At 45.5% G+C, this 60,948-nt stretch overlaps 2 protein-coding genes and 1 non-coding gene across 3 annotated transcripts; 2 read left to right on the top strand and 1 right to left on the bottom strand.

The window, feature by feature from the left end:
• Positions 1 to 621: 621 nt before the first annotated feature.
• On the top strand, positions 622 to 1,011 carry LOC137350435 (histone H2A-like). The gene has a single exon (XM_068015090.1). It carries the CDS (start codon positions 622 to 624, stop codon positions 1,009 to 1,011), a length of 390 nt encoding a protein of 129 aa, XP_067871191.1.
• A 19,318-nt stretch (positions 1,012 to 20,329) lies between these two features.
• On the top strand, positions 20,330 to 35,948 carry LOC137350405 (histone H2B 1/2-like). The gene is made up of 2 exons (XM_068015068.1): positions 20,330 to 20,350; positions 35,549 to 35,948. The coding sequence occupies exons 1-2, from the start codon at positions 20,330 to 20,332 to the stop codon at positions 35,915 to 35,917; spliced, it is 390 nt and encodes a 129-aa protein (XP_067871169.1). The 3' UTR covers positions 35,918 to 35,948.
• Positions 35,949 to 55,288: 19,340 nt separating this feature from the next.
• trnal-uaa (transfer RNA leucine (anticodon UAA)) lies at positions 55,289 to 55,371 on the bottom strand. The gene has a single exon. It is a non-coding gene; the product is annotated as a tRNA-Leu (tRNA).
• Positions 55,372 to 60,948: the final 5,577 nt, after the last annotated feature.

The following is a 60,948-nucleotide window of genomic DNA, read 5'->3' as shown; positions in this document are numbered from 1 at the left end:
GGGTCAGACCTCAGTTTTTTCACCCTATTCCTGAAATGTGAACTGATTCATCATTTTATGAACAGCAACTCTCCGCAGTGTTACAGCCCGGAATGGGATTATTACACAGCAGACTAAGGGCTGTTTGAGGACTCGATCCGACTCCCTCTTTTCAGAGAAGGACACTGGGCTCTGATTGAAGATAAACTGAATGTTTCCCTTCAGGGAAGTGCTGTGAACAGGGATTTAGTACCGCCCGGGACAGTCTGAAAGCAATTGTAGAAAGATCCACAATTTAAACAACATTTTAAACCCGCGTCTGTAATTGGTGACGGAAAGAGTTGAATAGAACAAAATCAAGAGAAGGGATTTTAAATATTTGACTAAGGATGACATTTATTTTAATCCACTCCTTTCCGACAATGAAATTGGCGGGCTTTTTGAAATTGACAAATTTTCTGCTTCTGATGTTGTGGCGGTAAATCCCGCCCACTTCTGTTTGTCAGTGACCTGATTGGTGAAGAATATAGGCAAATGAGGTGAATTTTGTAGCGACCAATGGGGAGAGTTTTCAGTCTATAAGTAAAGTAAATGCTGCGGAAAATATCCATTCTTTGTGAAAGTCTTTGTGAGATTGTAGAAATGTCTGGAAGAGGAAAGACCAGCGGCAAAGCTCGGGCCAAGGCCAAGTCTCGCTCCTCCCGGGCTGGACTGCAGTTCCCGGTGGGCCGTGTTCACAGGCACCTAAGAAAGGGCAACTATGCTGAGCGTGTGGGTGCCGGAGCCCCGGTCTATCTGGCTGCTGTGCTCGAGTATCTGACCGCTGAAATCCTCGAGCTGGCTGGCAACGCGGCCCGGGACAACAAGAAGACCCGCATCATTCCCAGACACCTGCAGCTGGCCGTGCGCAACGACGAGGAGCTCAACAAGCTGCTGGGAGGGGTGACTATCGCTCAGGGTGGGGTGCTGCCTAATATCCAGGCCGTGCTGCTGCCCAAGAAAACCAGCGCTCAGAGCTCCCAGAAAAAGTAAAGCGGCCGAAATGTCATCTAATAAACCAAAGGCTCTTTTCAGAGCCACCCACAGTCTCTGTGAAAGGGCTGGTTCCTGTCTGATTCCAAAATGTCAGTAACAGGACCGAATGAGAACTATTTTAAATGTTTAAGCATTTGTTTCAGTGATTTCTCACTGTCCCCTCAAACCTGTCTAATTTATTACTTCATCACCAATTTTGAGTTATTTGTCCCGTTGCAGATTGCTGAATAGAGTCTTTTACCGCCAGTTACAGATAAGTAGACAAAAAATAACAGATTAAAACTACGTAATATATATAACCCATCACAAACTTTTTTTATTCCGCTTTCATCAGCACAAAGTCGTGGCGCGATTTTACGAACAGCTTTAAACTAACGCCAGATTTTGCATCAATTCGCTTCTTTCCGACACTGAAATTGGCGGCTTTTTCGAATTCAAACTGTCTGCCAATTTAAGCCAGTGATTTGTTGTATTTCCTAATTCGAAGCTCTGCGATTGGTTAAGACATGTGAATGAGAAGAGGGTGACCAATCAGAAGTGAGCTCGGGAATGCGCGGCCTCAAACTGTGGGAATTCCAGGTCCCTGAATGACTGAGCTGAAACTGATCAGTTTCACAAACCCTGTCAGTTTCAGTGCAGGAAACACCGTCTCGGGGGAAATAACATCACAAGTGGGTCTGGTTCCAGTGACCGATTCAACGGCTGCTGCAAAACTCCCGGATTCTCTCATTGCAGCGGAATCATTTTGAAATTCTATGAAAACAATGAGTGATTCTGGAGGAGTGATGTGGCTTTTCACTGAGGGCATGTGTGGACTGGGGAAATAACTAACTGTAGAGCCTCGGGCACTGTTTTCACAGCCCGTTTAGAAAATCAAATCCACTGCACATCCTTGCTGCAAATGAAATGTCAAATTCGGGGATTCCATTTTTTTTCATCCCGAACACAGCAGATTGATTGAACAAAGAATTAAAAGCAAAATACTGCGAATGCTGGAAATCTGAAATATTTCAGATTGATTGAACTGTTCTAAACAGCCTCTCCCAGCTCCCGTTTCTCGGTCACTGCTCGCTCTGTGAGGCGGTGGGTGGCTCTTAGAAGAGCCTTTGTTGTGTGTTTGCTGAAAAGGGTCGAATTGTTCAGCCGCCGAATCCGTAGAGAGTGCGGCCGTGCCGTTTCAGAGCTTACACCACATCCATGGCAGTGACCGTCTTGCGCTTGGCGTGCTCAGTGTAGGTGATTACATTGAGTGTGAGACAAATTCCATCCATCTTTTGTACTGTATGAGATTAATTTTGACACTTTCTGGTACATTCTGTGACAGCGAGTTTAATTCTACATCTATCTGTCTGTGGTACTGTGTCTGAGTGTGAGATTATTTGAGTATCAGTCTATGAAACTAAATGTGATTGTGTGATTCATTCTGTATGTCAATCATGAGTATTGTATGCGTGGCAGCTTCTGTATCTATCTGCTACTGTGGCTGAATGTGGATATCATTCTGTATCTGTCAGTGTCTGGAACTAAATGTGAGTGTGAGATTCATTCTGTATGCACCACTCTTTACAGTCAGAATGTGACTGTGTGATTCATTCTCTATGTGTCAGTCTAAAGTACTATATATGCCATGGTTTTAATTATGTGTCTGTCATTTTATGTGAGCTTGGGTATCAATGTATACATGTCAATCTCTGGTTCTTTCTGTGAGAGTGAGATTAATTCTCTATCTGCTGGTCTCTGAAATTAATTGATTTTGTGATTCACTCTGTGTCTGTCAGTCTATGATACTGTGAATAAGTGGGGGGTATATATGGTGTCTGTCTGAACTTGGTATTGAACATGATTGTAGGATTCATTGTGTATCTATCAGTATCCAGACTGAATGTGAAATAAGGTTCATTCTGTACATGAAAATTTCTGTTATTCTATGGAAGTGAACTCAAATATGCCTATCAGTCTTTGACACTGTATCTGATTATGGGATTGACTCAATACCTTTCAGACTTTGCTACTATGCATATGTGTGGTTCAAGTTCTGCATGTCAGTCTCTGTTACTCTATGTGAGTGTGGATATCTTTTATGTATCTGTACCTGTCAGTATCTGGCACTGAATGAGATTGTGGGATTCATTCTGTTGTCTGTCAATCTCTGCTCGTGGATGTGAGTGATGTCTGTTATGCATATATTATTTTCTGGTACTGGAAGTGAATATTGTATTTATTCTTTACCTGTTAGCCTCTGGTACTATGTATGAGTGTGGGTCTCATTCTGTATCAGTCAGTTTCTGGTACAGTCTGCGTGTGCATATCCAGGGCTCATTTTGCATTTGGCAGTCTCTGGTACTGAATGTGTGTCACAATTTATTTTTTATGTGTCTGTCTCTAGGACAGTCCATTACAGTGGGATTAATTTTGTATCTCCCAACTACTGGTATTGTCTGCAAACGTGATACATTCTGTATCTATGTGACGCTGGTGCTGTATGAGTGTGGAATTCTTCTGTACCTGTACTTAATATGTATCTATGGGATGCTATTGAGAACTATTTGTTGGACACCATAATGTATCACTATTTTCTTGTCTCACTGGTATTTTAAAATATAAACCACTGCACATTTTAACTGTGTGTTTTACTCATTTGTGGTCTGAGCTTTTTGGACTAGTATTTAGTCTGCAACTGTATGAACACATTTGTGAATGACAACATATATTTCAAACTCACACATGGCATGCTCAGTATAATCAGAATCATTCAATTGATACGATATCATTCAGTACAGCTCTTACAGAGATTATTGGATTGGTATGTAATGTGTAGTGCAGTGTGCACTAATTGACATAATACTGTAACTTTCCTTTTGATACTGTATCAGATGTTTGTACTACATTGTAATCTGTCACTCAGTCTGCAGTCTGGGCTACATTATTAGGATTCATTCTGCACGTTTCCATCAGCTGCTCTACCTCATATTTAATTTGTAGCTTAGGGTGCACTCTTGTGGGATTGATCCGGTGCCTTTCAATCTGATAGTGGGTGTGATTTTGAACTGAGATTGATGGATCTACCTTTCAGCAGTACGGAGTTGGGGTGAATTGGAAACAACTTCTGCCTCTCCTGCTTTGTTTGATTGTCTGCTGGATTGAAAATGTGTCTCTGGAACTTGGGATCAGTGTGAGTCTGACTGCTTCTGCTCTCTGTGACTGTGGAACTCATGGCCTGTCTGTGTCTCTGAGCTCTGGGAGTGATAATGTACCTACTCTGTGTTAGAAGGAGTGGACTGTACATATCCTTGTGCTGGGGAATCATCACAATCCTTCTGGTTCCTTCAAGTATTTCCTGACAGAAAGAAAGAAAAATATCTCTTGTAACTCAAGATCAATTGAGGTAGAAACTAGAAAAGACATGATTGTAATATTTCAATTAATAATCATTATGACCAACCACACAGGATGATCAGTAATACAAAGAGTGTCAGTGTCTGATTCCACTGCAGCACTCAGCTTCTGCTGATCAGGTTTTCTTTGGTAGTTTTATAACAATTTAGTGACATCCAGGAACAAGCCAACATCTGCACTGCTCCATAAATGAGAATACCTGCTGGAGCAGGGATATTTGCACAAGTCAAGTTTTTAATTCCACCTGGCATTATAATGCAAGAACATAATAACTAGGAGCAGGATTAGGCCATTCCGCCACTCGAGTCTGTTCCACCATTCAATAAGATCATGGCAGATCTGATCATAGTCTCAACTCCACTGTCCTGCGTGTCCCAATAACACTTCACTCCCTTGTAAATCAAAAGTCAGTCTAACTCAGCCTTGAATATATTCAATGACCAGCCTCCACCATCCTCTTGGGTAGAGAATTCTAAAGAACAACAACCCTTTGAGAGAAGAAATTCCTCTTCAATTCCATCGAAAATGGGAGCCCCCTTATGTTGAAACTGTTCCCCCTAGTTCTTGATTCCCTCATGAGGGGAAACATTATCTCAGTAAATACCCTGTCAAGCCCCTTCAGTATCTTATATGTTTCATAAGATCACCTCTCATTCTTCTAAACGCAAATGAGTGTAGCACAACCAGGTCAAACGTTCCTCATAAGACAACATCTTCATCCCTGGAATTAACCTAGTGATGTTTGCCTGAACTACCTCCAATGCAAGTATTTTCCTCCTTAAATAAGGAGACCAAAACTGTATACACACTCAAGGTGTGGTCTCACCAACACGCTGTACAGTGGTAGCAAGACTTCCCTACATTTCTACTCCAACCCCATTGCAATAAAGGCCAAAATTCCAATAGCCTTCCTAATTACTTGCTGTACTTCCATGCTAACTTTTTGTGATTCATATAAGAGGACACTCAGATCCCTCTATACCACAGCATTCTGCAGTCTCTCCTTATTTAAATAATATTCTTCTTTTCTCTACATCATACCAAAGTGGATAACCTCACATTTTCCCATATTATACTTAATATGCCAAATTTTTCCCACACACTTAACTTGTCTTTATCTCTTTGCAGACTCATTGTGTCCTCCGCACAACTTGCTTTCACACCTTTCTTTGTATCAACAGCAAATTTAGTTACAATACACTCGATCCCTTCATCCAAATCATTAATATAGGCTGTAAGTAGTTGAGGCCCCAGCACTGATCCCTGTGGCACTCCACGAGTTCCAGTTTGCAAACCTGAAAGTGACACCTTTATCCTAATTCTCTGTTTCTTGTTAGTAAGCATGTACCAGCGACCTGGGTTCGATTCTGGGTACTACCTGTGCAGAGTTTGCAAGTTCTCCCTTTGTCTGCGTGGGTTTTCACCGGGTGCTCCGGTTTCCTCCCACAGCCAAAGACTTGCAGGTTGATAGGTAAATTGGCCATTATAAATTGCCCCTAGTATAGGTAGGTGGTAGGGGAATTGAGGGAAGTTGGGGATGTGAGAGGGTAATGGGATTAATGTAGGATTAGTATAAATGGGTGGTTGATGGTCAGCACAGACTCGGTGGCTGAAGGGCCTGTTTCAGTACTGTATCTCTAAATAAATAAAATAAATAATATAGTACCCGTTAACACCACGAGCTCTTACCTTGTGTAGTAACATTTTGCATGGCACTTTGGCGAATGCCTTTTCAAAATACAAATACACTACATCTACTGGTTCCCCTTCAGTTACCCTGCTTCTTACATCCTCAAAGAACGCTAATAATGTTGGCAAACTTGATTTCCTTTTCATAAATCCATGTTGACTCTGCATGATTGTATTATAATTTTCTAAATGTTCTACAGATTGGAGGGTGGCAAATGTAACCTCACTATTTAAAAAAGGAGAGAGAGAAAACAGGGAATTACGGACCAGTTAGCCTTACATCAGTAGTGGGGAAAGTGCGAGAGTCTATTATAAAGGATGTGGTAGCAGAACACCTGGAAAGCATAAACGGGTTTGGACAAAGACAGCATGGGTTAATGAAAGGGAAATCTTGCTTAACAAATCTACTGGAGCTTTTTGAGGATGGAACTAGTAGAATAGATAAGGGAGAACCAGTGGATGTGTTGTATCTGGATTTTAAGAAGGCTTTTGATAAGGTCCCACATAAGAGGTTCGTGTGCAAAATTAAAGCAGATGGGATTGGGGGTAATATACTGGCATTGATTGAGAATTGGTTGACAAACCGGAAACAGAGAGTAGGAATAAACGGGCCTTTTGCCAGGTGGCAGGCAGTGACGAGTGGCGTACTACAGGGATCAGTGCCTGGGCCCCAGCTATTCACAATATATATTAATGACTCGGGTGAGGGAACATTTCCAGGTTTGCAGACGACACAAAGCTGGGGAGGAAACTGAGTTGTGAGGAGTATGCAAAGAGGCTCCAATGTGATTTGGACAAGTTGGGTGAGTGGGCAAATGCATGGCAGATGCAGTATAACTTGGATTAATGTGAGGTTATTCACTTCAGATGTAAAAACAGAAAGGCAGATTATTATCTGAATGGTGACAGATTGGGAAAGGGGGAGGTGCAAAGAGACCTGGGTGTCCTTGTACACCAGTCGCTGAAAGCAAATATTCAGGTGCAGCAAGCAGTTAGGAAGGCAAATGGTATGTTTGCCTTCATTGCAAGCGGATTTGAGTACAGGAGCAAGGAAGTCTTACTACAGTTATACAGGGCTTTGGTGAGAGCACATCTGGAGTATTGTGTGCAGTTTTGGTCTCCTTATCTGAGGAAGGATGTTCTTGCCATGGAGGGAGTGCAAAGAAGATTTACCAGGCTGATTCCTGGGATGGCAGGATTGACAATGAGGAGAGATTGGGTTGACTAGGCCTATATTCACTAGAGTTTAGAACAATGAGAGGGAATCTCATAGAAACCTATAAAATTCTAACAGCACTAGTCAGGCTATATGCAGGGAGGATGTTCCTGATGTCTGGGGAGTCCAGAATCAGGGGTCACGGTCTCAGGATATGGGTATGCCATTTAGAACTGAGATGAGGAGAAATTTCTTCACTCAGAGGGTGATGAACTTGTGGAATTCTCTACAAAGAAAATTACAGCACAGGAACAGGCCCTTCGGCCCTCCAAGCCTGCGCCGATCCAGATCCTCTATCTAAACATGTCGCCTATTTTCTAAGGGTCTGTATCTCTTTGCTTCCTGCCCATTCATGTATCTGTCTAGATACATCTTAAAAGACGCTATTGTGTCCACGTCTACCACCTCCGCTGGAAACGCATTCCAGGCACCCACCACCCTCTGCGTAAAGAACTTTCCACGCATATCCCCCCCGAAACTTTTCCCCTCTCACTTTGAACTCATGACCCCTAATAATTGAATCCCCCACTCTGGGAAAAAGCTTCTTGCTATCCACCCTGTCTATACCTCTCATGATTTTGTACTGCAGAAGGCAGTGGAGGCCAAGTCATTAAATATATTCAAGAAGGAGATAGATATATTTCTTAATACAAAAGGGATCAAGGGATATGGGGAGAAAGCGGGAAGAGGGTACTGAATTATATGATCAGACTTGATCATTTTTGAATGGCAGAGCAGGGCCGAATGGCCTACTCCTGCTCCAATTTTTCTATGTTTTCTGCGATGACTGACTTAATCATTGGTTCCAGCATTTTCTCAATGGCAGACATTAGGCTAACAGGCCTATCATTGCCTGCTTTCTCTTTACTGCTTTCTTGAACAGGGACATTACATTTGCAGTTTAATATCCACTGGAACTGTTGCAGGATCTAGGGAATTTAAGAAGATTACAACCAATGCATCCACTATCTATGCAGACACTTCTTTTAAACCTTAGAATGTAGGCCATCAGATCCAGGGGACTTGTCAACCTTTAGTCCCATTAGTTTTCCAAAAACATGTTTTTCTCGCGATGGTGATGTTTTAAGTTCCCCCCTCCTTACTCCCCTTGATTTTCTACTATTCTTGGGATGTTTTTTGTGTCTACTTCTGTGAAGACAGATGAAAAATTCTTGTTCAGAGTATCTGCCATTTCCTTGTTTCTCTTGGATCAATCGTTCAACGGAAACCGACAGCTGCTGTTTAAAATGTTTCCTTGACACGACTCACCTGGCGCCAGCAATAGGTGTTGTTTGCATAACTGTCCCCATCCCTACTGTTTGGCTCTGTTCCCTCTATTCACTGCTCAATAACAACACAGTGTGAAACTGGAGCTAAACCATGAACATGCATTACAGGTTTGAGGAGAGAAAACAACAATGATTTTCAACAGCAGCTTCTTCCTGCTCTGTCTCCGTTACCTTGTCCACAAACAGCCTGAGAAAGGCTTCTCCTTCCGCGCTCACTCCATGTTCCTGTTCCACTCCGCCTCTTACAAACAGCCCCCAACTCCCCCTGAACTTGCTCCGCAGTCAATGCTGATCTCTGAGCCCCTCTGCGGACAGGCTCTCAAAGCAATGTGCTGCTGGAAGGAGACTGCTGTTTACTCACTTACCCCGGGGCTCTAAGTCTCCATTCCCGTCTGTTTCAAACAAACTTCTTCCGCTCACTAATTAAATGACGCAGAAGGACACGGCTGGAGGAGGCGCATCGCGCATGCGCTTCTTTCCCCACTCATTTACAAAAAAAATAAATTGGAAGAAAAGCAAAATACTGCGGATGCTGGAAATCTGAAATAAAAACAAGAAATGCTGGAACCACTCAGCAGGTCTGGCAGTATCTGTGAAAAGTGAAGCAGAGTTAACGTTTCGGGTCAGTGACCCTTCATCGGAACTGACAAAAATAAACTGGAACTTTCCCCAGTTCAGTTTTCTCCGAGTTTGAGCAAAGGAACTGGGGCTGTGGGGAAAGGTCAGAGAACGTTTCAAGCTGGGGGATTCCCCCTTTCTGAAGCTCAGTTTGAGATCATTCCCTGCAGTGTGTTTGCTCTTCATTCACCCGTCTTCTCAAAGCAATCCTCCGAGGGAGTCGCTGTGTTTGCTGCGATCGCGCAGGAGTTAATATCTGACAGTAACAGTCCCAGATTAATGTCATCACATTGAAACTGTCCTTCACTGACAGTCATATCGAGCGGTGTGAGCTGAGAGATTACAGAGATCAACAGGGCCAAGAGCGTTAAATTTGGAACATTGTTCACCTCACTCTCTAACTGTTACCCAGAGTCTAGGAATAATAATGTGTCTGTTTCTGATACAATATCAGTTAGAGATGAGACTGCACCGTCTGTCTCCCACGGATCTTTCAAGATAAAATGAGGCTTCCAGGTCAGCCTGTAACTGCTGATGGGGATCTCTCTCTCTCTCTCTCACTTATTCACTTTCAGCTCTGTCTCTAGTGCTCTATAAAAACGTGGGATCCAGTTATTGGGTGTGATATGGACACACGAATAGAAAATGCACTATTGACACTCCCTCTCTAATGCTGTACATATGTTTGGGATACCATTATTTAGGATGATATGTATGCACTTTATTGTGTTACTAATACTGTCTCTGATGATACATAAGAATGTGTAATACAGTGTGATATGGACACACTGTTACGAATGGTCGGACTGATTCTCTCTCTGTGGTGCTGTATATGAAAAGGGGATAATGTTAGTGAGCATGATAGAATCATAGAAGGTTTAAGGCAGAGAAAGAGACCACTTGGCCCATCATCGTATGCGGCAGCCGAAAAACAGTGAGCGTAAAGGAATGGCAGGGGGGCTTCAACCTCGAGAGTCCACCTCCTGTGCTATGTGGGAGCTCCTGGATGCTTCCCGTGTCCTGGAGAACCATTTGGCGGTCATCACCTCGTAGCAGATGTAATGTACAACAATACTCCGCTCTCGTTGATTGACGTCTACGCCCCGGTTCAATGCAGCGAGCAGCTGACCGTCTTCCTGGCGACATCCAGGCCGGTCATCCTAGGCAGTGACTTCAAAGCCATCATCGATGCACCTGGATGATCCGGCAGAGACGACAGCAAACTGGATGCTATGTCCAGATCCTTAATAGAAACAGTAAAAGATGCCAAACTGCACGACGTCTTCAGCAAACCTGCAGACAGAGCGCAGCACAGATACACATGGTCAAGAACGGACGGGTCTGCCCATTCCAGGATTGACTTCCTATTTGTGTCCCGTGTTTTCACGGTCAGATCCACCGACGTCAAGCCGGTGTTTTTCTCCAAGCATTGCCTTTTACTGGCTGACTTTCACTTACAGGATGACCAGCGGGTTGGCAGGGGGACATGGAAGCTCAATGCTACACTGCTAACCCCAGAGAATGTTGAGGAACTCAAAAGGGATTACAAAGGTTGGAGGACTGTGAAACCCAACCTTTGAGTCTCCAGTTCACTGGTGGGAAGCGATCAAGGAGAACATCAAGAGGTTCTTTATCTTCAAAGGGGTTCAGAGGGCGAGAGAGATAGACAGATGGAAATGTCACGACTCCAGAAAAGTATGCAAAATCTGCTCTGGCTTCAGTCGATGGGGGTCAAGGTCAAGGAGGACCTTCATGAGGTGAAGAGCCAGCAGGCCTCGCTCTTTGCCACGGAGGCCTACAAGATCATCTTCCAGTCCAGAGTCCGCTCCATTGAGCAGGATGAGATGTGCTTGTGTTACTTCTTCTAAAAGGTACACAGAGAGAGCTCTGTTATCAGCAGTCTGAAGGAAGAGGATGGCTCGGTAACGTCTTCGCAGTCCGACATACTAAGGATCAGCAAATCCTTTTATGCTGGGCTGTATGACACGAAGCCCACAGACAGCAGAGCCTCCCAGTCCTTACTGTCATCTATCACAGAGGTCTTAGATGACAGCAGGAGGGAGAGACTGGACAAACCGCTAATTCTGGATGAGCTGACTAAGGCCGTCAAATCCTTCGAGATAAGTAAAACTCCTGGAAGCGACGGCTTACCGGTTGAGTTGTATTTGGTCCTGTGGGACTGGGTCGGCCCGGACCTGCTGGAAGTATACGACAGTATGCTCCTAGCCAGCAGCATGTCAGAATCCATGAGGAAAGGCATCACCCTCATCAACAAGGGGAAGGGGGAGAGGGCAGAAATCAGAAATTGGCGGCCCATCTCACTGCTTAATGTAGACTACAAGATACTGTCAAAAGTCATAGCCAGTCGAGTCAAGTCTGCTCTGGAGTTGGTGATCCACCCTGATCAGACCTGTACTTTACCCACTCAGGGACACGATCACCCACATACGGGACAGGAGGGTGGACACCTGCCTCATCAGCCTGGACCAGGAGAAGGCTTTTGACAGGATATCGCACACCTGCATGATGGACGTACTTTCCAAAATGGGGTTTGGGGAGGGAATCTGCAATTGGATCAAACTGCTCTACACAAACATCAGTAGCACAGTCTCAATCAATGGGTGGGAATCGGAAAGTTTCCCGATCCAATCTGGAGTCAGACAGGGTTGTCCTCTCTCCCCTGTCTTGTTTATTTGCTGTATTGAACCCTTTGCTGAGTCTATCAGGAAGGATGCGAGCATAAGAAGGGTGACAATCCCAGACAGTGGAGGCAATCAGGTTAAAACCTCCCTGGACATGGATGACGTCGCGGCCTTCTGCTCGAACCCGCTGTCTGTGCGCAGACTGATGAGCATCTGCGACCAGTTCGCACTGGCCTTGGGAGCCAACGTTAACCACGGCAAGAGAGAGGCTATGTTCTTTTGGAACTGGGCTGACCGATCCTTTGTCCCCTTCACCGTCAGGTCAGACTACCTGAAGGTGCTGGGGATATGGTTCTGAAGGGCCGTGGCATGCACCAAAACCTGGAAGGAGCGAGTAGCCAGGGTACAACACAAGCTGAGCATGTGGGAGCAGCAACTCTCTCCATTATGGGTAAGAACCTGGTCATCAGGTGCGAGGCGCTCACGTTGTTGCTGTAAGTGGCACAGGTCTGGCCCATACCCCATTCCTGTGCTGTGGCGATCACCCGAGTCATTTTCAGCTGCATCTCTGGATCCAAAATGGAGCGGGTCCAAAGGGACACGATGTTCAAACCTCTGGATAAGGGCAGGCATAATGTACCCAATATCACCCTCATCCTGATGACTACCTTCGTGTGCGGTTGCATCAAGCTGTGTGCAGATCCCCAATACGCCAACACCAAGTGTCACTACGTGCTGAGATTCTCTCTGTCCCCAGTGTTGTGAAGGAAGGGCCTGGTCGCATTGCCATGGAACGCTCCATCTAGTTGGACTGTGCCGTTCCCACCAATCCTTCGTGGAACAGTTTCTGCGGAAAACACCTTTGACCACCAATCCATCAGGCAGTGGTCTGCACAGAATGTCCTCAAGGCCCTACGGGAAAAAGAGATGGTGGATCCTGTCGGATGGTTACCAGAGCAGACCGCCAAATCATTTGGCGGAATGCCTCATCACCAGAACTTTCAAACAAGCACCAAGGTGTAGCTTGGCTGGTGGTGAGAAGAGCCCTTCCTGTCAGATCCTTCCTGCATGCCCGAAGTCTCACCCCCTCCGCACAATGCCCTCGAAGTGGCTGTGGTGGGGATGAGATGGTTGCCCAGCTTCTTCTGGAATGTGTCTTTGCAAAGCAGGTGTGGAAAGAGATGCATTGGTTTTTGTCGAGGTTCATCCCAAGCAGCTCTGTAACACAGGAGTCTGTGCTCTGCGGGCTGTTCCCAGACACACACACCGAGATAACCACAACTGCTGCTGGAGGACTATCAATTCGGTGAAAGACACTCTTTGGTCTTCCCAAAACTTGGTGGTCTTTCAGCGCAAAGTGTTGTCCACGACCGAATGTTGCAGACTGGCACACTCCAAGGTCCAGGACTACGTGTTGAGGGACGCACTAAAGCTTGGGGTAGCCACAGCAAAGGCTCAATGGGGAAAGACCACCATGTAAGCTCCCCCCACCAAGCTGAACTGAGGGGCTGGATCCATGGAAAACCCCTCAAACTGCAGCGGGAAAATTTTCGTTTGCCATAAAATGTATATGGCATGAAAAATGAAATGGAAGGGTTGTGAGGCAACTCACTCCTGTATTGAAGGAAACTGACCTCCTTTGCACTGTTTGTATTTTTTGACTTGGTGCTGTTTGGAACTGTTTTGTAATGTATTTTTTACAGATCTTTATGAATAAAGTATATTTTGGAAATAAAAAAAACATTTGTGCAACGAAGTGTTGTCAATTGCGGCTGCTTGAGCTCTGGGTTTGGAACTTGAGCAGCAGCTGGAGACACTGCTGTGCATTCATGAGGAGAGTTACATGGAAAGCATGTTCTTAGATGTGGTCACCCCACAGCTTAAGAGTTCGCAGGGAGAGAGGGAATGGGTGACCACAAGGCAGTCAAAAAGAATCAGGCAGGAAGTGCAGGACATCCCGAGTGCATCTCACTCTCCAACAGGTATTCAGTTCTGAATACGGAGGACAGTGATGCTTCACCAGGGGAGTGCAGCCAGATCCAAGTCCATGGCACCATGGGTGACTCAGCTGCAAAGGAGGGTACAGGGAAGATTGGAAAAGCCATAGTGATAGATGATTCAATAGTGAAGGGAACAATCAGCTGTTTCTGTGGCCACAAACGTGAATCCAGGAATAAAAGCAAAATACTGCGGATGCTGGAAATCTGAAACAAAAACAAGAAATGCTGGATTCACTCAGCAGGTCTGGCAGCATCTGTGGAAAGAGAAGCAGAGTTAACGTTTCGGGTCAGTGACCCTTCTTCGGAACTGACAAATATTAGAAAAGTCACAGATTATAAACAAGTGAGGTGGGGGTTGGGCAAGAGATAACAAAGGAGAAGGTGCAGATTGGACCAGGCCACATAGCTGACCAAAAGGTCACGGAGCAAAGGCAAACAATATGTTAATGGTGTTTTGAAAGACAAAGCATTAGTACAGATTAGGTGTGAATATACTGAATATAGAACATCAGCAAGTGCAAACCTGAAGAAAAACAACCTGAAAAAAACAGTGGGTAAGCAAACTGAACAAACTAACATGAAATGAAATAAATGCAAAAAATGTAAAAAGGAATGCAAAAAAAAGGAAGAAAAATTAACTAAAAATGACTAAAAATGAAAGTAAAGTGGGGGGCTGTCATGCTCTGAAATTATTGAACTCAATGTTCAGTCCGGCAGGCTGTAGTGTGCCTAATCGGTAGATGAGATGCTGTTCCTCGAGCTTGCGTTGATGTTCACTGGAACACTGCAGCAATCCCAGGACAGAGATGTGAGCATGAGAGCAGGGGGGAGTGTTGAAATGGCAAGCAACCGGAAGCTCAGGGTCCTGCTTGCGGACTGAGCGGAGATGTTCCGCAAAGCGGTCACCCAGTCTGCGCTTGGTCTCCCCAATGTAGAGGAGACCACACTGTGAGCAGCGAATACAGTATACTACATTGAAAGAAGTACAAGTAAATCGCTGCTTCACCTGAAAGGAGTGTTTGGGGCCTGGGATAGTGAGGAGAGAGGAGGTAAATGGGCAGGTGTTACACCTCCTGCGATTGCAAGGGAAGGTGCCCTGGGACGGGGACGAGGTGGTGGGGGTAATGGAGGAGTGGACCAGGGTGTCGCGGAGGGAACGATCCCTTCGGAATGCTGACAGGGGAAGGGAGGGGAAGATGCGACTGGTAGTGGCATCACGCTGGAGGTGGCGAAAATGGCGGAGGATGATCCTTTGGATATGGAGGCTGGTGGGATGAAAAGTGAGGACAAGGGGAACCCTGTCACGGTTCTGGGAGGGAGGGGAAGGGGTGAGGGTAGAGGTGCGGGGAATGGGTCGGACACGGTTGAGGGCCCTGTCAACCACAGTGGGGGGAAATCCTCGGTTGAGGAAAAAGGAGGTCATATCAGAAGCACCGTCATGGAAGGTAGCATCATCAGAGCAGATGCGTCGGAGACGGAGAAACTGGGAGAATGGAATGGAGTCCTTACAGGAGGTAGGGTGTGAAGAAGTGTAGTCGAGGTAGCTGTGGGAGTCAGTGGGCTTATAATGGATATTGGTAGACAACCTATCCCCAGAGATGGAGACAGAGAAGTCGAGGAAGGGAAGGGAAGTGTCAGAGATGGACCATGTAAAGGTGAGAGAAGGGTGGAAATTGGAAGCAAAGTTGATAAAGTTTTCGAGTTCGGGGCGGGAGCAGGAAACGGCACCGATACAGTCATCAATGTACCGGAAAAAGAGTTGGGGGAGGGGGCCTGAGTAGGACTGGAACAAAGAATGCTCGACATATCCCACAAAAAGACAGGCATAACTAGGACCCATGCGGGTACCCATAGCGACACCTTTTACTTGAAGGAAGTGCGTGGAGTTGAAGGAGAAGTTGTTCAATGTGAGAACAAGTTCAGCCAGGCGGAGGAGGGTGGTGGTGGATGGGGACTGGTTGGGCCTCTGTTCCAGGAAGAAGCGGAGAGCCCTCAAACCATCCTGGTGGGGGATGGAGGTGTAGAGCGATTGGACGTCCATAGTGAAGAGGAGGCGGTTGGGACCAGGAAACTGGAAATTGTCAAAATGACGTAGGGCGTCAGAAGAGTCACGGATGTAGGTGGGAAGAGACTGGACCAGCGGAGAAAAGATAGAGTCTAGATAGGAAGAAATAAGTTCAGTTGGGCAGGAGCAGGCTGACACAATGGGTCTGCCGGGACAGTCCCGTTTGTGGATTTTGGGAAGGAGATAGAAGCGGGCTGTCCGGGGTTGCGGGACTATGAGGTTGGAAGCTGTAGAGGGAAGAACTCCAGAGGAGATGAGGTCAGTGACAGTCCTTTGGACGGTGGCTTGATGTTCGGTGGTGGGGTCATGGTCCAGAGGGAGGTAGGAAGAGGTGTCTGTGAGTTGGCGTTGAGCTTCTGCAAGGTAGAGGTCGGTACGCCATACAACAACAGCACCACCCTTGTCTGCAGGTTTGATGACCATGTCGGGGTTAGACCTGAGAGAACGGAGTGCCTCAAGTTCAGAGGGGGACAGGTTAGAGTGAGTGAGGGGGGCAGAGAAATTGAGACGACCAATGTCTCGCCGACAGTTTTCAATGAAGAGATCAAGAGCGGGTAAGAGGCCAGGGTGAGGGGTCCAGGTAGAGGGAGAATGCTGGAGGCGGGTGAATGGGTCTGCTGGTCGGGGGGAGGACTCCTGGTCAAAGAAGTGAGCCCGGAGGCGGAGGCGACGGAAGAAGAGCTCAACGTCATGCCGAGCGCGAAATTCATTGAGGTGGGGGCGTAAGGGGATAAAACTGAGTCCTTTGCTGAGTACAGAACGCTCAGCATCAGAGAGGGGGAGGTCAGAGGGTATAGTGAATACACGGCAAGGGGTCAGATCAGAAGGGGTGGGGTCAGAGGGAAGTGAAGCGGACGGAGGATCTGGAGGGGCATTAGTCCCCATCAGCTGCTGGAGCTTGCGTTCCTTAACACCTGAAAGGAAGAAAAAAAGTTTTTTGTTAATGCGTCGGATGAGACGTAAGATGAGATGAAACTGCGGAGTAGAACAGATTTGAGATAAGGTGAGACGGTGCTGCTGGAGAGAGAGGTCCAGTGTGTGCATATGGCGGCGCATAGCACTGAGTGTAGATCTCAGGATGCGGCGAGAGTAGCAGTCCGAGGAACGTTGTATTTCTCGGAGATACCTGTGATCCTGGGTGGTTTCAAAGCAGGAATGGTGTGTTGCCTCCCTGGTGCCAGGGTCAAGGATGTCATTGAGCAGTTACAGAGCATCCTGAAGGGTGAGGGTGAACAGCCAGCATTTGTGGTCCACATCGGAACCAACAACATAGGTAGAAATAAGGATGTTGTCCTGCAGTCAGAATTTATGAAGCTAGGTAAGAAATTAGCAAGCAGGGCATCAAAAGTAGTAATCTCCAGATTATTCCCAGTGCCACGTGCAAGTGAGTACAGGAATAAAAGGATAAGACAGATGAACGTGTGTCTGGAAAGATGGTGCAGGAGGGAGGGCTTTAGATTCTTGGGACAGGTCCCACGGATTGCAGTTGAACAGAGCCTGGACAGAGTTCCTTGCGGGACATTTTGCTAGTGCTGTTGGCGAGGGTTTAAACTCATTTAGCAGGGGGATGGGAACCGGAAGGTAGAGTCAGATGGGACAAAATCAGAAATGAAAATGGAAGTCACAAAATTAATGGATGAGTCTGGAAGAAAGAGGAAACAAAGGTTAGAAAATTTAAAAAGAGTTTGCCAGTGCTCAAGCATATCTATTTCAATGCAAGGAGTATAGAAAATAAAGCAGATGAGCTGAGGGCACAAATAGACATGTGGCAGTATGATATCACAGCTATTACAGAAACATGGCTTAAGGAGGGACAGGAATAGCAGCTCAACATTCCTGGTTACAGGGTTTTCAGATGTGATAGGGAGGGGGATAAGAAAGGAGGGGGGGTGGCAGTTTTGCTCAAAGTAACTATTACAGCTGTGAAGACGGATGATATGTTGGAAGGTTTATCAAATGAGGCCGTATAGATTGAGCTGAGGAACAAAAAAGGGGCAATCACACTGCTGAGAGTGTGCTATAGACCCCCAAACAGGAGATAGAAGAGCAGATATGTAGGCAAATCTCTGAGAAGTGCAAGAACAATAGGGCAGTAATAGTAGGGGATTTTAACCACCCCAACATGAACTGGGATACTTTTAGTATGAAAGAAATTGAGGGAGCAGAAGTCTTGAGGTCCATTCAGGAGAACTTTTTTAGCCAATATGTAGCAAGTCCAACAAGAGAGGGTGCAGTTTTAGATGTAGTTTTAGGAAATGAAGATAGGCAGGTGGAAGGAGTGGCAGTGGGAGAGCATTTTGGTGGTAGTGATCATAATTCAGTCAGTTTTAACATAATTATGTAAAGGACAAGGATAGAACAGGAGTTAAAGTTCTCAGTTGGGGCAAGGACAACTTTACTAAGCTGAGGAGTGAATTAGCAAAAGTGGACTGGAAACAGGTACTTGAAGGTAAATCAATGTCAGAGCAGTGGGAAGCACTCAAAGGGGAGATTCCAGGGGTTCAGAGTCAATATGTTCCCACAAAGAAAAAGGGTGGGAAGGCCAAATCTAGAGCCCCATGGATTTTATAAGGTAGTATTATAAGGCAGTAACGGAAAGCTTATGCCCGACTCAGAGAACTCAATACTGCTGAAAGCCGAGAGGTGTATAGAATGTAGAGGGGGGAAATCAACATTGAAATTAGGAAAGCTGAGAGAGGGCATGAAAGAATATTGGCAATCAAAATCAAGGTTCGCACAAAGATGTTTTATCAATACATTAACAGAAAAAGGATAACTATGGAAAGAGTAGGGCCCATAAAAGATCATGAAGGTAACCTATGTGTAGGGGCAGAAGATGTTGGCACTGTTCTTAATAAATACTTTGCATCTGTCTTCACAAAAGAGGGTGATGATGCAGATATTGGAGTTAAGGAAGAAGGGTATGAAGTATTGGATGTGATCAATAGAGGGAGAGAGGACATATTAGTGACAGGACATACAAATAGCATATTTGTAAGTTGATAAATCACTAGGGATGGATGAAATGTACCCCACGCTGTTAAAAGAAGCAAGAGAGGAAACAGCGGAAGGTTTGACCATCGTTTTCCAGACCTCACTGGATACAGGTGTGATGCTGGAGGATTGGAAGACTGCGAACATTGTACCTCTGTTTAAAAAGGGAGTGAGGGATAGACCGAATAATTACAGGACAGTCAGTCTAACTTCAGTAGTGGGCAAATTATTGGAATCTATTCTGAGTGACAGGATAAAATGTCACTTAGAAAGGCACAGATTAATCAAGGATAGTCAGCATGGATTTGTTAAGGGAAGATCTTGTCTGCCCAACTTGATTGAAATTTTGAAGAATTAACAAGGAAAATAGTTGAGGGTAGTGCAGTTGATGTCGTCTACATGGATGTAAATGTAGGGGGCATGATCAAGAAGTTTGCAGATGACACAAAGATTGGCTGTGTGATAAATAGCAAGGAGGATAGCTGTAGGCTGCAGGAAGATCTTCATGGTCTGGTCAGATGCACAGAAAAATGACAAATGGAATTCAATCCAGAGAAGTGTGAGGTGATGCATTTGGGGAGGTCAAACAAGGCAAAGGAATACACGATTAAGAGGAAAATGCCGAGAGGTGTAGAGAAAGTGAGGTACCTTGGAGTAAATGTCCACAGATCCCTGAAGGTAGCAGGACAGGTCGATAAGGTGGTAAGAAGACAATATGGAATCCATTCCTTTATTAGCTGAGGTATAGAATATAAGAGCAGGGAGGTTATGCTGGAACTGTATAAATCATTAGTCAGGCCACAACTTGAGTACTGTGTGCAGTTCTGATCACCTCATTACAGAAAGGATGTAATTGCACTAGAGAGGGTACAGAGGAGATTTACGAGGATGTTGCCGGGACTGGAAAAATGCAGCTTTGAGGAAAGATTGGATAGGCTGGGGCTATTCTCCTTGGCACAGAGAAGGCTGAGGGGAGATCTGACTGGCATGTACAAAATTTGTGGAGTCTGGATAGAATTGAAGTGAAGGGCCTGTTTACCTTAGCAAAGAGATCAGTGACTAGGGGAATAGATTCAAAGTGATTGGCAGAAAGATCACAGGGGAGATGAGGAAAAGACTTTTTAGCCAGAGGGTGGTGGGGGTCTGGTGGAATTGATACTGTATTTTAGTTTGATATTGCATCACTTTTTAGAATGGTTTGTAATGTTTATATCAATCTACACTGATGGAATTGATTCTGTCTCTTTCAATTTCACAGTGTGGGCGAGGTCTGAACTGGTATCTAATTTGTGTCTCAGCTTACAATATCTTTCAGCACCTTTGAAACACTCACTGCAATGAATGTTGGACTTGTATGTAACTTGTATCTCAGGGTACACTATGGGGATGTTTAAACATCCTTTATAATGAATGGGTGTGAGCTTTGGGTATGATATTTAATTTAAATCTCAGGGTACATCACTAGGTTAAATTCTGTGGCATTCAATCAGTAGCGTGTGCCAATTCTATCTGATATTTAATTGCTAGCTCAGTCTGCATTATATTTGACAGGCAGAGAGATCTGGGCGTACAGGTCCACAGGTCACTGAAAGTGGCAACGCAGGTGGATAAGGTAGTCAAGAACGCATATGGCATGCTTTCCTTCATCGGTCGGGGCATAGAGTATAAAAATAGGCAAGTCATGCTGCAGCTGTACAGAATTTTAGTTAGGCCACACTTACAATATTGCATGCAATTCTGGTCGCGACACAACCAGAAGGACGTGGAGGCTTTGGAGAGGGTACAGAAGAGGTTTACCAGGATGTTGCCTGGTCTGGAGGGCATTAGCTATGAGGAGAGGTTGGATAAACTCGGATTGTTTTCACTGGAACGACGGAGGTGGAGGGGCGACATGATAGAGGTTGACAAAGTTATGAGCGGCATGGACAGAGTGGATAGTCAGAATCTTTCTCCCTGGGTGGAAGAGTCAGTTACTAGGGGACATAGGTTTAAAGTGCAAGGGGCAAAGTTTAGAGGGATGTGCGAGGCAAGTTCTTTACACAGAGGGTGGTGAGTGCCTGGAACTTGCAGCCGGGGGAAGTGGTGGAAGCAGGTACGATAGCGACGTTTAAGAGGCATCTTGACAAATACATGAATAGGATGGGAGTGGAGGGATATGGACCCCGGAAGTGCAGAAAGTTTTAGTTTAGGCAGGCATCAAGATCGGCGCAGGCTTGGAGGGCCGAATGGCCTGTTCCTGTGCTGTACTGTTCTTTGTTAGATTGACACATTGCATTTCAATCTGCTAGTGGGTGTGATTTTGACGTGGGATTGAAGTATCTGACTGTCAGTGGGACTCAATCGGGGTGAAATGGAAAAAACGTCTTTCTCTCCTGCTTTGTTTGGTTGTTGGATTGAAAATGTGTCTCTGGAACTTGGGATCAATGTGAGCCTGACTACTTCTGCAGTCTGAGACCAGGGAACTGATGAACTATCTGTACTCTGAGTGATAATGTACCTACTGTGTGTGAGAGGAGCTGGCTGCACTGTTCCTTGTGCCTCGAGTGCAGCAACCATCACATTCATCACAATATCTTCAAATATTTGCCTGTATGAAGAAAAAAATATATCTGATAACTCAAGAACAGATGCGGTGCATAATATCAAAGAGGTCAATTTAATTTCTCAATCAATAATCATTAAGAACATCCACAAATAAAAACCGGTGTCATTATCTGCCTCCACTGAAGTACTGAAGCTCCCAGCTCCTGCATCGCAAGTGTTCTGGGCAGATCCATCCAGACAAAACACTGCACTGGGATCATCCCAACTGCTCTCTGCTCGACATATATTTCCAGCCATCCTGCTTCACATGCAAAAAATTTTTTTAAATGAAGCTCGATATGTATATCCCTCGATTCCTTTCTCCACATACAATTGTTCATTTGTTCCACCTCCCCTTCAGTGCATTGATACTATTCACCCCAACCTCTCCCTGTGATAACAAATTCCAGATTCGAACCATTCACTGTGTAAATACATTTTTCATGAATTCCTCATTGGTTTTATGAATGACGATTTTATATTTTGGCTCTTGTTTCAGACGCCACCACAAGTGGAAGCATGTCTCCATGTATTCTAAAAAAGCCCTTCACTATTTCCTCACTTTTTTCATTTGTTTGTGGAATGTAGGCATCACTGGCTATGCTAGCATTTATTGCCCAATCCAAATTGCCCTTGACAAAGTGGTGGTGAGCCGCTGCAGTTCTTGAGATGTAGGAACACCAACAGTGCTGTTTGGAAGGGAGTTCCAGGATTTTTACCCAGCGACAATGAAGGAATGGCGATATAGTTCCAAGTCAGGATGATCTGTGAATTGGAGGGGAATTTGCAAGTGGTAGTGTTCCCTTGCAACTGCTGCCCTTGTCCTCCTCAGTAGTAGAGGTTCCAGGTTTGGAAGGTACTGTCAAAGGAGCTTTCGTGTGTTGCTGCAGTGCACCTTGTAGATGGTACGCACTGCTGCCACTGTGCATCAGTCGTGAATGGGGTGATTGTTGAAGGTGGTGCTTGGGAGCAATCAAGCAGGCTACTTGAGTGTTGTTGGAGCTGCACTCATCCAGGCAAGTTGGGAGTTTTCCATCATACTCCTGACTTGTGTCTTGTGAATGGTGGATAGGTTTGGGGAGACAGGAGGTAAGTTACTCACCACAGAGTTCCTAGCTTGTGACCTGCTCTTGTAGCCACGGCATTTATGTGGCTGGTCCAGTTCAGTTCATGGTCAATGGTAACCCCCTCCCCCCGCCCCCAAATGTTGATGGTGGGGGATTCAGTTATGGTAATGCCACTGAACATCAAGAGGAGATGATTAGATTCTCTCTTGTTTGCGATGGTCATTGCCTGGCACTTATCTGACGCGAATGTTACTTGCCACTTATCAGCCCAAGCCTGGATGTTGTCCAGGTCTTGCTGCATCTGGGCACGGGCTGCTTCAGTAGCTGAGGAGTCATGAATGGTGCTGAACATTGCGCAATCATCAGTGAACATTCCGACTTTCGGCCTTGTGATGGAGGGAAGGTCATTGATGAAGCAGCTGAAGATGGTTGGGCCTAGAACACGAGCCTAAGGAATTCCAGGTGTAATGTTCTGAGACTGAGATGATTGACCTGAACAACCACAGCCATCTTCCTTAGTGCTAGGTATGACTCCAACCAGCAGAGAGTTTTGCCATGATTCCCATTTACACTAGTTTTGCATGGCTCCTTGGTGCCATTAATGGTCAAAGGTTGCCTTGATGTCAAGGGCAGTCACTCTCACCTCACAATGCAATGTTTCTTTAACTCTAAAATAAAAGCAAAATTCTGCAGATTCTGGAAATATGAAATTTAAAAAAACAAAAATGCTCAAAATACTCAACAGTTCAGGCAGCGTATGTGGAGAGAGAAACAGAATTAACATTTCAGGTCTGTGTCCTTTCATCTTACAATATGTTTTATGTCCTGGTATGTAATGGTCAGGTTCATTCAGTTTGCAGAAATGGAATTAATACTGTGTCTTCCACTCTGACTATTTGTGAGATTTGTGGAGTGGTGTGTAACATGGAGCTCAGTCTGCAGTCTGGGTACATTATTGAGATTAATTCTGTACTTTACAATCAGGTACTGTTTGTCTGTTCCATCTGACATTGAATTTGTAGTTCAGGCTGCTCTCTTGTGACAGTGACACAGTGCCTTGCAATCTGATAGTGGGTGTGATTTTGGACTGGGATTGATGTATCTACCTGTCAGTGGGACTGAGTTGTGCTGAAATGGAAACAAGTTCAATCTTTCCTGCTCTGTGTGACTGTTGGATTGACTGTTGGTCTCTGGAACTTGGGATCAGTGCCGGTCTGACTACTTCTGCTGGCGGTGATTGTGGAATTGATGTCTCTGCTCTCTGTGAGTGATACTGTACTTACTGTGTGTGAGGAGCTGGCTGCACTTCCTCTTGTGTCGAGGAATCACGACATTTATTCTGCTTCCATCAAGTATTTGCCTGGAGAAAGGAAATGTATTTATTATAATTCAGGAAGAGATGTGGTCGAAGATACAAAAGTGACCAAAACAATTTTTCAATTAATAATCATTATGAACAATCACAAAGGAAACCCAGCAACACAAACAGAATCAGTGTCTGATTCCACTGCAGTCCTGCAGCCCCCAGCTACTGCATACCAGGGGCTTTGGCCATTTTACAACAATTAAATGACATCCAGAAACAATCCACTGGGGCCATAAATGGGACTGACCGACGGAACAGGGACTTTTACACAGGTCAGATTTCCAGTTCCCGCTCCCATGGTCTAACCGTTCAAGTGAAACCAAACAGCCGCTGTTTAAAATGTGTCCTTCACACTTCTCACCTGGTGCCTATAATAGATTCTCTTTGTGTAAATCCCCACATCCTGACTGTCCGTTTCTGTTTCCACACTTCACTGTCCAATAACAAGAAACTGTGGGATGAGGCTGAATCGCTCTCTTTGCGCTGGCACGGACATGATGGGCCGAATGGCCTCATTCTGCGCCGGAATTTTTCCATGTTTCTGTTTGCGGAATTGTTGCAGAAATCTGCGCCTGCGCTCCCCTCCCCCAGCACTGCCTGTGAGCGGAAGAAGATGGTTTAAAACAGCCGCCAATGGAGAGATCCCGGTCCCGGTGGAAGGGAGCAAACAGCAGCCTCCTTCCAGCAGCACATCGCTTTGGGAGCGTGTCCGCAGATAGACTCAGAGATCAGCATCGAGTCCGGGGTAAGTTCAGGGGCAGGCGGGGGCTGTTTGAGGCGGAGTGGAGCAGGAACTGGTCCCGGAACATGGAGTGAGTGGGGGAAGGGAGAGGCCATTCTCGGGTTGTGTGTGGACAAGGGGATGGAGACTGAATGGGAAGAACCTGTTACTGCAGTGCAGTCAAACAATGATAATATTTGTATGGCTGGGCTTCCTTTGTGGGCGTTTATAATTATTATGAGATTAAATTCATTAAAATCCTGTATCTTCTACCTCACCAGTATTTGAATTATAAACATTCTTTTGTTCAAACAGACAAATAATTGAATGAACCAAAATAAATGTGATGTTTCCTCCACCAAGTTACATGGGAGAGTGTCACCAGCTCCTTCTCACACACAGTCCATACATTATCACTCACAGAGTACAGAGACACAGACAGGTCATCAGTTCCACAGTCTCAGACAGCAGAAACAGATCCAGAGACACATTTTCAATCCATCAATCAAATGGAGCAGGAGAGACGCACGTTGTTTTCATGTCACCCCAACTCAGTATCACTGACAGGCAGATTCACAAATCCCAGTCCAAATTCTCACCCACTATCAAATTATCAGTGTGTCAATCCCACAATAGAGCAACCTCAGCTACAAATTGGTGACTTCAACTGCATCATCGATGCGGCTGGACGATCCGGCAGTGACGACAGCAAACTGGACGCTACGTCCAGATTCCTAATAGAAACAGTTAAGGATGCCAAACTGCACGACGTCTTCAGCAAACCTGCAGACGGAGCGCAGCGCAGATACACATGGTCAAGATCAGACGGGTCTGCCCGTTCCAGGATTGACTTCCTGTTTGTGTCCCGTGCTGTCACGGTCGGATCCACCGACGTCAAGCCGGTGTTCTTCTCCGACCACTGCCTCTTACTGGCCGACTGTCACTTACAGGACGACCAGTGGGTTGGCAGAGGGACGTGGAAGCTCAATGCGACACTGCTGACCCCAGAGAACGTTGAGGAACTCAAAAGGGATTACAATGGTTGGAGGACCGTGAAACCCCTCTTTGAGTCTCCAGTTCACTGGTGGGAAGCCATTAAGGAGAACATCAAGAGGTTCTTCATCCACAAAGGTGTTCAGAAGGCGAGAGAGAGACAGAGGGAACTGTCCCGACTCCAGAAAATTATGCAAAATCTACTCCGGTTGCAGTCAATGGGGGTCGAGGTCAAGGAGGACCTCCAAGAGGTGAAGAGCCAGCAGGCCTCGCTCTTTGCCAAGGAGGCCTCCAAGATCATCTTCCGGTCCAGAGTCCGCTCCATCGAGCAGGATGAGACGTGCTCGCGTTACTTCTTCCAAAAGGTACACAGAGAGAGCTCTGTTATCAGCAGCCTGAAGGAAGAAGATGGCTCGGTAACGTCTTCGCAGTCCGACATACTAAGGATCAGCAAATCCTTTTATGCTGGGTTGTATGACGCGAAGCCCACAGACAGCAGAGCCTCCCAGTCCTTCCTGTCATCTATCACAGAGGTCTTAGATGACAGCAGGAGGGAGGGACTGGACAAGCCGCTAACTCTGGACGAGCTGACAAAGGCCGTCGAGTCTTTCGAGGCGAGTAAAACTCCCGGGAGCAACGGCTTACCGGTCGAGTTGTACTCGGCCCTGTGGGACTGGGTCGGCCCGGACCTGCTGGAAGTATACGAGAGTATGCTCCTGGCCGGTAGCATGTCAGAATCCATGAGAAAAGGCATCATCACCCTCATTTACAAGCAGAAGGGGGAGAGGGCAGAAATCAGAAATTGGCGGCCCATCTCACTGCTTAATGTTGATTACAAGATTCTGTCCAAAGTCATAGCCAGTCGAGTCAAGTCTGCTCTGGAGCTGGTGATTCACCCCGATCAGACCTGTACTGTACCCGGCAGGAAGATCTCTGATAGCCTCGCGCTACTCAGGGATACGATCGCCTACGTACGGGACAGGAGGGTGGACACCTGCCTCATCAGCCTGGACCAGGAGAAGGCTTTTGACAGGATATCGCACACCTACATGATGGACGTGCTTTCCAAAATGGGGTTTGGGGAGGGAATCTGCAATTGGATCTAACTGCTCTACACAAACATCAGTAGCGCAGTGTCAATCAACGGGTGGGAATCTGAAAGTTTCCCGATCAAATCTGGAGTCAGACAGGGCTGTCCTCTGTCCCCGGTCTTGTTTGTTTGCTGTATTGAACCCTTTGCTGAGTCTATTAGGAAGGATGCGAGCATAAGAGGGGTGACAATCCCAGGCAGCGGAGGCACTCAGGTCAAAACCTCCCTGTACATGGATGACGTCGCCGTCTTCTGCTCGGATCCGCTGTCCGTGCGCAGACTGATGAGCATCTGCGACCAGTTCGAACTGGCCTCGGGAGCCAAAGTTAACCACGGCAAGAGCGAGGCCATGTTCTTTGGCAACTGGGCTGACCGATCCTTTGTCCCCTTCACCGTCAGGTCAGATTACCTGAAGGTGCTGGGGATATGGTTCGGAAGGGCCGGGGCGTGCACCAAAACATGGGAGGAGCGAGTAGCCAAGGTACGACAAAAGTTGGGCATGTGGGGGCAGCGATCTCTCTCCATGGTGGGTAAGAACCTGGTCATCAGGTGCGAGGCGCTCACGTTGTTGCTCTACGTGGCGCAGGTCTGGCCCATACCCCACTCCTGCGCCGTGGCAGTCACCCGAGCCATTTTCCGCTTCGTCTGGGGATGTAAAATGGACCGGGTCCGGAGGGACACGATGTTCAAATCTCTGGACAAGGGCGGGAAAAGTGTACCCAACGTGGCCCTCATCCTGATGACCACCTTCGTGTGCGGCTGCATCAAGCTGTGTGTAGATCCCCAGTACGCAAACTCCAAGTGTCACTACGTGCTGAGGTTCTATCTGTCCCCGGTGTTGCGAAGGATGGGCCTGGTCACATTGCCGCGGAACGCTCCGTGCAGTTGGGCGGTGCCGTACCATCTATCCTTCGTGGAGCAGTTTCTGCGGGGAAACACCTTTGACCACCGGTCCATCGGGCAGTGGTCTGCATGGAATGTCCTCAAGGCCCTACGGGAAAAGGAAACGGTGGATCCTGTCGGAAGGTTCCCCGAGCAGACCGTCAAAGTCATTTGGCGGAATGCCTCATCACCAGAACTTTCAAACAAGCACCAAGACTTAGCTTGGCTGGTGGTGAGAAGGGCCCTCCCCGTCAGATCCTTCATGCACACCCGAAGTCTCGCCCCCTCCGCACAGTGCCCCCGCGTTGGCTGTGGTGGGGAAGAGACGGTCGCCCACCTCCTCCTGGAATGTTCCTTTGCAAAGCAGGTGTGGAAAGAGATGCAGTGGTTTTTGTCAAGGTTCATCCCAAGCAGCTCTGTAACACAGGAGTCTGTGCTCTACGGGCTGTTCCCAGGGACGCACACCGAGACAAACATCAACTGCTGCTGGAGGACTATCAATTCGGTGAAAGACGCCCTTTGGTCTGCCCGAAACTTGCTGGTCTTCCAGCGCAAAGAGTTGTCCACCACCGAATGTTGCAGACTGGCACATTCCAAGGTCGAGGACTACGTGCTGAGGGACGCACTAAAGCTTGGGGCAGCCGCAGCAAAGGCTCAATGGGGAAAGACCACAGTGTAAGGTTCCCCCACCAAGCTGAGCTGAGGGGCTGGATCAATGGGAAACCCCTCGAACTGCATCGTTAATATTCTCAATTGCTGTAAAGGTAAAACTGTAATTGACATGACAATTGTGAAACGGAAGGGTTGGGAAGAAACTCATGAGAGTATTGAAGGAAACTGATATCCCTTGCAATGTTTGTATTTTTTGGTGCTGTTTGGAAACTGTTTGGCAATGTAATTTTTACAGATGTTTATGAATAAAGTATATTTTGGAAATTAAAAAAAACAAATTAAATGCACAAAGAACTGACACATGGTTGCTGTTTCAAAGTTACAGAAATAACCTCAATGAAGTGCTCCGAGATTCAAGTTAAATACCAGCCTAATATTTACACGGGTTTTGACTTTATTATCAGTATTAATTCCCATAATGTGTCCAGACATATACATTAGATACAAATCTCAAGTGCATAATCAGATTGCAGAGGTACAAACTCAGATTCCACTTTAAAACTCATCCGGATTGTGAAACTAAAAGATACAATATAAATTTGATTCGTATAGTTTGAGCTATAAATTACGTACTAGTCCTAAAACCTCATATAGTGTCAGATGGAAAATACTGTACAATTCCAGACTGAGCTCATTTTACATGCAAGTCCAAGATTCTCACTCAGAGTTAGACTGAATGGCACTGATCAAATTGATGAGTACAGCCTGAGTTACACTTGCACATCAATCCTGTATCAGATTGTAGGATACATTATATTTCACTCTTGTGTTCACAGTGACAGATACTATTTAATACTGGGCAAAACCTCAAACAGGATTTATGTATCTACCTATCTGCTTAAAACCTACCACATCAGTGGCCTGTTGCTGTGCTGAATTTTTATGTAGAATAAATCCAGACTTGCACCAGTCCCAGTGACGGAAGCTTATATAATGAATCCCACACTCTCACAGAGTACCAGACACTAACAGATAGAGAGTGATTTTGAAACCCATGCTAGGTGCCAGATGCTGAAAGGTATAGGTTGATTACTGCACTCACTGACAGTACCTCAGCCTGAGTCATCTAAAGCAACCTAACACACAAATAGTAGCACTGAGAGATTGAGAAAGAGTCCAAAACTCAGAGTAACAGACACTGATAGACACAATCTGAAAACTGCATGCACATGGATACAGTATTGGCTAACTCACAAGAAACAGAGTGGGGATAATTGGGGAATTTTCAAATTGGCAAACTGTAACTAATGGAGTGCCACAGAGATCAGTGCTGGTGCCTCAATCTTTATGGTCTTTATTAATAACTTGCATGAAGGGACCGAGTGTAAATCCAAATTTATGGATGGTACAACGAGAGGGAGGAAAGCAAGTTGTGAGAAGGACACAAAGTGTCTGCAAAGAGATATAGCTAGGTTAAATCAGTGGGAAAAAGTTTGGCAGATGGAGTATAATATGGGAAAATGTAAGATTGTCTACTTTGGCAGGAAGAATAGAAAAACAGAATATTACTTACATAGGGAGAGACTGCAGAATGCTGCTGTACCAAGGAATCTGTGTGTCCAGGTACATGAATTACAAAAAAGTTAGCATGCAGCTATAGCAAGTAATTAGGAAGGTAACTGGAATGTTGGCATTTTTAGCGTGGGGAATGGAGTTTAAAAGTAGGGAAGATTTGCTGCAACTGTACAGGGCATTAGTGACATCCCAACTAAAGTACTCCACACAGTTGTGGTCTCCTTACTTAAGGAGGGCTATACTTGCATTGGAATCAGTTCAGAGAAGGTTCACTCGGCTGATACTTGGGAAGTTGGATTGTCTTAGGAGAAACAGTTGAGCAGGTTGGGCCTATACTCACTGGAGTTTAGAAGATTGAGAGGTGATCTTATTGAAACCTATAAGATTCTCAGTGGGCTGGACAGGTAGATGCTGAGAGGATGTTTCTCCTTGTGGGGGAATGTAGAATTAGGGGCCACAGTTTCAAGATAAGTGGCCTCCCATTCAAGAAGGAGATGAGGAGGAATTTCTTCGCTCAGAGGGTTGTTCATCTTTGGAATTCTGTTCTCCAGAGGACTGTGGAGGCTGGGTCATTGAATATATTCAAGGCTGTGATAGACAGATTTTTGATCTACAAGGGAGTCAATGGTCATGGGCGCAGGCAGGAAAGTGGAGTTAAGGCCACAATCAGAACAACCCCGATCTTATTGAATGGCAGAGCAGGCTCGATGGGCCAAATGGCCATCTCCTGCTCCTATTTTGTATCTTTTTATCTTCTTACACACACACACTCAACCAGTGTGTGGCAGTGGATCTAGAATTAATCCCACTTTCGTACAAAATACCAGAGACTGAAAGGTACAGAATAAATCCCACAGATACGTACAGTATGACTGACAGATACAGAATGAATCCCATGCTCACACACAGCACCAGGGATTGAAAGATACATGTGATTCCCACCCTCACAGAACAATATCAGACTGAGTTACAGAATGATTTCCACATTCACATCGAGCACCACTGACTGCTAATTAATTCATCCCACAATCACACACACTACCAGAGGCCGACAGATACAGAATGTATTGCACACTTTCACAAAGTACCAGTGAGTGACAGGTACAGAATGAATCCCACATTCACAAACTGTACTAGAGAATGGCAGATCCAGTACCAATGACCAATTCAGAATGAACTCCAAATTTACACATGACACTAGAGATGGAGAGATACAAAATTAATTCCACATTCACACTGCGCGAGAGACTGATAGTTACAAAATGGATCCAGAACATGCAGACAGTGCCAGAGACTGACAGTTACAGAATGAAGTAAACACTCACATACAGTACCAGAAATGACAGAAATGGAATTGATACCACACATATATGTGATACCAGAGATGGAGCATATAGAATGAATCACACACACACAACAAGAACAGAGATAGAGTTATACAGAATGAATCTCACACACACACAACAAGAACAGAGATAGAGTTATACAGAATGAATCACACACACACACACAACAAGAACAGAGATAGAGTTATACAGAATGAATCTCACGCTCATGTACAGGACAACAGATTAACAGGTAAACAATTACCCTCAAACACACATACATTACCAAGGGTCAGTTCAGAATGACTACAAAACTCAAATAATGTGTTCGAGGTTGAAAGATGCAGATGAATACAAAACTCACACACAAGATACTAATAGATACAGCCTGAAAACTGCACTCAAACACAGTACAAGGGACCGACAGATACTGAATGAATCCCACACTCATATTCAATACCAGAGACTGACAGATGCAGAATGGATGTCACACTAAACTTCTTCTTCGGAACTCCCTCAGGAATGAGGATGACTTTCTTCCACTCCAGGGTTGTGGGTCCTTAGGTAACTGAATAGTCCAATTCTTGATCCACACACTCGGCCACAGGTGGGGCAGATGGTGCTTGGTGAAGTGGGTGAATGGGATTCTCCAATTTCCAAATACTCCTTCCACTGTTTGCATTTCATTGCTTCCTGGGCATGTCGACGAATTTCAAACTGGCTGGCACCTTCGCGGATGCTTCTTCTCCATTTTGGGTGGTCTCAGGCAAGAGATGCCCATGAATCAGTGCAGATGTCACGTTTTTTCAGGATGTCTTGAAGGAAATTCTTGTAATGTTTCCTCTGCCCTCCTGGTAGCTTCTTGCCCTGATGGAGTTCAAAGTAGAAAGCTTGTTTTGGGACTCTGGCGTCAGGCATGGGGATGATGTGGCCCATCCAACATAACTGACTAGCCATGACCAGTGTCTGGATACTGGGGATGTTGGCCTGAGAGAGGACACTGATATTGCAGCGCCTGTCCTGCAACTGAATTTGCAGGATCTTGCGGAATCACCACCGGTGATATCTCTCCAGGGCTTTGAGATGTCTGCTGTACAATATCCATGTTTCTGACACATACAGGAGGGCAGGTAACACTGCAGCCATGTCAACCATGAGCTTGGTGTCTGATTTGAGTTCTTTGTCATCAAACATTCTTTTCCTCAGAGGACTGAAGGCTACGCTGACACACTAGACGTGATGCTGAGTGTCATTGTCGATATCTGCCCTTGGTGACAGGAGGTTCCCAAGGTATGAGCAGTGATCCACATTGCCCACTGGTTCACCGTGGATCTTGATAGTCGAGGGGCAGTGTCGGGGAGCAGGCTGGTAGAGGACCTCTGTCTTCTGGATGTTTTGCTTAAGGCCAATTATTTCATACACCTCCGTGAATGCATTGATCAGGGTTTGACGCTTGGCCTCTGAGTGTGCGCATACGCAGGCGTCGTCAGCATACTGCAGCTTGATGACAGAGGTTGGAATGGCCTTACATCTGGACTGGAGGCAACATAGGTTAAATAGTTTCCCTCTCGTCCTGTAGAGTAGATCTACACATGCAACCTAAAGAACAGCTGATGGGCTGAAAGAACACTGGAACAACAAAAACTTGCTGACAGCCACGACATGTGTGGATTCTTCAGCACAGTCAAGACCATTCACGGCCCACGTACCCAAGGACCTACCCTACTGAGAGCAAAAGAATGGAGTGACACTGATCAAGGACAGATAGGCAATCTGCACTCGTTGCAAGGAGCACTTTGAAGATCTCCTCAATCGTGACTCAGTCCTTGATGCGAGTGCCCTTGACCGCATTCCACAGCATGCTACCCACCGTGCTGTCAGCACAATTCCAGGCTGACAGAGATTGAAAAGGCCATCTGACAGCTAAAAAACAATAAGGCCGCTGGCATAGATGGAATTCCCATCAAAATTCTAAAATCTGGCAGAGAAGCACTCTTGACACAAATACATGGTCTCATTTCCCTCATTTGGAAGGAGGAGAGCATGACAGGGGATCTCCGAGACACTGTAATAGTGATCATCTTTAAAGAAGGTGACAAGACTGACTGTGGTAACTACAGAGGGGTATCCCTGCTGTCCGCCACAGGGAAGGCCATCACAAGAGTCCTTCTCAACTGCCTCCTCCCCGTGGCTGAAGAGCTCCTCCTGGAATCACAATGTGGATTCTGTCCATCAAGAAGCACAATGGACATGATCTTCACAGCAAGACAACTCCAAGAAAATGTAGGGAGCAGCAACAACCTTTCTACCTGGTCTTCTCTGACCTGACAAAGGCCTTCGACTCTCCCAACCAGGAGGGATTATGGAACGTCCTCAAATTTGGCTGCCCAGAGAAATTCATCATCATCCTCTGACGACTGCATGATGACATGCAAGCTGTAATCCTTCCCAACGGACCTACCATTGACCCAATCCCAATGCAAACTGGGGTCGAGCAAAGCTGTGTCATCGCACCAATGCTCTTTCCCATCATCCTTGCCGCAACACTCCACCTCATCTCCTCACACTCACAGTCCTAGAGTCTGATAGATACAGAATGGATGTCACACTCACAGTACCAGAGACTGACAGATACAGAATGGATATCACACTCACAGTCCTAGAGTCTGATAGATACAGAAAGAATCCACACAGCACCGGAGACTTCTTTTCTTCTTCTTCTTCTTTGGCCTCCTTGTCTCGAGAGACAATGGGTAAGCGCCTGGAGCTTGTCAGTGGTTTGTGAAGCAGTGTCTGGAATGGCTATAAAGGCAAATTCTAGAGTGACAGACTCTTCCACAGGTGCTGCAGATAAAATTGGTTGTCGGGGCTGTTACACAGTTGTCTCTCCCCTTGAGCTTCTGTCTTTTTTCCTGCCAACTGCTATGTTTCTTCGACTCACCGTACTTTAGCTCCGCATTTATGGCTGTCCGCCGTCTCTGGCGATCACTGGCAACTGACTCCCACGACCTGTGATCAATCTCACAGGACTTCATGTCGTGTTTGCAAACGACTTTAAAGCAGAGACATGGATGGTCGGTGGTTCTGATACCAGTGACAAGGTTGCTGTACAATGTGTCCTTGGGGATCCTGCCATCTTCCATGCGGCTCACATGGCCAATCCATCTCAAGCGCCGCTGGCTCCGTAGGGTGTATGTGCTGGGGATGTTGACTGCCTCAAGGACTTCTGTGTTGGAGATACGGTCCTGCCACCTGATGCCAAGGATTCTCCAGAGGCAGCAAAGATGGAATGTATTGAGACGTCACTCTTGGCTGACATACGTTGTCCATGCCTCGCTGCCGTAGAGCAAAGTACTGAGGACACAGGCTTGATATACTTGGACTTTTGTGTTCCGTGTCAGTGTGCCATTTCCCCACACTCACTTGGCCAGTCTGGACATAGCAGTGTTCTCGCACCTACACTGTTTGGGATCTTCTTCTCCCTGCTGCTCTCACATGCGTTCAAGTCTTCAGAAGAAGGAATTTTCCTCCACACAAGATCAGATGGCAGTTTGTTCAACCTTGCCCGTCTAAGAGCGAAGAGCAAAGTACAGAAAGTCTGCATCAGGGAACTCCTCTTTGCTGACGATGCTGCATTAACATCCCACACTGAAGAGTGTCTGCAGAGACTCATTGACAGCATTGCGGCTGCCTGCAACGAATTTGGCCTAACCATCAGCCTCATGAAAACGAACATCATGGGACAGGTCATTATAAATACTCCATCCATCAATATGGGCGAACACGCTCTGGAAGTGGTTCAAGAGTTTACCTATCCAGGCTCAACTATCACCAGTAACCTGTCTCCCGATGCAGAAGTCAACAAGTGCATGGGAAAGGCTTCCACTGCTATGTCCAGACTGGCCAAGAGAGTGTGGGAAAATGGCGCACTGACACGGAACCAGAGACTGAGAGCGACCAAATTACATAAAACACTCAAACACAGTAGCAGAGAGTAAAATAAACAGAATTAATTGCACACTCACATGCAATAGCAGAGACACAACGACACAGAATCAGTCAAAAAGTGTCCTCCCAACAACAGCCAGGACATTTCCAGGGAACTTTACACAGGGAGCGACTGTTTTACTATAAACTGGGACTGGAGAGAGTCTTTGTGAAATATACTTACAGATTGCAGTAAGGGTGTTTGTGATTGGTTGCAAATATTTATTCTGATTGGATGGCGAAAGAGACCAATTGTAGAATTACAATATAAAATCGTTTTGACATCACTCCCAATCACCCAATCACAATCTTTACTTTCTCCCATCCCTCATTAGCATAGAGCTGTGGGATTGTCTATTTAATCCGCACTCGGAGGGGGTTTGGTTTATTTCTGTGTTTGAATTTGAAACTGAAGATGGTTGAGGAGAAGAAGAAAGCAGCTGCTAAGAAGGGCGCCAAGAAAACTGTGAGTAAACCATCAGCAAAGGGAGGCAAAAGGCGGAGAAAGTCGAGGAAGGAGAGTTACTCCATCTACATCTACAAAGTGATGAAGCAGGTTCACCCCGACACCGGCATCTCCTCCAAGGCCATGAGCATCATGAACTCGTTTGTGAACGATATTTTCGAGCGCATCGCGGGTGAGGCTTCCCGCCTGGCCCATTACAACAAGCGCAGCACCATCAGCTCCCGGGAGATCCAGACCGCCGTGCGCCTGCTGCTGCCCGGGGAGCTGGCCAAGCACGCCGTGTCGGAAGGGACAAAGGCGGTGACCAAGTACACCAGCTCCAAGTAAAACTGCACAATGGACTGAAAAACAGATCAAACACAACGGCTCTTTTAAGAGCCACCCACAATCTCTGAAAAAGCTACACCATCATCCCGATAGTATCAATTTGTTTTTTTTTATACAAAGGGTCTGGAACTTTCTAATTGCCTTTGTGATATCTGTTTTAACCCCATGGATTCTGGGTGATTCACCTTCACTGTTGAGATCTTTGTGTCTCTACTTAATAATGCCGTGTAAATTAATTACTGATCACTGACCCCATGTGCGCGTTCATTTTCGCTATTGTACTATTTCGTCAATAAGCTGACAGATCAGTTCTCAGTCACTTGTTTCCCTTGTTCAAGCTCGGCCTCAATAATAAGTACATTTACCAGAAACCCCGCTGTTGTAGGAAACCTCAGTCTCTCATTTCAACTCGACAGTAAAAATCTTCTCTCCGCTTTTGTCTCCCACAAATAGGTTCAATCTAGAATCAGTGATGCGGTATCTTGACAAAGATTGACCTGAAATGTGTCCGCTTCCAGAATGCTGTGAGAGACTTTCTGCCGCCGCTTACAGACTGTTTCAAAAAGGACGGAGAATAGTCCGAGATCAAAGCGCACATGGGCTCAGTGATCAGTAATTAATTTACGCCGCATTATTAAGTAGAGAAACAAAGATCTCAGACAGTGAAACTGAATCACCCAGAATCCATGGGGTTAAAAGAGATCAGAAAGGCAATTAGAAAGTTCCAGACTCTTCGTATAAAAAAACAAAACAAATTAAAACCAGAGAGATGATGTAGCTTTTTCAGAGAGATTGTGGGTGGCTCTTAAAAGAGCCGTTGTGTTTGGGATGTTTTTCAGTCCATTGTGCAGTTTTACTTGGAGCTGGTGTACTTGGTCACCGCCTTTGTCCCTTCCGACACGGCGTGCTTGGCCAGCTCCCCGGGCAGCAGCAGGCGCACGGCGGTCTGGATCTCCCGGGAGCTGATGGTTCTGCGCTTGTTGTAATGGGCCAGGCGGGAAGCCTCACCCGCGATGCGCCCGAAAATATCGTTCACAAACGAGTTCATGATGCTCATGGCCTTGGAGGAGATGCCGGTGTCGGGGTGAACCTGCTTCATCACTTTGTAGATGTAGATGGAGTAACTCTCCTTCCTCGACTTTCTCCGCCTCTTACCGCCCTTTGCTGATGGTTTACTCACAGTTTTCTTGGCGCCCTTCTTAGCAGCTGCTTTCTTCTTCTCCTCAACCATCTTCAGTTTCAATTTCAGACACAGAAATAAACCAAACCCCCTCCGAGTGCGGATTAAATAGACAATCCCACAGCTCTATGCTAATGAGGGATGGGGGAAAGTAAAGATTGTGATTGGGTGATTGGGAGTGATGTCACAATGATTTTATATTGTAATAATATAATTGGTGTCCTTCACCATCCAATCACATTCAAACTTTGCAGCCAATCACAAACATTCGGACTGCAACCAGGAAGTCTGTTTCACAAAGACTCTCTCCAGCTGCAGTTTACATTGAAAGAGCCGCTCCCTGTGTCAAGCTCTCTGGAAATGTTCTGCATGTTGTTGAGAGGACGCTTATTGATGATTCTGTGTCGTTGCTATTGCATGTGAGTGTGCAATTAATTCCATTTCTTTTATTCTCTGCTCCTGTGTTTGAATGTGTTCTGTCATTCAGCAGTTCTCAGTCTCTGGTGCTGTATGGATTTATTCCGTATTTATTTATTTCGAGAATATAGCACTGAAACAGGCCCTTCGGGCCACCGAGTCTGTGCCGACCAACAATCACCCATTTATACTAGCCCTGCAGTAATCCCAATCTACACTAGGAGCAATTTACAATGACCAATTTACTTATCAACCTGCAAGTCTTTGGCGGTGGGAGGAAACCGGAGCACCCGGCGAAAACCCACGCGGTCACAGGGAGAACTTGCAAACTCCGCACAGGCAGTACCCAGAATCGAACCCGGGTCCCTGGAGCTGTGAGGCTGCAGTGCTAACCACTGCACCACTGTATCTGTCAGACTCTGGTACTGGGTTTGAGTATGACATCCATTCTGTATCTGTCAGTCTCTGTTGCTGTGTTTGAGTGTGAGGAGTTGAGGTGGAGTGTTGCGGCGAGGAAGATGGAAAAGAGCGTTGGTGCGATGACACAGACTTAGTTGACCCCAGTTTGCATTGGGATTGGGTCAGTGGTAGGTCCGTTGGGAAGGATTTCAGCTTGCATGTCATCATGCAGTCGTTGGAGGTTGGTGACGAATTTTTCCGGCAGCCAAATTTGAGGAAGACGTTCCATAATCCCTCCTGGTTGGTAGAGTCGAAGGCCTTTGTCAGGTCAGAGAAGACCAGGTAGAAAGGTTGCTGCTGCTCCCTACATTTTCTTGGAGTTGTCTTGCTGTGAAGATCATGTCCACTGTGTCTCTTGATGGACAGAATCCACATTGTGATTCCAGTAGGAGATCTTCAGCCACGGGGAAGAGACAGTTGAGAACGACTCTTGTGATGACCTTCTCTGTAGTGAACAGCTGGGATACCCCTCTGTCATTACCACAGTCGGTCTTGTCACCATTTTTGGTGATGATCACAATGACAGCATCTCAGAGATCCCTGGCGTGCTCTCGTCCTTCCAGCTGAAGGAAATGAGACCATGTATTTGTGTTAAGTGTTCTTCTCTGTCGTATTTTAGATTTTCAGAGGGAATTCCATCGATGCCGGTGGCCTTCATTTTTTTTTACCTGTTAGATTGCCTTTTCAATTTCTGTTGGGCTGGGATTGTGCTGACGTCATGGTGGGTAACAAGCTGTGGAATGTGGTACTTGCATCAAGGACTGAGTTGCGATTGAGGAGATCTTCAAAGTGCTACTTCCAACGAGTGCTGACTGCCTCTCTGACCTTGATCAGTGTCACTCCATTCTTTACTCTCAGTAGGGTAGGTCCTTGGTAATTTGGGCCATAAATGGTCTTGATGGTGCTGAAGAATCCACACATGTCGTGGCTGTCAGCAAGTTGCTGTATTTCCTGCACTCTTTCAGCCCATCAGCTGTTCTTTAGTTCGTGTAAGCAGATCTACTCTACAGGACGAGTGGGAAACTATTGAAACTACATTGCCTGCAGTCCTGAAGCAAGGCCACTCCAACATCTGTCATCGGGCTGCAGTGTGCTGACAATGCTTGCATATGCGCACACTCAGAGGCCAAGCTTCAAACCCTCATCGATGCATTCATGGAGGCGTATGAAAGAATTGGCTTGAAGCAAAACATCCGGAAAGCTAAGGTCCTCTGCCAGCCTGCTCCCCGACACTGCCCCCAACTATTAAGATCCACGGCGAATCACTGGACAATGTGGATCACTGCTCATACCTTGGGAACCTCCTGTCACCAAGGGCAGATATCGACAATGACACTCAGGATCGCTTCCAGAAGGCCATGTGGCCCATTAATCCTGCTCTGCCATTCAATAAGATCATGCCTGTTCTGATTGAGGCCTTAATTCCACTTTCCTGCCTGTGCCCATTGACCAATGACTCCCTTGTACATCAAAAAATCTGTCTGTCACAGCCTTGAATATATTCAATGACCCAGCCTCCACAGTCCTCTGGAGAACAGAATTCCAAAGATGAGCAACCCTCTGACAGAAGAAATTCCTCCTCATCTCTTTCTTGAATGGGAGACCACTTATCTTGAAACTGTGGCCCATAATTCTACATTCCCCCACAAGGAGAAACATCTTCCCAGCATCTACCTGTCCAGCCCACTGAGAATCTTATAGGTTTCAATAAGATCACCTCTCAATCTTCTAAACTCCAGTGAGTAGAGGCCCAATCTGCTCAACTTTTTCTCACAAGTCAACCCTTCATCCCAGGAATCAGCCTAGTGAACATTCTTTGAACTGATTCCAATACAAGTATATCCCTCCTTAAGTAAGGAGACCAAAACTGTATGGAGTACTTTAGTTGGGATGCCACTAATGCCCTGTACAGTTACAGCAAAACTTCCCTACTTTTATACCCCATTCCCCTTGCTAGAAATTCCAACATTCCATTTGCATTCCTAATTACTTGCTGTACCTTCATGCTAACTTTTCTGTAATTCATGTACCTGGCACCCAGATCCCTCAGTACAGCAGCATTCTGCAGTCTGTCTCTATGTAAGTAATATTCTGTTTTTCTATTCTTCCTGCCAAAGTAGACAATCTCACATTTTCCTATATTATACTCCATCTGCCAAACTTTTGCCCACTGACTTAACCTATCTATATCTCTTTGCAGACACTTTATGTCCTCCTCACAGCTTTCTTTCCTACCTATCTTTGTACCATCCATAAATTTGGCAACAGTACACTCGGTCCCTTCATGCAATTATTATAATAGATCATAAATAGTTGAGGCACCAGCACTGGTCACTGTGACAATCCATTAGTTACAGTTTGCCAATCTGAATATGCCCCATTTGTCCCCACTCTCTGTTTCCTGTGAGTTCGCCAATCCGATATCCATGTGTGTGTCGTATTCAGTTTGTATCTATCAGTGTCTGGTACTCTATGTGAGTTTTGAACTCTTTCTTACTCTCTCACTGCTATTTTTTGTGTGTTAGGTTGCTTTAGATGACTCAGGCTGAAGTACTGTGAGTGAGTGCAGTAATCGACCTATATCTTTCAGCATCTGGCACTGAGCATGTGTTTCAGCATCACTCTCTATCTATCAGTATCTGGTACTCTGTGTGAGTGTGGGATTCATTATATAATCTTCCGTCCCTGGGACTGATGGCAAGTCTGGATTTATTCTCCATAAAATGTCAGCACAGCAACAGGCCACTGATGTGGTAGGTTTTAAGCAGACAATATATTTGAGGTTTTGCTTAGTATTAAATATCTGTCACTGTGAACACAATAGTGAAAGATAATGTATCCTACAATCTGATACAGGATTGGTGTGCAAGTGTAACTCAGGCTGTACTCATCAATTTGATCAGTGCCATTCAGTCTGAGTGAGTATCTTGGACTTGCATGTAAAATGAGCTCAGTCTGGAATTGTACAGTATCTTCCATCTGACACTATGAGGTTTCAGGACTGCTATGTAATTTAGAGCTCAGACTATACTGATCAAATTTATAATGTATCTTTTAGTTTCACAATCCGGATGAGTTTTAAACTGGCATCTGAGTTTGGATCTCAGGTTATACGATATTTCAGAATCTCTCAATCTGATTATGGACTTGAGTCTAATGTTTATGTCTGGAAACATGATGGGAATTAATACTGATAATAAACTCATAACCTGTGTAAATATTGGGCTGGTATTTAACTTGAATCTCAGAGTACATTATTGAGGTTAATTCTGTAACTTTGAAACAGGAACAACGTGTCAGTTCTCTGTGTGTTTAATTTGTAGCTGAGGTTGCACTATTGTGGGATTGACACACTGATAATTTGATTGTGGGTGAGATGTTGGACTGGGATTTATGTATCTACCTGTCAGTGGTAATGAGTTGGGATGACATGGAAACAACGTCTGTCTTTCCTGCTCTATTTGATTGATGGATTGAAAATGTGTCTCTGGAACTATTTCTGCTGTCTGAGACTGTGGAACTGATGACCTGTCTGTGTCTCTGCGCTTTGTGAGTTATAATGTACGTATTGTGTGTGAGAAGGAGCTGATGACACTCTTCCTTGTAACTTGGGTGGAGGAAATAGCCCATTTATTCTGGTTCATTCAATCATTTGCCTGTTTGAACAAAAGTATGTTTGTAACTAAAATACAGGTGAGATCAAAGATATTGAGTTTTAATGAATTTAATCTCTCAAATAATAATCATTATGGATACCCGCAAAAGAACCACCGCAACACAAATATTGTCACTGTTTCACTCCACTACAATAAGTTTCTTCCCATTCTGTCTCCATCCCCTTGTCCACACACAACCGGAGAATGGCCTCTCCACTCACTCCATGTTCCGAGACCAGTTCCAGATCCACTCCGCCTGCCCCTGAACTTGCCCCGGACTCGATGCTGATATCTGAGTCTTTCTGCGGACATGCTCCCAAAGCGATGTGCTGCTGGAAGGAGGCTGCTGTTTTCTCTATTCCCCCAGGACCGGGATCTCTCCATTTGCGGCTGTTTTAAACCATTTTCTTCCGCTCACAGGCAGTGCTGGGGGAGGGGAGCGCAGGCCCAGATTTCTGCAGCTCTTCAGCCAGAAACGTGGAAAACTTCCGGCACAGAATGAGTCCATTCGGCCCATCATGTCCGCGCCAGCGGAATGAGAGGGATATAGCCTGTTCCCACAGTTTATTGTTATTGGACAGTGAAGTGTGGAAACAGAAGCGGACAGTCAGGATGTGGGGAGTTACACAAAGAGGATCTATTATTGGCACCAGGTGAGAAGTGTGAAGGACACATTTTAAACAGCGGCTGTTTGGTTTCATTTGAACGGTTCGACCATGGGAGCGGGAACAGGAAATCTGACCTGTGTAAAAGTCCCTGCTCCGTCGGTCAGTCCCATTCATGGCCCAGTGGATTGTTTCTGGATGTTATTAAATTGTTGTAAAATGGCCAAAGCCCCTGGTATGCAGTAGCTGGGGGCTGCAGGACTGCAGTGGAATCAGACACTCTGTTTGTATTGCTGGGTTTCCTTTGTGATTGTTCACAATGATTATTCATTGAAAAATTGTTTTGGTCTCTCTTGTAACTTCCACCACATCTCTTCCTGAATTATAATTAATACTTTTTCTTTCCACAGGCAATACTTGAGGAAGCTGAATAAATGTCGTGATTCCTCGACACAAGGGGAAGTGCAGCCAGCTCCTCACACACAGTAAGTGCAGTATCACTCACAGAGAGCAGAGACATCAATTCCACAATCACCAACAGCAGAAGTAGTCAGAACATAAAAACACACACAATAGGAGCAGGAGTAGATCATGTGGCCCGTGGAGCCTGCTCCGCCATTCAGTACCATCATGGATGATCTTAGGCTTCAATTCCACTTTCCCGCCTGCTCGCCTTATCCCCTGATTCTCTGAGAGATCAAAAATCTGTCTATCGCAGCTTTACATGTATTCAATGATGGAGCATCCACAATCCTCTGGAGTAGAAAATTCCAAAGTTTCACAACCCTTTGAGTGAAGTAATTTCTCCTCATCTCAGTCCTAAATGATCATCCCCTTTTCGTGGGACTGTGTCCCCATGTTTTAGATTCTCTGACCAGCAGAAACAATCTCTCAGTGTCTCCCCTATCCAGCCCCTTTGGAATTTTGTATGTTTCAATGAGATCACCTCTCATTCTTCTAAACTCCAGAGTATAGGTCCAATTTACTCAGCCTCTCATCATAGGACAATCCCCTCATCCCAGGGACTAATTTAGTGAACATTTGCTGCACCGCCTCCAATGCACATATATCCTTTCTTAAGTGTGCAGACTCAAACTTCACACTGTATTCCAGATGTGGTCTCACCGAAATCCTGTACAATTGTAACTCACTTCTTTATTGCTGTATTCTAATCCCCTCGCAATAAAGGCCAACACGCCATTTGCCTTCCTAATTGCTTGTTGTACCTGCATGCTAACTTTCTGTATTCCTTGGACAAGTACACTCAAGTCTCTTTGAACACCAACAGTTACAAGTTTCACACCTTTTATCAAATATTCTACTTTTCTATTCTTATGACCAAAGTGAAGAACTTCACACTTCCCTACATTATACTCCATCTACCATCTTCTTGCCCACTCACTGAACTTGTCTATATCTCTTTGCAGCCTCTCTATGTCCTCCCACAGCTTCCCTTTCCACCTACCTTTGTATCATCAGCAAACTTAGATACATTACTCTCTGTCTCTTCATCTAAGTCATTAATTTAGATTGTAAATAGCTGAGACCCCAGCACTTATCCTTGCGACACTCCATTATTCACTGCCTGCCAATCTGTTTATACCCACTCTTTGCTTCCTGTCCATTAACCAATCCTCTATCCATGCTAATATATTACCCACAATTCCATGAGTCCCTTATCTTCTCCATTAACCTTTTATGTAGCACCTTAATGTCCAGGGGCGGCACGGTGGCGCAGTGGTTAGCATCGCAGCCTCACAGCTCCAGCGACCCGGGTTCAATCCTGGGTACTGCCTGTGTGGAGTTTGCAAGTTCTCCCTGTGTCTGCGTGGGTTTCCTCCGGGTGCTCCGGTTTCCTCCCACATGCCAAAAGACTTGCAGGTTGATAGGTAAATTGGCCATTATAAATTGCCCCTAGTATAGGTAGGTGGTAGGGAAAATATAGGGACAGGTGGGGATGTGGCAGGGATATGGAATTAGTGTAGGATTAGTATAAATGGGTGGTTGATGGTCGGCACGGACTTGGTGGGCCGAAGGGCCTGTTTCAGTGCTGTATCTCTAAACTAAACTAAACTTATTGAATGCCTTTTGGAAATCCAGGAATACGACTAGTTTCCCTTTACCCTGCTAGTTACATCCTCAAAAAACTCTCATAAATTTGTCAAACAAGATTTCCCTCCAGGAAAATCATGTTGACTTGTTTGAATGCTTTTCTCAGTGCATTGTTCAGACTTCCTGCATTTTCCCAAGGACTGATATTAGGCTAACTGACCTGTAGTTCACAGTTTTCTCGCTCCCTCCTTTCCTGAAAAGCAGTGTAACATTTGCCAACTTCCAATCTGATGGAAATTTTCTGACCCCCTCCCACACCCACTGCAATATTACACGGAACGGCGGTGGGGAGAAACAGCCTGTCTGCCCCAGGCCAATCAAGGCCCTTAATTGGCCAATTAACAGCCACTTATGGGCCTCCTCTCTCTGCTGCAGGTATTTTATCCTCGGTTGGGTTGGGGGCGGGGAGGCAGTGTGGCAAAGGCACCAAGAACCCTGCCTGATAAAACCAGGCGTCTTTCTTGCGGGCTGCGGAGGTGGGGGGGGGGGTCCTCCTGATTAGGCACCCTGTTCCCCATGGAGAGCCACCCTCAAAGCTCCAACCACCCCGATTGGGCACCTCCGGACCCTGTACCTGACCCCCCCATTGCCTCAGACTTAAAGGTAACATTATATATTCTATCAGAACAGACTGAATGACAGATAACATAGCACTCCACAAAACTATAGTGTTAGAGTGACAGATATTGTCTCAGTTATTTATTGCAGCCTGAGCTACACATTATATGCCAATCTAAAATCACATACAGTTTCAGACTGAGATACAGTATTTATTCCATAAATGCAAACCGAACTATATGTTCCACAGGAGTTCATACTATTGAACAAGCCTGGGCTCTTTTCTCTGAGTGGTCACCTAATAGAAGCATTGCATAATATGAAGGGTTTTGTTAGGGTAGAGGTAGAGATGTTTCCCACTTGTGGTGGAGTCCAAAGCTGTCGATATGAAATAGTCAGTAATAAATTAAATAAATAACTCAGGGGAAACTTCTTTCCCCTGCTTTGACAGCACTTGAGCTGCTGAACATTGTTACATTTAACATCAAGCTAAATGATTAAATGAGGCAGAAACAATTTGAGAGATTTGCTGATAGGATTAGATGAAGTAGGGTTGGAGTAACCTCATTGGAACTACCAGCACTTGGGCAGAAAAGCCTGTCTCTGTGCTGTAAATACTATGTAATTCTGTGTAGAGTGAATCCAGAATGACAAACTAACCCAGAGATTAATGGCTACTGAATGCATCCCACACACAGGCAGTACCAGAGACTGACAGATACTGAACAAAACCCACACTCACAGGCAGTACCAGAGACTGACAGATACTGAACAAAACCCACACTCACAGGAAGTACCAGAGACTGACAGATACTGAACAAAACCCACACTCACAGGCAGTACCAGAGACTGACAGATACTGAACATAACCTACACTCACAGGCAGTACCAGAGACTGACAGATACTGAACAAAACCCACACTCACAGGAAGTACCAGAGACTGACAGATACTGAACTTAACCTACACTCGCAGGCAGTGCCAGAGACTGACAGACATTGAACATAACCTACACTCACAGGCAGTACCAGAAACTGAAAATATTGAACAAAAAGTACACACGCGGACAGTACCTGAGACTGACAGATACTGAACAAAACACACACTCACAGGCAGTACCAGAGACTGACAGATGTTATGTCCATCCCAAATTCACAACAGAAAAAATAACTGAGAGATCCAACAGAAATCCAACACTTACATATAATACCAGTGACTTAAAGGTACAGAATTAATCGCACTCTCAAATATAGTGCATGTGACTGGGATACAGAATGAGTCTATACTGACACATAATACCAGGGAATGACAGATACAGAATGAATCACACAGTCACATACAGCAACAGGGACATTTTGGCACAGTATGAATCTGACAGTCGTGTACAGAAACAGAGGCTGACAGATATCAAATGAAACCCACACACACATACAGTGACACTGAGAGCTATAACATATATGCCACATTCATATATAGTACCAGAGATTGACAGATACAGAATGAATTCCACACACACAAACAGTTCCAGAGCCTTATACATTCAGAGTGAATATGACACTTTGTACCAGAGACTGACCAATGCAGCATGAATCCCACACTCCCACTCAGTAATAGAGACTGACAGATAGCCACAAATAAAGAATGATTCTCATTCTCATGTACAGGACAACAGACTGCTTTGCCACAATGGTGTCTCTAATCTTTGGGCAAACTCAGTGTAATAACAACTCATCTCCATTCCCAGTATTTCTAAATCCCACCTGTCCTCCATAATCTGAACAATTATTGCATGTCGTGTTGACTGTCTGATCTGTAAACTGCACTGGATCACAGATTGCTGACATTTGCTAGCTGAAAGTGAGAACTGCAAAATAGAAGCAGAAATTGGCACAGCCTGTCAGGGTTAATAAACAGGTAATGTGAGGTAATAAACTTTGTAATAAACTCATATAGCTTCACATTTTTATACTGAAAATAAAAGTAATCAATTCTTAATAAAAATGTTTACTATATTGATCTGATATTTGTAAATGTGCCCTGTTATATATTACACTACATTGAGCTGTATTTCTGTCTGATTTTTCAGGATACTATTTGCATTACTTCAACTAAAGAAAACATAACTACACAAAGAACTGAGCACAATGCTGAAAGTTTCACAGCAAACAGTCAAAAGGGAAAGAGATAACATATAGAAAGAAAAAAAGCTAAAATACTGAAAACACTCAGCCAGTCCGGAAACAACTGTGGAGAAGAGAAGCTCGGGTTAATGGTCCAGTTCTGTGACCCTTCTATAGACCTGAAACATTGCTCCTCCCTTCCTCTCTCCACAGATACTGCTGGAACTGCTGAGTGTTTCCAGAATCTTCTGTTATTCAGATTTCTAGCGGCTGCAGTATTTCTCTTTTTGAAGAATAAAACAATCCCTGGGAGGGAATGAAAGTTTACATAAGAAATAAGAGCAGGAGTGGCCACTCTGCCCATCGAAATAGTTCCACCATTCAATAATATAACAGCTGTTCTCCTACCTCAACTCCATCTTACCACACTGGCACAGCCCCCTTGATTCCCTTAATATCCAAAAACCTATCGATTTCTCTTGAATATACACAATGATTGAGCATCCAGAGCTCTCTGGGATAGAGAATTCCAAAGATTCATAACCCTTTGACTGAAAAGAAAATCTCCTCTTCTCAGTCAAATATGACCAAGCCCTTTATACTGAGACTGTAACCCTTCATTCTAGATTGCCCAGCTAGAGGAAACATCCTCCCAGCATTTACCATGTCAAGCCACTGAGCATTTTATCTGCCAGTGAGATTACCTCTCACTCTACTGAGTTCTGGGGAATAGAGGCCTAGTCTATTCAATCTCTTCTCATAGGACAATCCCCTCATCCTAGGAAGCAGCCTAGTGGCACGTCTCTGTACTCCCTCTAAGGAAAGTATATCCTTCCTTAGATAAGGGGACCAAAACTGCACAGCACTCCAAGTGTGATCTCACGCTGTATAATTGCAATAAATACTCATACTCTAATCTCTTTGCAATAAAGACAAACATATCATTTGCTTTCCTAATTGGTTGAGTACCTGCACGTTAACTTTCTGTGATTCCTGGACAAGGACACTCGGGTCCCTCTGAATGTAAACATTTCCCATTCTCTCACTAATTTCAAAAATGTTCTGTATTGCTGTTTTAGATTAGAGATACAGCACTGAAACAGGCCCTTCAGCCCACCGAGTCTGTGCCGAACATCAACCACCCATTTATACTAATCCTACACTAATCCCATATTCCTACCAAACATCCCCACCTGTCCCTATATTTCCCTCCCACCTACCTATACTAGTGACAATTTATAATGGCCAATTTACCAATCAACCTGCAAGTCTTTTGGCTTGTGGGAGGAAACCGGAGCACCCGGAGAAAACCCACGCAGACACAGGGAGAACTTGCAAACTCCACACAGGCAGTACCCGGAATCGAACCCGGGTCCTTGGAGCTGTGAGGCTGCGGTGCTAACCACTGCGCCGCCCTGCCAAAGTGTGTAACTGTACACTTCTCCCCATTATATTCCATCTCTCACATTCTTGCCCACATACTTAGTCTGTCTAAATCCCTTTTTTCCCCCTTTGCATCCTCCTCACAGTTTACTTTGCCACCTCACTTTATATCATCGGCAAACATGGATAACATGACATTCGGTCACCTCATCTAAGTCATTGATACAGAATGTAAATAACTGAGTCCCGAGCACCAATCCTTGCAGTATCCAACTACTTACAGCTTTCCTGCCGAAAATGACTCGGTTATTCCTACTCTCTGTTTTTTGTCTGTTAACTACTACTCAATCTATACTAATATATTATCCCCAAATTGCATGGGACCTACATTGGTGTAATAACCACTTGTTTGATAACTTATTGAATGCTTTTTGAAAATCCAAACAGACTACATCCACTGGTTCCCCTTATCTACCCTGGCAGTTACAACATCAACATATTCTAATAATTTATCATTGACAATTTCCTTTTAATAAATCCATGTTGACTCTGCCCAACCATATTCTGATATTCCACATCACCCTTTACCATGTCTGTAATAATAGATTATAGCATATTCCCCATTGCTGATGTCAGGCAAACTGGCCTCTAGTTCTTTGCTTTCTCTCTCGTTCCTTTCTTGAATAGTGTGGATATGTTTGTTACCCTCCAATTCACAGCTTCCAGAATCCAGGAATTGTTTCTTCTAAGGAACGGGAATAGCTGTGGGAAAATGAATCTGAGTAATTCTATTCTGAGTCCACTGTAGGATTCAGGTCAAATAATAATTATCAATAAAAAGGAGTAAAATCAGAGTTCAATTGAACTTTAATTTGAAGGAAATCAGCGTTGGAAATATGTTTATTCAAATTATACACTTCTTGCTTTGGGAAACAAAATTCCTTCGAGACAGCACCCAACTCAGTTCCTATCTTTCAGTTTCTCATCTGAGGAATTTAAGGAATGCCAAACTGTAATGGCTGGGAATCAAACCCGGGCACAGCTGCTTGGAAGGTCATTGACCTGAAACATTAACTCTGTTCTCTCTCCACAGATGCTGCCTGACCTGCTGAGTATTTCCAGCATTTTCTGTTTTTATTCCAGCTGTTTGGAAGGCAGCTATGCTCATTGCTCTAACAGCATCGCTCACATGGAGCAATACATTGAGTCTTTCTGTGGATTTTGGGACTGGGCCGCTGTCTTTTGGTCTCTGATGCTATAATCACAGCCAATAAAATACTCAGCTCAGTTCCAGGTGTTTAAAACTGGTGAACTGAAAGGCGACATGATGTGTCAGGATGTTTCTGAACAGCAATAATCACAATTTTACAACACAGAAAGAGTTCATTTGAACAATTGTGCTGCTCTTTGAACGATCTATCCAATCAGTCCCACCTCCCTGTCATTTTCACATTGCCCTGTAATTTCCCCATCAAATAATGATCCAATTCCCTCAGGAAAGTTATTATTGAATCTGTTTTCACCTCCCTTTTCAAGCAGTACATTTCTGATCATCAGAACGCGTGTTAAAATATCACCTCATCTTCCCCTGATTCTTTTAACAATTCTGTGTCCATTGGTTACAGACCCTTCTGCCAGTGGGAACAGTTCCTCTTCAACCCATTAGAATGTAGAACACAACTATTAAATATTACATTAACATCTCTGCAGCAAGAAGAACGACCCTAGATTTGCTACAAAAACAAGAAAAGCTGGAATCACTCAGCAGGTCTGGCAGCATCTGTGGAAAGAGAAGCAGAGTTAACGTTTCGGGTCAGTGACCCTTCTTCGGAACTGACAAATATTAGAAAAGTCACAGATTATAAGCAAGTGAGGTGGGGGTGGGGTAAGAGATAACAAAGGAGAAGGTGCAGATTGGACCAGGCCACATAGCTGACCAAAAGGTCACGGAGAAAAGGCAAACAATATGTTAATGGTGTGTTGAAAGACAAAGCATTAGTACAGATTAGGTGTGAATACACTGAATATTGAACAGCAGCAAGTGCAAACCTGAAAAAAAACCTGAAAAAAACAGTGGGTAAGCAAACTAAACAAACTAAGATGAAATGAAATAAATGCAAAAAAAGATAGTAAAAAATGTAAAAAAGAATGTATAAAAAAGGAAGAAAAAATAACTAAAAATGAAAGTAAAATGGGGGGCTGTCATGCTCTGAAATTATTGAACTCAATGTTCAGTCCGGCAGGCTGTAGTGTGCCTAATCGGTAGATAAGATGCTGTTCCTCGAGCTTGCGTTGATGTTCACTGGAACACTGCAGCAATCCCAGGACAGAGATGTGAGCATGAGGGCAGGGGGGAGTTTTGAAATGGCAAGCAACCGGAAGCTCAGAGTCCTGCTTGCGGACTGAGCGGAGATGTTCCACAAAGCGGTCACCCAGTCTGCGCTTGGTCTCCCCAATGTAGAGGAGACCACACTGTGAGCAGCGAATACAGTATACTACATTGAAAGAAGTACAAGTAAATCGCTGCTTCACCTGAAAGGAGTGTTTGGGGCCTGGGATAGTGAGGAGAGGGGAGGTAAATGGGCAGGTATTACACCTCCTGCGATTGCAGGGGAAGGTGCCCTGGGACGGGGACGAGGTGGTGGGGGTAATGGAGGAGTGGACCAGGGTGTCGCGGAGGGAACGATCCCTTCGGAATGCTGACAGGGGAAGGGAGGGGAAGATGCGACTGGTAGTGGCATCACGCTGGAGGTGGCGAAAATGGCGGAGGGTGATCCTTTGGATATGGAGGCTGGTGGGATGAAAAGTGAGGACAAGGGGAACCCTGTCACGGTTCTGGGAGGGAGGGGAAGGGGTGTGGGTAGAGGTGCGGGGAATGGGTCGGACACGGTTGAGGGCCCTGTCAACCACAGTGGGGGGAAATCCTCGGTTGAGGAAAAAGGAGGTCATATCAGAAGCACCGTCATGGAAGGTAGCATCATCAGAGCAGATGCGTCGGAGACGGAGAAACTGGGAGAATGGAATGGAGTCCTTACAGGAGGTAGGGTGTGAAGAAGTGTAGTCGAGGTAGCTTTGCCATCCTTTCACGCATCTCTAGTGCCATTCTAGTCAATCTCCTCTGCACTCTCTCTCAGGCCTTGATATCCCTGCTAAAATGTGGAACCTAGAATTAGACACAATGCTCCAGCTGAGGCCGATAACCAGTGAGATTTATAAAGGTTCAGCATAAACTCCTTGTTTGTGACCCGTATTCCTATTTCTGGTTTCTAACCCAATGTCGGCTCTGAGCTGTTGAAACTGCCTGAATAAATATTTCCGCTCAATTTAGAGGCCGGAATGTGAGAAGCTGCTGAGAATAAGAGACCCTCGCAGTCAGGTGTCATTTCCCGGTGGATTTTTCAATAGAGACTGGGGCTGGAGAGAGTCTTTGGGAAATGTAATTCCTGAATGCAGTGAGAGAGTTTGTGATTGGTTGCAGATATAAAACTATTGTGACATCACTGCCAATCACCCAATCACAATCTTTACTTTCTCCCATCCCTCATTAGCATAGAGCTGTGGGATTGTCTATTTAATCCGCACTTGGAAGGGGTTTGGTTTATTTCTGTATCTGAAACTGAAAATGGTAAGGTCCCCCCACCAAGCTGAACTGAGGGGCTGGACCCCTGGGAAACCCCTCGAACTGTATCGGGAAAATTTTCATTTGCTGTAAATGTAAAAATGTAATTGGCATGACAAATGTGAAATGGAAGGGTTGTGAAGCAACTCATGATTGTATTGAAGGAAACTGATCTCCCTTGCAATGTTTGTATTTTTTGGTGCTGTTTGAAACTGTTTGGCAATGTATTTTTAACAGATTTTTATCAATAAAGTATATTTTGGAAATAAAAAAAAGAGAAGAAAGCAGCTCCTAAGAAAGGCGCCAAGAAAACCTTAAATAAACCGTCAACAAAGGGCGGCGAGAAGCGGAGGAAGGAGAGTTACTCCATCTACATCTACAAAGTGATGAAGCAGGTTCATCCCGACACCGGCATCTCCTCCAAGGCCATGAGCATCAAGAACTCGTTTGTGAACGATGTTTTCGAGCGCATCGCGGATGAGGCTTCCCGCCTGGCCCATTACAACAACCATCAGCTCCGGGTGATCCAGACCGCCGTGCGCCTGCTGCTGCCCGGGGAGCTGGCCAAGCACGCCGTGTCGGAAGGGACAAAGGCGGTGACCAAGTACACCAGCTCCAAGTAAAACTGCACAATGGACTGAAAAACATCCCAAACACAACGGCTCTTTTAAGAGCCACCAACAATCTCTGAAAAAGCTGCATCCGACATCTCTATGAAATCACTTTAAGACGATGTATAATATAATAACTATCCCACTGCTGTGTTTGTATCTCCTGTTATTAACCGAACACGAACCCATAATCTGATCACCCGCCTTCACTTTTTTTGCTTTAAGATGCTCTTATTCTGGTTTTTCACAGCCCCTGAATGACCGCATTAACAGCTGATTTCAGCGGTAAGGATTAGACCTTAATCCCTTCACTGATTAATCATTTTATTAACAGCAACTCTCCGCAGTGTAACAGCCTGGGATGGGATTATTACAGAGCAAGTTAAGGGCCGTTTGAGGACTTGATCCGGCTTCCTCTTTTCAGAGAAGGACACTGGGCTCTGATTGAAAACTAAACTGTGTATTTCACTTCAGGCCAATGCAGTCCCCACCCGGGACAGTTTGAAAGCGATTGTCGAATGAGTCACAATTTAAATAACATTTTACAAGTTGAATAATACAAAATCAAGAGATGGGACTTTAAATCTTTGACTAAGGATGACATTTATTTTAATCCGCTCCTTTCCGGCAATGAAATTGGCGGGCTTTTTGAAATTGACAAATTCTCTGCTTCTGATGTCGTGGCGGGTAAATCCCGCCCTCTTCTGTTGGTCAGTGACCTGACTGGTGAAGAATATAGGCAAATGGAATTAAGTACCGACCATTGAGGAGAGTTCTCAGTCTTTAAGTAAAGTAAATGCTGCGTAAATTATCCATTTGTGAAAGTATTTGTGAGATTGTGGAAATGTCTGGAGGAAAGACCGGCGGGAAAGCTCGGGCCAAGGCCAAGTCTCGCACCTCCCGGGCTGGGCTGCAGTTCCCGGTGGGCCATAGTGAACTGAGGGGCTGGATCCATGGGGAAACCCCTCGAACTGTAGCCAGAAATTTTTGTTTGCTGTAAAATGTACATGGCATGAGAAATGAAATGGAAGGGTTGTGAGGCAACTCGCTCCTGTATTGAAGGAAACTGATCTCCTTTCTACTCTATGTATTGTTGGACTTGGTGCTTTTTGGAACTGTTTTGTAATGTATTTTTTTTTACAGATTTTAATGAATAAAGTATATTTTGGAAATTAATAAAAGAAAGTCTGGCAGAGGTAAAGGAGGGAAAGGACTGGGCAAAAGCGGAGCAAAGCGGCACTGCAAAGTGCTTCGTGATAATATCCAGGGCATCACCAAACCAGCAATCCGCCGCCTGGCTCGCCGTGGCGGGGTCAAGCGAATCTCGGGTTTGATCTATGAGGAGACTCGCGGGGTGTTGAAGGTTTTCCTGGAGAATATGATCAGGGATGCGGTCACCTACACTGAACACGCCAAGCGCAAGACGGTCACTGCCATGGATGTGGTGTACGCTCTGAAACGGCAGGGCCGCACAACTCGACCCTTTCCAGCAAACACACAACAAAGGCTCTTCGAAGAGCCACCCACCGTCTCACAGAGAGAGCAGTGAGCTGGAAACGGGAGATGGGATAGGCTGTTCAGAACTGTCTGGAATAAATCTGTGCTGTGTTCGGGTAGAAAACTGGAATCCCCAAATTTGACATTTCATTTGTAGCAAGGATATGCAGTGGATTTGATTTTCTGAACGGGCTGTGTAAACAGTGCCCGAGACTCTCCAGTTAGTTATTTCCCCAGTCGACACATGCCCTCAGTGAAAAGCCAGATCACTCCTCCAGAATCACTCATTGTTTTCATAGAATTTCAAAATGATTTCGCTGCAATGAGGGAATCCGGGAGTTTTGCAGCAGCCGTTGAATCGGTCACTGGAACCAGACCCACTTGTGATGTTATTTCCCCCGAGACGGTGTTTCCTGCACTGAAACTGACAGGGTTTGTGAAAATCAGTTTCAGCTCAATCATTCAGGGACCTGGAATTCCCGCAGTTTGAGCCCGCGCTCACTTCTGATTGGTCACCCTCTTCCCAGTCGCATTTCTTAACCAATCGCAGAGCCTCGAATTAGGGAAAATGCAGCAAATCATTGGCTTAAATTGTCGAAATTGGCAGAAGCTGTCGCACTGGTTCAGGGAATTCAGCCCTGTTTCTCTACTCTCAAGGCTCAGCCATGCTTGATCTGCGTGGTATTTTGCTTTTATTGCAATGTGACAAGACCTCCAATCCTCTGGAAAACGATGGTCAGACCTGCCACTATTTCTTCCCTGGCTTCATTCAACAGCCTGGGGTACATTTCATCTGGTCCTGATGATTTATCCACATTCAAGGATGCTCATCCCATTAAAACTTCCTCTCTCCTTAAGTTATCACGTCCAATACTTCACACTCCTCCTCCTTAATAACAATATCTGCATCACCCTCTCATTTGAGAAGACAGTAAAGTATTCATTAAGGATATTGGCAACATCTTCCACCCCGATACAAAGGTTACATTTTTGATCTTTTCTGTGCCCTGCTGTTTGCTTAGTTGCCTCTTACTCTAATGTTTTGATGCAACATCTTTGGGTCCATTGTTATTTTGCTTGTCCATGTTCTTTCCTGCTTTCTCTTTGCTCTTCACCGCTGCTCCCAAACGCCTCCATTGCAGTCAAAACACAAGGTGTCAGAAGTGGGATTTGAACCCACGCCTCCCATGGAGACTGCGACTTAAACGCAACGCCTTAGACCGCTCGGCCATCCTGACCGCCTACTGGCTATTATTAATGCTAAGGAAATTAACCATTCTTTGTGAAAGTATTTGTGAGCTTGAGGAAATGTCTGGAAGAGGAAAGACCAGCGGGAAAGCTCGGGCCAAGGCCAAGTCTCGCTCCTCCCGGGCTGGACTGCAGTTCCCGGTGGGCCGTGTTCACAGGCTCCTGAGAAAGGGTAACTATGCTGAGCGTGTGGGTGCCGGAGCCCCGGTCTATCTGGCTGCTGTGCTCGAGTATCTGACCGCTGAAATCCTCGAGCTGGCCGGCAACGCGGCCCGGGACAACAAGAAGACCCGCATCATTCCCAGACACCTGCAACTGCCCGTCCGCAACGACGAGGAGCTCAACAAGCTGCTGGGAGGGGTGACTATCGCTCAGGGCGGGGTGCTGCCTAATATCCAGGCCGTGCTGCTGCCCAAGAAAACCAGCGCTCAGAGCTCCCAGAAAAAGTAAAGCGGCCAAAATGTCATCAAATAAACCAAAGGCTCTTTTCAGAGCCACCCACAGTCTCTGTGAAAGGACTGGTTACTGTCAGGAGGGAATCAGTGATGGAGTTATTGTAACAGTGGATTGACCTGTTTCACATCTGTCCAGGTGTCTTTTCAGTTCCCTCTCTGGATTTCGCTCTGTTTCTCTGCTCACACATCTCCCCCTCCAGTTAAGTGAAGAACTGAACTACAGGGTGTAGAATCAACAATTTAATAAATCCCGCTGCCTTCGATTTGATAAATCCCGAGATTATCCCGGTACATTAACGGGAACTGGTTCGGAGCTGATGAATTAATTTAATAATGGAAGTGTCCGGGTTAATTCTCTGTTTTTCATTTGGACAGTTTGAATTGTGTTTTTTTTTCTCTCTGGTGATCTGAGCACCGCTTCTCAATGAGAATCTGCTCCCAGAACAGAGTAAATGCAGGAAGAAAGAGGCCATTCTCGGGCTGTGTGTTTCTCTCCTAACCTGATCTGTTTAGACCGCACTGTTCCCAGAGGACGGAATCAGTGAGAGTTGTGCACACACAGGAGCTGAGTCCACTGCAGCGCTTTAAGATGTACCTTCTCCCCGGCCCTCCCTCTTCTCCGGACACAAAGTTGTTTGTTCCCCCGGCGACGGGATAGAGTCGGGGATTCTCTCCCCGCAGTGTCAGTGGCTGCAGCCCCGGGGAACTGGCGGTTTCAGTCAGAGTGACCGAGCTACCTTACAGGACTCTCCCCCTGAATTTGTGAACTGAGACTACACCGAACACATCTCCAGTTAGAGTGAGGGCCGGACATCCTTCTGTTTTATTACAGAGAGTGGGGAAAGGGCTGGTGGAGGGGATGTCAGCAAGTCACCAGGGATCCTGGATTTACTCCAAATCATTTCCATGTGGAATCTGCAGGCGGGGCCGGGACAGGGATCATTTGATCAGGGGATCAGCTCTTTCCTGAGAGATGTGGGTGGCTCTGAGAAGAGCCTTTGTGTTCAGATGTTTACAAGTTTCCCGCGCTCTTTCACTTCTTTCCAGACCCTGCTTTCTGAGCCTTCGCTGCTTTCGGCTTGACCTTGCTCTTCCATGTCTGCACTTTCTTCAGCGCCTTTCCGCCCGCCGCACTCTTGCCTTTTTTGACCTTCTTCGCAGGAGACTTTTTCTGAAGCGCTGCTTTCTTCACCGCCTTATTTGGCGTTGCCGCCGCCTTGCTGCTCGTTTTCTTGGCTGTTACTTTCTTTGTTGTCACTTTCTTGGCTGCTGGTTTCTTCACCAATGATTTCTTGTCTGCTGGTTTCTAACGAAGGATTTCTTGTCTGCTGGTTTCTTCACTAAAGATTTCTTGGCTGCTGATTTCTTCACTAAAGATTTCTTGTCTGCTGGTTTCTTCACTAAAGATTTCTTGTCGGCTGGTTTCTTCGCTAAAGATTTCTTGTCTGCTGGTTTCTTCACTAAAGATTTCTTGTCTGCTGGTTTCTTCACCTTCTTTCCCACTTTTCCCTGGGTTTTCCTTCTTGCTGATTTTTTAAGGAGCCGGAGGCTCCCTGTCCCTTGCTCTGCACCAGGGAGCCTTTGTTCACATTCCTCTTGATACTTTGCTTGATCTGGGTCCTGAGCTTCTCCACATCGACACCGCTGCTACCCAGAGCCTTCTTTATGGCGGCCAGGGACATCCCCTTGCGATCGCTGAAAGCCGGCACAATCTTGAGGATCTGTTCGCCCAACGGGAGACCGGCTGGCTTGTTCCGGGGAGCCGCCGCCTTCTTCTTGGGGGTCTTGACTTGGGCGGCGGCGGCGGCTGGAGGAGCCGTTTGGGCGGCTGCACGATCGGTCATGTCCGGGACTCTGCACAAATTCTCTCTGTCAATGTGAACTGGGTCAGAAATGAAGCCGGTGATGGTGGCACAGAGCAACTTAAAGGCAGAGAGAGGACGGGGCGGAGACAAGCTGCTGTCAGCTCCCGGCTCCTGCTGTCTCTCTGTGTTTCTCTCTCCTCACAAACTCTCCAATTCCATTGAAATTCAGACACTCCAGACTTCCAGACTAGATCTTTCCGGTCTCTCACTCCAGTATGTTTGCTGTTGAAAAGCTTTCACTAGGATTGAGGACTCCATTTTCCATTTCACCTGGTTTTATTGCTGCACTGACCGCCCTCTCTCACCCCTCGCTGACATGTTCTCTACTTTTCAACTGAAATCTTGAAATTAAAAAAAATGATCCCGAATTCCCACTTTGGGGCTGAGCAGGGAGCAGGGCGGTTCTTTGACTGGAAAATCATTTGATTTTACACAAGAATGACTCTGAAATCCGGCGATGAGAGCGGACCCACAAACACAGTGGCTTCAGACTAACCCGCCCTCCCCTTTAATACAATCTCTCTTCCACAATATTCACATCTGCATATTCACAGGACAAACTGTTCCCTGAATGTAGAGTTCCCAGGACAGGTTTTCCTCTCCGCTCGGTCTGTGCTGCGGATTCTCGGGGGTGAGTTGTATTTTCTCAGCTCAGTCAGTGTCAAACAGTCTGGGGCCGGCGCTCCGAATATTGTCTATTAACCAGAGTCCGCTACAAGAGCCAATCACAGTTGTGACTTTTTTTATTCGTTCATGGGATTTGGGTGTGAGTCCAGAACCAGGGGTCATAATCTAAGGATACGGGGTAAACCTTTCAGGTTGTCCTTTCTCTCTCTGCCCCTCTCTCTCTGCCGACACCCACCCCCGGTCTCCTCTCTCCCTCTTACTCTCCTCTCTCTCTCTCCCTCTCTCTGACAGTTGCAGAGAGCGAGAACTCTCAGCTTTATGGTTAGTCTTTGTTAAAAAATCGCAGCCGTCAGTTTCACAGCTGACAGGTGCTTTGAGCAGAGACAGCACTTCCGAAACTCGGACAAGCTCGGGTTTTTCTGGAGGGCTTTTAAATGAAATCAGAACTGCCGGAAAGCTCCGAACTTGTCCGAGGTTCTGAAACGTTGTCTCTGCTCTCAGGACCTGTCAGCTGTGAAACTGACGGCTGCGATTTGATTGAAAGTCAGACTGGTCTGGAAGAAGAAGCCAATGGGAAATTTCTCATCCCTGAAATTATCAGTCACGGACCGAACTGTTTTAACGTGGACACTGGTGTCCATGTACAGACATGTTGCCAACCCTTGTTCTTCACACAGACTTACCAATCACACACTGATCAACGCCAACAAATAATTTGACTTTTTTATTGAAGACTGACAATACTATATACAATTTACAGGAGAGTATTACAGGCACATCTTACCGGGGATCATCCCATCTCCTACTCTGTCACATACTGTATGACATCACTTCCTGAAGTGATGATGCACACACGAGTTACCAATTCCTTGAAACAAAGAGTAGGCATAAATGGGCCATTTTCTCATTGGCAGGATGTGACTGGTGGAGTGCCACAAGGATCAGTGCTTGGGGTTCAATTATTTACTATCTATATTAATGACATGGAGGAGGGGGCAGAGTGTAATATATCCAAATTTGCTGATGATACAAAAATAGGTAGGGCATGTTGTCATGAAGACATAAGGAATCTCCAAGGGGATATAGATAGGTTGAGTGAGTGGGCAAAAACTTGGCAGATGGAGTTTAATGCAAGAAAGTGTGAGGTCATACACTTTGGTAGGAAGAATCAAAATGCAGACTATTATATAAATAGACAGAGACTCCAAAAAAGAGGGATCTGGGTGTTCTTGTGATTGAAACACAAAAAGTTAGCATGCAGGTGCAGCAAGTAATTAAGAGGGCAAATGGAATTTTGGCCTTTTTTGCTAGGGGGCTGGAGTTTAAAAATAGGGAAGTCTTGTTAAAGCTGTACAGGGTGTTGGTGAGGCCACACCTGGAGTGCTGTGTACAGTTTTGGTCCCCGTATTTAAGAAAGGATATATTGGCATTGGATACAGTCAAAAGAGATTCACTCGGCTGATTCCTGGGAGAAAGGGGTTGACTTATCAAGAATGGCTAACAAGTTAGGCCTTTATACATTAAAGTTTAGAAGAATAAGGGTGATCTTATTGAAATGTATAAGATTCTGAGGGGGCTTGACAGGGTAGATGTTTCCACCAGTGGGGGAATCTCAAACTAGGTGACATAGTTACAGAATAAGGGGACAGTCATTTAAAACTGAGATGCAAAGGAATTTCTTCTCTCAGAGGGTAGTGAATGTCTGGAATTCTCTACCCAGAGAGTTGTGGAGGCTAAATCACTGAAAGCATTTAAAGAGGAGGTAGATAGATTTTTGAAATATTGGGGAGTTGAGGGCTATGAGGAGCTGGCACGAAAGAGGAGTTGAGGTCTGGGGCAAATCATCCCTGATCTTATTAAATGGTGGGGCAGGCTTTGGGGACTGAATGGCCTACTCCTACTCCTATTTCTTATGTTCTTATAAGGGGGCTACAAAGAGATGTAGATCGGTTAAGTGAGTGGGCAACAACCTGGCAAATGGAGTAAAATGTGGGAAAGTGTGAAATTGTCCACTTTGGCGGGAAGAATAAAAAAGAAGCATATTAACTAAATGGTGGGAGATTGCAGAGCCCTGAGATGCAGAGGGATCTGGGTGTCCTCGTGTATGAATCGCACAAGGTTAGTATGCAGGTACAGCACGTAATTAGGAAAGCTAATAGAATGCTCGTGTTTATCGCGAGGGGAATTGAATACAAAAGTAGGGAGGTTATGCTTCAGCTATACAGGGCATTGGTAAGACCACATCTGGAGTACTGTCTACAGAACTAGTCTCCTTATTTAAGGAAGGATGTGAATGCATTGGAGGCAGTTCAGAGAAGGTTTACTGGACAAATACCTGGAATGGTGGGCTGTCTTACAAGGAAAAATTGGACAGGCTTGGCTTGTATCCACCAGATTTTAGAAGAGTAAGAGGCAACTTGATTGAAACACATAAGATCCTGAGGGTCTTGACAGGGTGGATGTACAAAGGATGTTTCCTCTTGTGGGAGAATCTAAAATTAGGGGTCACTGTTTAAAAATATGGGGTCGCCCATTTCAGACAGAGATGAGGAGAATTTTTTTCTCTTAGAGGGTTGTGAGTCTTTGCAGTTCTCTTCCTCAAAACACAGTGGAAGCAGAG

This window comes from Heterodontus francisci, chromosome 35 (genome assembly GCF_036365525.1).
Source record: "Heterodontus francisci isolate sHetFra1 chromosome 35, sHetFra1.hap1, whole genome shotgun sequence".
NCBI classification, from domain to species: domain Eukaryota; kingdom Metazoa; phylum Chordata; class Chondrichthyes; order Heterodontiformes; family Heterodontidae; genus Heterodontus; species Heterodontus francisci.
This window is presented reverse-complemented; position numbering and strand designations above follow the sequence as displayed.

What these genes read in the sequence shown, in the direction of transcription:
- LOC137350435 (XM_068015090.1), top strand. Translation starts at nt 622, where the DNA reads ATGTCTGGAAGAGGAAAGACCAGCGGCAAAGCTCGGGCCAAGGCCAAG.
- LOC137350405 (XM_068015068.1), top strand. Translation starts at nt 20,330, where the DNA reads ATGAATGGGTGTGAGCTTTGG. An exon ending in TGAATGGGTGTGAGCTTTGG is followed by an intron (nt 20,351 to 35,548) that starts GTATGATATTTA and finishes AAGATGGTTGAG; the next exon opens with GAGAAGAAGAAAGCAGCTGC.